At 47.1% G+C, this 60,155-nt stretch overlaps 3 protein-coding genes across 3 annotated transcripts; 1 reads left to right on the forward strand and 2 right to left on the reverse strand.

Annotated features, from left to right (window-relative positions):
* Nucleotides 1-23,108: 23,108 nt before the first annotated feature.
* Sost (sclerostin) lies at nucleotides 23,109-27,949 on the reverse strand. The gene is made up of 2 exons (XM_020180444.2): nucleotides 27,661-27,949; nucleotides 23,109-25,045 (listed from the first exon to the last, which is right to left on the reverse strand). The coding sequence occupies exons 1-2, from the start codon at nucleotides 27,878-27,880 to the stop codon at nucleotides 24,624-24,626; spliced, it is 642 nt and encodes a 213-aa protein (XP_020036033.1). The 5' UTR covers nucleotides 27,881-27,949; the 3' UTR covers nucleotides 23,109-24,623.
* An 8,304-nt stretch (nucleotides 27,950-36,253) lies between these two features.
* Nucleotides 36,254-49,688, reverse strand: Dusp3 (dual specificity phosphatase 3). The gene is made up of 3 exons (XM_020180429.2): nucleotides 49,447-49,688; nucleotides 44,630-44,856; nucleotides 36,254-40,201 (listed from the first exon to the last, which is right to left on the reverse strand). Exons 1-3 carry the CDS (start codon nucleotides 49,569-49,571, stop codon nucleotides 39,996-39,998), a joined length of 558 nt encoding a protein of 185 aa, XP_020036018.1. The 5' UTR covers nucleotides 49,572-49,688; the 3' UTR covers nucleotides 36,254-39,995.
* Nucleotides 49,689-52,339: 2,651 nt separating this feature from the next.
* Nucleotides 52,340-55,633, forward strand: Cfap97d1 (CFAP97 domain containing 1). Its single transcript, XM_020180445.2, has 5 exons — nucleotides 52,340-52,463; nucleotides 53,202-53,272; nucleotides 53,518-53,636; nucleotides 54,842-54,965; nucleotides 55,577-55,633. Exons 1-5 carry the CDS (start codon nucleotides 52,340-52,342, stop codon nucleotides 55,631-55,633), a joined length of 495 nt encoding a protein of 164 aa, XP_020036034.2.
* The last annotated feature ends 4,522 nt before the right edge of the window (nucleotides 55,634-60,155 follow it).

Below are 60,155 nucleotides of genomic sequence, written 5' to 3' on the forward strand. Positions count from 1 at the left end.
CCTGAACCTGAAAGACATGGTTTTGCCCCAAAAAGAGGTTACTCAGGTAACCTCAGGTCTTTAGAAGTTGACCAGACTTCCCTTCTGCCTCCTGAGGCAGGCCTGAATTTGAAACCAGGTTCTTACTAGGCTGACGAGTGGGGCTCCCAAGTTGGTTCCTGAGAGTTTCTGGGTTCCTTCGTGCAACTGGAACTCGCCTCCTCAGCTCAGTGGGAGAGAGGTTCCCTCCCCTCAGATCAATATGATCCAGTGACGTGTGGCAGGGGCAGCCCTCCTGGTGGGCCAAGGATATTGAGCCAGCGATAAAGAGGTGAAAACACTGCCCTCTGAATTCCAGATGAGTGCCCCAGAAATGTTGCAGGAGGTCTCAGAGACAGAGCAGGCACCACAGCTTTCAGGAAGCAAGTTTATTAAGCCAGACAACAGTGATTCACCAGACTCAAGTCCAACAGCTGAGCCCTGAGAACAAAGGGGGCCTTTCTTATATACCATTTTGAGCAGATCACAGAAATGGAGGGGGTATAGCTTCTCCCATACATAATCACATGTAATTTCATTGACCACTCTAATCTCTGGTCTCCAGGTAACCTTCCCCACCTCTGGTGTTTCTTTGTTTCACTGTAGCACTCATTATCTCCCTTCCCCATCCCTGCCTTCCTGCCACACTGCAATCTCAGGGTTTATTTTAAAAAAAACAAAATGCAACTTGATTTTCCTATATCTGTCTTTGAGAACCCTGTTCTGCACCAAATTTAACTGAATCAATTTAAGCCAAGCTCAGTAATTCAGATTTTAATCTCATCTATTTTGGATTTTCTCATCTCCTGTTGAAGGACAACTCTATAGTTCCAGGGCCTTCTGTGCATAGGAGAGGGGGATGAAGGAGGTGTGAGTCAAGCCATGTCTTCACAAGCCTCTTGGGCAATGTCACCTAATCTTGTTAGTGTCAGCTAAATCCATATCTTTTCCCCTCTGCACATGAAGCCCTCCTAGGCCACTGAGACTTGCCCTGCACCTTCCATGTCCTCCTTGGGTCCATTGGAAAACCAGCTGAACCTCATTATTATAGGGCCCTGGGAAGCCCCTGGATGCCGGTGTGAAGCAGGGCAGTCATCCCCTCATTGTTCCAATAGGACACCATCTCCTCTGCCCTAGCATTTCTTCAACTCTGCCCCACTTTGAACTTGGTCTCAGTTGTGAGCTACATGAAGTCTACATGGACACCTGAAGAAGAGGGTCCAGCAACAGGGAAATGCAAAGGAGGGCATGCATTGATCTTGCTGCATCTTGTCCCCTGGATGTCACATGAGAAGATGGAGGTCAAGAAGGTAGGGGGACTTTCGGAAGACACACAGTCACAAGCAGTAGCATCAAGCCAGGGCCTGGGACTTGGTTCACCACTACTCAGGCCTCCTACTCGAACTAGGTCCTGACCTGGGTTCTAGCGGCAGTTTTAAAACATGGCCACAAATTCTTCGGTACTCTTCCCATTGAGACTAGGGGTCATGTCTCCATTTCTTGACTATCAACAGGCCTGTGCCTGTACACAGAGGTGACTCTACATGATTTCCAAACATAGGTCACCACAGGCCATCGGCTTCTGCCTTGTTAGACAGGACACTTGTCCTTGGAGTTCTGCACCTCCACGGAAGAAGTTTAACTCTTTTGGGAGGTTTCCATGCAGATGTTCAGACTGCCTCTGATCCCCACCTTCAGCTTTTTCAGACCTCAAGGGAAATCTTGTCTTTCTTCTCTCATTAAAGAGACAGCACAAAGTCACAGACAGGACAATCAGAATGGACTAGCATGAGTTACGGCTCAGCTACTCACCAGCAGTGGGATTCAGTGGCTTCAATGAGCAACTAGTAGACAAGTTTTTAAAAATACACCCTTGGGCTGAGCATGTGGTTCAGTGATAGTTTGCCTTGTGTGCATAAGGCCCTGGGTTCAATCTCCAGCCCCACAAGAAAACAACAAACCAACAAAAAATAGATCCTGACTTAGCTTTTTAAAAAGTTCTTAGGATATTTCCTCAAAATAGGGAAAATGAGAATGCTAAAATATATGAAGAGATGATTAGGCAAATGAATTCATTAAATTAGCTTCAGGTTGTTTTTTTTCTGTTGGAGGTACTGGGGTTTGAACTCAGGGTCTCATAAACCAGTCCATCAACCCTTTTTTTGATGGTGATTTTTTTCGAGATAGGGTCTCTTGAACTATTTGCTCAGACTGGCTTCAAACTGTGGTCCTCCAGATCTCTGGCTCCTGAGTAGCTAGGATTACAGGCATGAGCCACCGGTGCCCATCCAGGCTGATGGTTTTGTTCCTTCATTCCATACCTCAGTTTCCCCCTGTTAAACAAGGTCAATAGAATCTGTTTTACAATGTTGTGGTAAGGAGGTTGTAAGAGGGGGTGAGCTACGTGCCAGGTAGATGGTGCTCAGAACATTGGATTTCCCTCCCTTCCTGAGCATTCAGACCACACAGAGGCCCTCCTGCTCTTGGCTTTGACTTTAAGGAGCTTGTGGTCACGATGAGGATTTTGCACTGGAAGTACATGCATTCCAAATTGATGCCTAACTGGATATTTTCTGGTGTAAACTATATGTTGACTCTAACTTTAGCCTGGGGGAGATTTATTATTTGTTTCCCTTTCATGAAAGCTATAATAGAGGAAGAGAAAACCCTGCCTGGCACTTTCCAATTCCTAAATACACAATTTACAATTTTCTGGGATATTATTTAAGTTTATTTTAGCTACGGAGTCTCACCATCCCTGTTGGGTGCTTTTTTTAAGTTCCTGGTGGAATGCCTTGAAGGGTGGGAAGACGATCTGTCCCATTCATTAGACAGCAGGCCCGAAGCCTTGCAGATCCTAAGGCACCTGCAGAGGGACCCCGGGGTGGGGGCTGAGCTCACACCAAGCTCTACTTCTCATGGCCTGTACTGTGACAGTTGGGCCACTTTCTGCCTCTCCCGCTCTCTACTCATACTGAGGCCATGTCCAACCAAGCTCCAGCTTTTTTCTTTTCTCATGGTGTCATGGGCCCTAGCTGTGGGGACCTCCAAAAGGACAAATGCTGTTGCCAGATGTTAATGTCTCCCTCCCATCCATTTCTTGTCCTCAAGTCCTGTTTTTGGGAGAAAGCCTTCTCTGGCACCCAGTGGTGGGACCCCAAGGGAGGCCTGGCCTTCTGAACATCCTCTAAGGAGGACTTCAGCTCCTGGCCCTGTGGCAAGTGCTGTCATTAGCTACAGGGGTGCGGGTTGGGCAGCCCTGGGGAAGGAATCTTTCTCATTTGTCCTGTTTGCAATTCTTTAACTTCTGTCCTGAATTCCACCTTCTAGCTCCCCAATTCCAGTGAGCAGAAGACTCAAGTGCATTTTAAAACTCCCCAGCGGATTCTAATACAGGCAGACCCCCGGAAACACACTGGTTGACAGCGTTGCTAGGAAGCTGTCTCAAGTTACTGGATGTCTTTGAATTGTTCAAAGTCAAACACAAAGTAGTCCCCTTTTGAGAAGTTGAAAAAGAGCCATTTCCAAGGAGGGCAGGCCTGTGAGCGTGACAGACACTGTTCTAAGGACTTCTGAACAGTCGTCCTAAACATCACAATATCCCCCTGAGGTCGCTACTCTTCCCCTCTTCATTTTACAGATGAGGAATCAGGCAAAGAGACCTTTAGTGTGGCATCCATCTTGGAACCATGAACAGGAAGGAACCTGTGTTCTGAAGGTACTGCTACCTGCCAAAAGCAGCTCACCTGGAACCAACCTATTTCTAGACTTCATGTTATAGGAGGAACAGATGTCTTCTGATTTAAGGTAGGGAACGGCAAACAGTGACCCAGGGACCAAATCCAACCCACAGCCTGATAGTGTAAACAAAGTTTTATTGGAACACGGCCATACCCATTATTAACTTGGTATCTACATATTATTGAGTGCTGTAACAGGAAGGATGAGACAGAGACCTTATGACCTGCAAAGGTAAAATATTTAGTCTCTGGCCCTTTACAGAAAAAGTTTGCCAGTTCCTGTCTTTGAGATCTTTGTGTGGATTTTTCTGTTACTTGAAGTCATGGGTATCTCTGGTTTGGGATTTTGGGAGTTCAGGTTCCTAGAGATGGCATTGCTGGTGGTGACTCTTTAGGCCATTTTTCATGACAGCATTATCACAGAATCATCTTTCAGGGTCCTTGGTAATCTCATCCAACCCTACTTCCCATGGAATGTAGGTGGCAGTGTGGGACGCAGTTGAAGCATCAAAAAGGCCTGACTATGTCCTAGCTTCACCTAAGAGAACCGATCATTGTCGAAAGGTCCTAACCCTCTAGTCTTCGGAGCAGGGGAGGTTTAATCTAAAACAAGGACAATTTTATTTACATGAAGGATAGATAGACTCGTGGAAGGAATTTCGGACACGGGAATCTGTGCAAGAAAATAACTGAGGTGGGAAATTTTCTACATATGGAGAACAGCACAGACCAGTGTGAGCCAAGAGCTGTGGAGAGAGTGGGTGGGGCACAGGTGGCAAATGGGGGTTGGCACTTGTTGTACAATACAGAATTTGCCTGGTTTTTGTCTTGAGTTTTTGGGAGGCAACTTCTAAACTCTTGAAATTTCTCAAGTGGTGGGAGTGCCTCTGTAACTCATAGTGGCCCCTGAATTTGTGCAAACAAAATAACTCATGATGGTCCCCTAAATTGGTCCAGGACGGAGACCAGTCATCAGAAACACCAAGTCTGCAAATAGGAAGGTTCCAGGTGAGCTACTTTTGGCAGTCAGTACTATTTTCGGATCCCAGGTTCCTTCCTGGTCAGGATCCCAAAATGGCCACCACACTGCAGGTCATTTGTATCAAGAAGCAGAGAACTGAGCTGGTCATGGTGGTCTACACCTATAATCCCATGTGATGATAAGGGCCAGACCTCCAGGGAGGGCAGGGGGCTGGAAATTAAATTCAATCCCATGGTTAATGATACCATCACCCTTGCCTATGTGATGAGACCCAATAAAAACTCTGGACACCAAAGCTCAGTTGAGCTTCCTGGTTGATGAGCTCATCTCTGTTCTAAGAGGACAATGCATCCTGATTCCACAGGGAGAGTACAGTGACGCTCTGTCCTCCCAGACCTCACTGGATAGAGTTCTTCATTGTATTCTGATTTATACCCTGGATGATAGAATTTTAATGCTAACTATAACACCTTCCAGGTCCTGAGAGTTATTCTAGTAAACATGGGGTTTGTAGGAGCCCTCAAATGTATAACCAATTGGTCAGATGTGCAGGTGGTCTGGGGACCTTGAAACTTGTGCTGGTGTCTGAAGCAAGGGCAGTCTTGTTGGGAACTGTAACCTTCCCCTCTGGAGTCTACACTAAGTCCAGGTAGCAGACATTGGTATGTGAGCTGCAGTTTTGTGGTGCTAGGCTCCTCCACACCTGATTCCGGATTGGATTTTATTTGTTGGAGGCTGGAAGCCACAGGAGTCTTATAAGCAGACAGGTAACAGAATAAGTAGCTAGAATTCTGGAATAATAATTAGGCAGAGACCAAAGCCAGCCAGAGCTTTCCTGAGTCCTAGGACCTGTCAATCATGCAGTGGAAACTTTGACAGGTAATACTGGTCACTAAAAACCACCTCCCCTCAAAACATAAAGAGCAGCTCACATATACAGGTGAGTTGGAGCCATCTGTATTAGCTACTTCACTCATAGCAGTGACCAAAATACTAAGAGAGCAACCTAAAGGAGGGAGGATTTATTATGGCTCCTGGTTTCAGAAGGTTCTGTCCATGGTCACATGGCCCATGCACTTGAGCAGAACATCACGGAATGTGGAGGAGGAATCTGTTCACCTCACAGCAGACAGGAAGCAGAGGCTTATAAGACTCCTATGGCTTCCAGCCTCCAACAAATAAAATCCTGCATATGTTGATGAGTGATTCTTGGAAGTGAAATTGCAAGGTCACAGGCTATGATGGGATAGAGGGTATTTCCCATGGTTTTTGGCCACTCAGTACCTTTCAAAGACACTTCTGTGTTTGATGATTTCCTACTCTGTCACTCCTGTCGTCCCCCAGTAGAAACCAAAGCTGACTTTCTCAGGGTTCTTTGAAACTCAGGGTCAAAGCCTGAGCTCCACCAGTGAGGTACACCATGCCAGAGTCACTGAAAGGAGAGCCATGGGGAGGGAAAGGCACACCACAGAGTCCATTCTAGGGACAGCATGGTAAAGCCAGCCAAGAGCCACCATCTTTAGGGGTTGCAGCTGCCAGTCCTGGGCCCAGCCCCCATGGGCTCTGATGCCTGTGTCCAGCAGTAGACAGTAGTTTCTGGGGCCCGAGGAGCCGCTCAGCGTCCTCATGTCTTTAGTTAGGTTTTTAGCAGCTTAAACTGGTAAAGACCTGACTGATTCACAAACAAAGACTTTGATACAGATGGCTGTAAATTTTGTCATTTTTTTCTGTCCTCTCTCTGTCCCTCCTGCCATACTTCCTTCCTCCCTCCTTCCTTTGTCCCTCCCTCCCCCCTCCCTTCCATCCTTCCTCCTTTCCTTCCTTCCTTCCTTCCTGTCTCTTTCTTTTTGTGCTTAATTTGATAGGACATTATTACAAGGACAGAATTCAATGAAAATTTAAAATATAAAACCTTAGGACCTTCCAAACATTACCACAACGCTGCCTTCACACTTGTCTAACCACGAACAACACCATTATCATATCTGATTGCTGCTACATTACACATCAAGTCAAATCATTTTCTGAGAACTTCTTCTAGAACATGTCAGATATTGTAGGTTGTGTATTTTGTTTATTTGTTTGATGGTTGAGATATAACTCACGTACTATGGAATTCACTGTTTTAGGTGTGCACAATTCAATGGGGCTGTATATTCACAAGATTGTGCAACCATCACTACTGTCTAACTCCAGAACATCTTCATGCACACGAAGAAACCCTGTGGTCATTCACAGCCATTCCCCATCCCCCCTGTGCTACATCTCCTGGAAACAATGGATCTACTTCCCATCTCCATGGATTTGCTTATTCTGGATATTTTGTGCACCTAGAATATGTGACCTGTCCTGACTGGCTTCATGTTTTCAAGGTTCATCCCTGTTGTGGGCCATATCGATACTTCATCCTACGGTTGTATAATTTTCCACTGCATAGGATACATGCATCCATCAATTAATGACCGTTCGGTGTTTCTAATACTTGGCTATTATGAATAATGCTTCTGTGAATGTTGGTGAACAAATTTTTGTATGGACTTATGTTTTAAAATCTCTAGGGTATATACCTAGGAGAAAAATTGAAGGTCCGATGGTAACTATGTTTAAAATACTGAATTAGAACCTCTGGCCCTTGGGCCCAGGAATCTGGTAGAGCAATTCTACAGGGACTTCTATGATCACTAACACTGGAGAAGCATGTCTCTTACTTACAGAGCCAGATGGAAATATTTAGGATTTAGCCGAGTGCCAGTGGCTCGAGCCTGTAATCCTAGCTACTTGGGAGGCTGAGATTGGAAGGTCATGGTTCAAGGCCAGCCAGGGCAAATAGTTCATGAGACACCCTCTCCATCTCCAAAATAACCAGAGCAAAATGGACTGGAGGTGTGGCTCAAGAGGTAGAGTCAGGCTGCTTTGTAAGCCTGAAGCCCCGAGTTCAAATCCCAGTCCCACCAACAAAAGAAAGAAAAAAAATTGGAGGTTTGCAGGCCAAGAGACGAGATCAAGTATATTACATAAGTGCTTATATACCAAGAGAATAAACAAATTTCCACAGAAAATTTTATTGACAAAAATCTAATCATTGGTAACATTTTGTGATACAGATTTGCCATGAGAGGAATTGCAATTTTGGGGCAACGTGTCACTTAATTGGGATTTAAAGCTGATATTCCCTATCATCAAAGTGATTGCAAATGCTAACTGGGAAGACCATCCTCAGCTCAGGGTGGGCCGGATGTGGCCTGCGGTCACACTCTGCTAATCCTTCTCAGGCCTAGTAAACTAAGCCTAACAGCTTAGCTAGTGCTGAGTGGCTGCCTTTGCCCTCAGCTCAGTTTTTCTTCAAACACATGGGCTCTGTCCTGTCCCACACAGTTCTGATGGGGCTGTTTGTTATGGGGGTTCTGGCACCCCCGCCCCAGGCCCTCAGCAGTTTGCATTTGGCAGAGGAGGAGGCAGGGCTCCAGGAGCCTTGTGACAGTAGGGTCCTGACTGCACCACACTGGACGTCTACACCTGTGGGATCTCTCCATCCAGCCCCCCACCCCCACCCCCACCCCTCCAAATCTGCAGACAGCCATGGTCGTATCCACCTAGTGATTCAGTTCAGCAACATCTCCTAATGACCCTTAAAATCTCTCACACATGTACTAGAAGTGGCCCCCAGGGGTTAAAGACTGGATGTTCTCCCTCTGGCAAAAGCACTACCATCTCAAAGGCCAGGGGGAGTTTCTGTCCTATCAACTATTAAGCATCTATTTATTGCATATTAGTGTGTGCGAGATCCTGGACCCTCTCTTGTGGGTCATGGAATTGTAAAGCAGAACCTATCTTCTGGAAAGCCACAGAATGTCCCCCTCCTGGGAAGATAAACAACTAAATGCAGAGAAATCTATTTAAGCAAAGGTGTTCATGGCCACATTATTCTCCTCAATGTCCCAAAATGGACACAAGCTCAGTCTGCCACTGGCGAGTGCCAACTCACTCATGCAGGGCTGCCTTCCAGAAAACTGCTCCTGTGATACTTGCCATCTCTGTTTCCCTTGGTCACCCTCTCCTCCTTCCATGTCTGACCTTCTCTTAGAAATCCAACTTTGTCTCTTTTGGTCAAGAGCCAGCAAATCTGGATCACTCTTTGCAACCTGTATGCCCAACATGGACACAGTCACCCGCCATGCTCTGACCCTTGAGAAAACCAGCCCCCAGTTGGAGTGGATTCTCAGTGGACTCTAATGGTTTACGGTGATAAAAGGCTGCATCCCCAGGAGGGCTGAGCACAGAAAGGCGAAAGGGGCTGATGGGAACAGAGAATCCCATCTGACACATTTACAAGAGTGAAAAGATTAGAAACCACAGGTCATTCTAGAAGAGGCTCCTGGACAGCCATCTTGTTTTATTGTTAATTGTATGTGAGGGGAAGGAGTTGGTCTGGAAAGTCATTGGCTCAGGTCTAATCTCAATGAGTGTCAAACTTAGATTTTTGCTATTTCTTTTTCAAATGCAGTTGTATACCTAGTCCCAAAATGCAACTCTGACAAGACCAAAAGAGGGTTGGAGCTGTGGCTCAAGTGTACAGTGCCTGCTTTGCAAGTGTGAAGCCCTGAGTTCAAACCCTGGTCACACCAAATTAATAACGATAGTAATTAATTAATTATTACAAAAAAAAAAAAAAGATCAAAAGAAAACATTTGTCCCTTGGCCTTGACCTTGTCTCTACCTCTGGACAGCTGTCATGGCTATGAATTTGCATTTTTCTTAAGAATGTCATGCCACATTACTGTTTGATCAGAGTAGGAATCTGTTCAATGTAACATTAAAATCATTGGCAATCTTTACTAAATCTTCATTTAGCATAGTGAGAGCCTCAAAGGTGGATGATAACTCAGGGTTTTTCCATGGGAAGAAGGCAACCTTAAGTTGTCAGACTTGGGGTGGGGAGTGTGATGTACAACTAGAGATAAAGCAAAAAGTCTAGAGTAGGGGGAAGAATGTAGGCAGAGATCACAGAGCGAGGGGCTGGATTGAGAGGGCCAAGAATTGGGGCTTGCACAGGGCTCAGTTCGTGGAGCGGGAGCCTGGCCCCAGGATAAAAGTCAGTGCATGCTAACGGAGGGTCAGAAGAGAGCAGATGCTCTTTGAAGAAACCATGGCCATCATCTCAATGACCTAGGTAGCCTTTAGGAACGAGGGCTACAATGACTCTGCAACACCATGGAAAATGCTTATGCTATTTTTGGACGTAGACATGCCCATGCGTGCACATGTGTGTGCACACACAGCACGCACACCACCCCACACGCCACACAGCAAGCGAGACTGGAAGGAATTATACCTAAATGAAAGCAATGTTGTGTTGTTGGGGAGGAGTGAGGTTGTCGGTGGGTTTATTACTCTGTAATTTTAAATAAAACAATAGCACTAGCTATTAAATAAAGTACTAGTTTCTAGAGTGCTGGCCAACAAGGCATAGTCCTTGTTCTTAAAATAGTTTCAAGTCAGGAGATAACGGGACATCCTGTCCAGAAGCTCCTACCCTAGGGAGAAGGCTTGGGCCTGCCAAATTCCCGCCTACTGGCCAAGAAGAGCTGGAGAGGCTGAGGGGCTCCTCTCCCTCTGCTGGGGTCCTAAGCCATGGATCAGAAGCCCCATTCCTTGAGGAAGCAGGCTGGTTCTCCAGATGTTGAAATGGCAAGACCTGCCTTTGTGGGAACCAGCGTGATATGGCTCCTGCCTTAATTCCAGCTCTTCTGCTGTAACTCTTAAGCAGTCTTGAGGCTGGCTGTCTCCAATCCACTTCCCCAGCCAATGGGGTCTAAGGGGATCCAGGACAACGTCTCTCATCAGTGTTGGGGGACAGTCCACTTTCCACTGCAGCTTCCGGGGAGCCCCAGTCAGGAGGTTTCAGTGAACCCTGAGTCTCTGCATGGTTCTGAGCCCTCCACCCTCTGCTTGGTGCCGCCTCAGAATGCTCAGTGCTTCTGGGGAGGTAAGGCAGATGTCTTAGGGCCTCTCTGGGAGACTCTTTTCAGGCCAGGCCCCACACTTGAGCTCTACACGTGTGCCCACAGCTTTCTCCCTGGGTTCACCCTTTCACCCATCAGGAACTGTGAGAACTTTTAAATTTCATCGTCTGGGCTTCAGGGCCCAGAATTGCAAATATTCATCTGTGAAAACCATCGTTAGCTCACAGGCTAAGCTTAGAATAACACCTACAAGGACTTATAAATATTTTGATAGTAAGTATTGTCAATAAACTATGTAAAAGTCGTAAAAGTCATTTATCTTCCACTAGATGAGGTAGAATTTTCCTCGATAGAAGAGTCAGACAAGGGCTGGGATGTGACTCAAGTGGTAGAGCACCTGCAAGACCCTGAGTTCAAACTCCAGTACCACCAAAAAAAAAAAAAAAAAAAAAGTCAGAAAACTTTGTTTAAAAAACAAAAAAAGATTCAGCCCAGTCAGGGCCAACTCTCATGGTGAAGTGAAGGGTTACCAAAATGCACCTTCCTGGGCCCAGCTCCAGAGCCACCCAATCAGAATCTTGGGAGTGAGGCCTCGGAATCTAAATTTTTACCAAGCACCCCAGTTGACTTGGAGGTTCACCAATCCTGTGATTTCATGGCTTCCAGGCCAGAGGAGCCTGGCTTCCCTCCTGGGATCCTCACATCACCAGCAGTAACTCTTGGTGCGCTGGTTAGGATACCAGAGGCTGGGACAAGGGAGAGAATGGCAGAAACAAGTGGATTCAAAAGATATCAACAGAAGATAGAAACTGGGCACATGGGTTGGATACATGTAGGGATGAGGTACAGGGAGAGGTCATGGGGGACCCAGAGCCCTGGCTGGAGCCCCTGGATGGCTGGAGGTACCCAGCTGATTGGCTGGGCAGGAGCAGAGGGCTTACGAATGGGTCCCACCCTGACTTTGAAGTGTGTGCCTTAGTCTCCCTGGACAGCAAAAGAGGACCGGGAAAACATTTAAAAGGACTCTATGAATGGTGTTGTTAGTGACATGAAGTCTGTAACAAAGACTATAATAAAGGCGTGGGAAAAAGGAAATAAAGCCAGTGAGGGAAGGAAATAGCCCTGTGTATAAAGAAGTGAGAACAAGCAAAGAACTTGAAACCATTTTCCAGGCCTGGGACGAGGTAGAGAGGGTCTTTCGTCCCTCTCCAAGGGAAGGGCAGCCAAGGACTAAAGCTCAGAAGTGTTTGTGATCTTGTTTTTTGAGGACACCCTCAGTGGCTGTAGACTTACAGAGGTAGCAGAATGTCAGTGACCCACCTGCTGCTTACAGGTTCATTCAGGCAGCCAACATTTTACTGACCACCTGCTGTGGGTCAGGCTCCATAGTCTCAGACCAGGGGAACCAGCCAGCTTGGGGACAAGGCTGCCTCATAGAGTGAATGGCTGAGCAGAAAAGGCAGATGTAACATGGCACAAGTATGAAATGACACATTGTGACAAAGCTGGTGGAGAAAGAGAATAGTGGGGCTGGCTGAGTGGAGGGTGGGAGGCAGGTGACAGGGCTGGAGGACATCCACAGGAGGCAGCAGAGAAGAGGTGGGGGCTGACTGTGCCAGAAGCAGAGTGGGATCTTTGGGCAAAGACTGGACCAAATGATTTCTGGGAGCCCTTATTCCTCCAAGTTTTGACGACATCTTAAAAAGCCATCCTGACACTGTGATAAAGAGACTGAGAACCTGTTTCCATCTCCGGGTTGTCCTTGAAGAAGAGAGACAGCCAGGCTGTCATGGAACAAGTGACCTAGAGATGTCCCTTGGTCCAGATCCTGCAAAATGCCCAACAGCCGTTTTAGAAAAACGTTCCCTTCTAGATTGAACTTGTCTTAGCCAAACTGACTGGGGAAAAATAAGTCCCTACAAATAGCCAGCACGAGGAGAGTCATTATCTTAAATTGAGGTTAGTTTCTCAGAAAAAGAAAAGGAAAAAAAAAATGTCATTGGGCCAACAGCCTCCCCCATCCTCAGCACAGATGAGGACTTGTAAGTACGGGGCTGGGCTCGTGGGCCCCTGCACAGGGAAGGAAACAGACAGAGGAAGGAAGGCAAGAGATTAGAGAAGCTGACAGATGTAAATAGCCTCAGAGGAGCCACGCTGTCCCGGCGTTTCTCCCCAGGGAGCCTTTTGTACCAAGGAATCTGGTTGCCTGAATGAAAAATGATATCATTTATTTCTTTAGTCATAGCTGAGCTGTTTTCTTCAAACATAGAAATAACCTAACACCACAACATCAAATTGTTGGCCAAGTGATATAGATATATCTGTCATTTGGGCACTTGATAATGTCCAGGGTAAACAACCATGGACTTGGGAGGGGCCCTTCTCCCCCACCCCCATAGCAATTTTGCAAAGCTACAAGAGGGAGTCAGATGACTAAGGGTTTTGAGAACTTCCCAGAGCTCTTGCTGCTGCTGAGCTGGACAGATGTTCGCTTCTCATTGCGGTGGCTTAAATCACACCCCACTAGCGAAACACCCACGGATTCAACAAGCACTTATGGAGCCCCAACTTTGGCCAAGCTCTGTGCAAAAACCCCAAGCCTACAAATGTGCAGAGAAGGGGCTCTACCATCAACCACCTCATCATCTGGATGGCGGGCAGCCAAGTCCAATTATTGCGGCAGTCCATACATGGCACAGCAGCAGGTCTGCCTGTAGAGGAGACAGCATTTCAGGTGGGATTTGGAGGTGGAAAGACTTGGCCAGAGACATAGGAGCAGGGACCCAGGCAAATGAGCCAGTATGTGTGAAAGCACAGAGACTTGAAACTAATGGATTATTTGGACATTAAAAGAAATACAGCATTATAGAAAATAAAGTACTAAGAAGGTCAGTAGTAGAATCTGTGATTGGACAGGTTGACAGAAACCATGTTCTTGTAAATTAAGGTTTTAAAGCTTATCTTTTAGGTTAACAGGCTGCCATGGAAGAATTCGAGCAAGGAAGTGGCATGATTTGTATTAGAAAACTATTAGTCCATTTTCTGTTGCTATAACAAAATGCATGAAGCTAGCTAGTTAAGGTAGAACTAAAGAGGTATATTTTGGCTGCTAGCTCTGGAGGTTGTAGAGCATGGTGCCAACATTTGCTAGTGTGGGGATTCCTGTGGGAATCCAGACTCAACTGTGCCAGAGACAGCTTGCTTTTATTTTTATCTTGTTTTTTTAAGGAAGGAAGGATTTATTTTGCTCATGATTTCAAAGGTTTCAATCCATCATCCTAAGGAGGGTATGACATAGCAGAGACACTCACCTCATGGTGGCCAGGAAGCAGAAAGAGAGAGGATGACTGTGCTAACAGAACTTCTCCTTTTTCCACTTTTATTCCATTCAGCTTATGGGATGTTGTCATTCACATTCAGGGTGGGTCTTCCCCACTTACTAAATGTTCTTTGGAAATGCCCTCATAGACACACCCAGGGATGTGCTTTAGTATTCTCCTAGGCATTTCTCAATCCAATCAAGTTGACAATTAAGATTAACATCACACACAGGTTACCCCAGAGGCACCTGCACACCCATGTTTATTGCGGCACTATTCACAATAGCCAAGTTATGGAAACAGCCAAGATGCCCCACTACTGACGAATGGATTAAGAAAATGTGGTATCTATACACAATGGAATTTTATGCAGCCATGAAGAAGAATGAAATCTTATCATTCGCAAGTAAATGGATGGAACTGGAGAACATCATTCTGAGTGAGGTTAGCCTGGCCCAAAAGACCAAAAATCGTATGTTCTCCCTCATATGCGGACATTAGATCAAGGGCAAACACAACAAGGGGACTGGACTTTGATCACATGATAAAAGTGAGCGCACGCAAGGAAGGGGTGAGGATAGGTAAGACACCTAAAAAATTAGCTAGCATTTGTTGTCCTTAATGCAGAGAAACTAAAGCAGATACCTTAAAAGCAACTGAGGCCAATAGGAAAAGGGGATCAGGAACTAGAGAAAAGGTTAAATCAAAAAGAATTAACCTAGAAGGTAACACACACACACAGGAAATCAATGTGAGTCAATGCCCTGTATAGCTATCCTTATCTCAACCAGCAAAACCCCTTGTTCCTTCCTATTATTGCTTATACTCTCTCTACAACAAAATTAGAGATAAGGGCAAAATAGTTCCTGCTGGGTATTGAGGGGATGGGGGGAGAGGGAAGGGCGGAGTGGGTGGTAAGGGAGGGGGTGGGGGCTGGGGGGAGAAATGACCCAAGCCTTGTATGCACATATGAATAATAAAACAATAAAAAAAAAAGATTAACATCACAAGTCCACCTCTTGTCAACTTGACACCCAAAACCATCTCCTTAAACCATCACGTTTTACCCCTGACCCCCAAAGGCTCATGTATATCTCATAAAGCAAAATTCATTGAGTCCATCTCCAAGACTCTCACAGTCTTAACAGTTACAGCACTTTCCAAAAGTCCAAGTTCAAAGTCTCCTCTGAGACTCAAGGCCAACTCTTAGCTGGATGCATCTGTAAAGTTAAAAAGAAAATTACCTACTTCCAATATACAACAGCATAGGGAAAACATTCCCATCCCAAGGAGGAATGGAGGCATAGAAAAAAAGACTAGGAATGGGACCAAAGCAGGACCAAAACCCAGCAGAGCAACCATTAAATCCTGTAGATCCATGTCCTGCATTCGTGGCACATGGCGTCATGATGTGAGTTCCAACTCACATCGCCGATCTCTTAGGCTGACTCTGCTCACTGCCGCAGCTTCCCTCAACAGATGCTTCATGTCCTGGCATCTGTAACTTCCTGGCATCTCCACTGAATCCTTGGCTTCACTCTTACAGCTTCACACATCACTTCTCAGGGGCTGCCTGCAGGGACTCTGACCCTGCCACATATGGCTTGGCCTCCCAGATTTTCCTTTGAAAGCTGGGTGGAAGCTTCCATGACCCCATAACTCTTATATTTTGCAGGCCTGAAAAACCAGCATTGTACAAATGATGTCAAAGTCTGCCACCAGGTCGATTGTGACTGCTATGGCCTCTGCGTGAGGGCCTGGGCAACTAAATATGGTAAAACACTTTCCCAGGTAGCCTGCTTGTAAGCAGGGAAAAGCCTGAATGCTCTTCTCAAAGTAAAGTCTTTCAATGAGTTAAAAGCTTTATACCTTTGAGCCTGGGATTAGTGGTGTCTGGCCAGTTCCTGAGGTGCCCTCAAGGCACCTTCTTACTGTTCCAGTACAAAGTACTTAGCTCCTTTTTAGTGGCCCTCATCTTCAGTAGCCACACTTTTTTTGGCCCACACTTTACAACTACTCTTTTGACTAAACTACAAGTTTTAAAAATCTTTTCACTCTACTCTTTGCTCCTGATTCTTACTGTAAACCTGGCTAAAAGCATCTAGCAACATTCATGAAACAATCTCAATGCTGGAGTGCCCTGAAATGTCCTCTGTCACATCAATTAGTCTGTCACCCTTAAAGTCAGCCTCCCACAAAGTCTCAGTGCAAGGATAAAATGTGGATTTCTTTGCCACAATGTAACACATAGCCTCTAGTCTAGTTCCCAATAAAGTCCTTGTTCTCATCTGAAATCTCACGAGCAAGGCTTTACTGTCCACTGGTGTTCTGGTCTGAGCTTCCACTAGAAAAAACTCACATAAGATTCTGCTTACAGCATCCAAGGTTTTCTCTAGCTTGCTTCTCCAAACTCTTCCAAATTCCTCTTGCAAACCAATTCCAAAGGCTTCTAAATCGTATAGTCAGAAATAGTCACAGCAACAATCTCACTTTTCTGGTACTAGTTTTCTGGGTTAGTCAGACTTTTCATCACTGTAACAAAATACCCAAGAAAACAACTTAAGGATTTATTTTGGTTCACAGTTTCAGATGTTCAATCTCTCATGGGAGGAAGATGTGGTAAAACAGAGCTGCTCGCATTATGATGGCCAGGAAGGGGAGTGTGTGTGTATGTGTGTGTGTGGGGGGGAGAGAGAGAGAGAGAGAATATCTGCCCTGACAACTTGCTTTGATAACAAAGAAACTCCAGCAATAATTCATTAATTCATGACTGGATTAACTCTTGCATGGGGGCTCTACCCCCATCATCTATCACCTCTTAAAGGTCCTACCTCTCTTAATACTTCACCATGGTGATTGCATTTCCATATGAGCTTTGGTGGGCACACATTCAAATCATAACAAACACACCTCGGTGTTTGGAAAAGGTGTTGCCCTCTATTACATCAGAGACAAATGCTGACATCTTCCTTGCAGCATTGCTTGTGATGGTGAAAGCACTGGAAACAATCCAAATGTCCATCTGTGGGAAAACAGTGGTATCATCATAAGATATAATACTGCTCAATAGTTATAAATGATCCAACATGGCCAAATCGTAAAAGCATAATTTTGAGTTAAAAAAAAAAAAAGAGAGAGATGAGTTTCAAGGAGAGCATAATGCAAAATGTATGTCAGACTTCAGACCATGTATGTTTGTATTTGCTTATAAATAATGTATTTATAAAAAAGCATGAAAACATGGATTGCTGCCTCTAGAAAGGGAGGGAAAGACATGAGGAAAGAGAAATACAAAGAGAACTTTCTCTACAATGTTCTTAGTTTCATATAAAAAACAAATATGGGGCTAGAGTGTGGCTAAGTAGTAAAACGCTTGCTGAGCATATGCACTCAGCCCCACAAAACAAAACAAAACAAAACATATGCAAGGAAAATTGCTAAAATATTAGTTTTCCTTTATTTTAAAAATCTGAACTTTTTTTCTAAAAACATGGAGGAAGAAAGATCTACCTAAGAAGGAGGAGGCAAAGCCCAACCTTCTTGGACTGCTTTTGGCTTTTGGGCAGAACTTAGGCAAAGTCCTAACCCTTCGGACCTAATGTGACTTCTAGACCTTGACATTGATGACATTCCTCAGGATACCAGTAGCATTCTTGAACACCTGACTATCAAGGGTCAGAAACATGATTCTAAAAGACCCAGGAAAGTTGGACAATGCATATTCAGAGTAAAAATGGGAAGAGAGGCGTACACGCACATGTGCAAATTCAAGAGCAGAGTGACAGCAAGTCTTCTCAAAGGGAGTTTGCAGCGGACACTGACTTGTGCATGCTCAGTGATGAGAGTGTCCCTACCCAGTTCAGAGGGATAAGAAAGAATCTTTCCAGAAAGAATGCAGTTGTAGACTCCCTAGCCTGCAAGCCTCCCTCCCTGACTGAGTCTCAGCTGAATCCATCTCCATGTGCTTCTATGTGTGGTTTGGAGGAAGGAACAACCAACGCATTCATGCTTGGGCCTTTCCTGCCATGCTAATATCTGCTCCCATCCCAGCCTGGAGTTTGTAGAGTGAAGAGAAACCACAGGCTTCTTTGCAACTGCACACAAATTCCATAGCATACATGTGTCTTAGAAGGAATTTGAGGGCATCGGCTTCCTGTTGTAATACATCTGAACAGTGCTCACAGCCTTACTTAAGCTAACAAGTTAAAAGCTTAAAGAAAAGTTGTGCATAACAACATTACTGATAACATGCTAATTTGTCTCCCACTTGGTCTTTAACATACAGCCCAGGAGAACATACAAAAACAGTCTGTCTGTCTGTCTCTCTCTCTCTTTCTCTCTCTCTCTCTCTCTCTCTCTCTCTCACACACACACACACACACACACACACACACACACACACACACACACACACACAATTTCCCCACTGTAATTATAATTACTATGCTGGTTTCCAGATCAGGGGTAGCAGCCTTGGCAAGGAGATGACTGAAAAGCACCCAAGACACTCAGTGCTGTCCTTCACTGGCCTGGACATGCCTTCAGGCTTTCACACTTGGCTGTTCACTCCCAGCGCACGCACCCCAGGCCCTGGTGTGGCTCCTCCCTCCTGCATTTAGGTCTTAGCTCAAATGCCACCTCCTCATGGAGGCCTGGCATGGCTGCCTCCCGGGCTCTCCATCTGCTTGCCTCACCAGCTAGCTTTATTTTGCTCTGTGGAACTTTCCATTCTCAGACATTATGCTATGCATTATTGCCCATCTGTGTTAACCTGTTTTCTATTGCTAATAACACAATGCAGACCTCTATGTTGTAATGAAAAGAGGTTTATTTTGGCTCACAGCTCTGGAGGTCCAGGGTAGGGGCTGAATCAAGGCCTTCTTCTGAGTACAGTTCCAGCTTATCATGTGACATGAGACAGGGAGCCAACAGGTATATATATCTTCTGGCCTTTCTCTCTCTTCTTACACAGCCTGCCAGGATTCAATCATGGGGTTCTGTCCTAATGACTTTATCTACTCCCAATCACTTCCCAAAGGCCTCCTCTTCATACCTCACAATGGGGGTTAAATTTCCATGTGTGAACCCTTAGGGTCACAATTCAACCATAGCCAAACCATGGCACCACCCAACACCCATCTTCCTGCCAGCACTGTGCTGTGAGTGCTGTGAGCCTCCATGATCACAGGCACATACCCAGGGCCTTGTGGTGCCTGGTGTGCAGCTGGCCCTCAATGGATAGCAGCAGAACTCAGGAATGGTGTCCCTACTTCCATTGCCAGCCTCTCCTTGCTCCTCCTTCCTCTCCTGCCCCATCTCTCCTGGCTCTGCCTCCAACCTGCAGGCAGCACCAGACCCCAGGAAGTTGCCAGGCAGGGGAGATTGGTAGTCTGGTTTATCTCCTTCCCTTTCCTTTCTCACTGTCTCTTACGTTCACCTTTTGCTTCCGCCCGCAGCTGCCCACTGCTAGGCCTACCCTTCTTAGCAGGTAAACCCCAAGCTTAATCACCCCAGATGACAGTAAGGTAACTGAGAATCCAGTGGACGGGGGATGGTAAGAAAGTCAGGGCTCAGTCTCCATATCAGCTCAGGCAAGGCACACAGAGAACAGGACACAATTCATGGTTCCTTTCACCCATAACCCAGCTTTTTGCCTTTCCCAAAGGAGCTGATGTCACCATTAGGAGGACTCAGCTCCTCTCTCCTGGTCATTCATTGCCACTAGCTCTGACAGCATCTGACTCCACCCCCCCATACACCTGCTTCCTTTCCTGCTTTCTGTTTCCTTGGGTAATAAACTTGGGACAGAAGCTGGGCATGATGGTTCAAGTCTATAATCCCAGCAATTGGGAGGCCAAGGCAGAAGATCGAAAGTTCAAATGCAGACAAAATACCTTGGTACAGAGCCTGTGGCATGCAGGTCTCAGGTCCCATGCAGGCATCACCTGCCCCACCTGGCATGTGCCCATCCTTCAGCACTGTCCCTCATCTCTCCAACCCCCACAACCCAAGTAGTCTTTGAAGCCCAGCTGAGCTCTCACATTCCAGGGCTCCCTCCGGTCTCCACCATGCTGGTGGCAAAGGATCACAGAGTCCACATTCATGCTTCTTGTCCTCATTTTCCACTTGACTTCCAGCAAGATTATAAACTGCTTTGAAGACAGGAGCTGTCTTGTTTTCAGAGACCTAATGCCAATCAGTGGTCCAGGCACACAGCCTCTTCAAAGAAGTCACGTGTTCCCTTCCTCCTCCACCATCAAGCACATATACTGGTCCATTCCATCCAACTAATCTATTGAACAACTATGCAAAGCATGCAAGGTGCCTACTGTATACTGGGTCTTGGGCATGTCCTGGTGATCAGCAATAGAAAAAAGTCCCTGCTCTCCTGGGTCTTACAGCCTAGCAGTGGAGAGAGATTAATCAAATACTTACAATAAAGATATGACTGCCCAGCCAGAAACAAGTAAGCCAAGGAAGGAAGCATTATTTATGAAAGATAAACCAAAGGGTTTGGACTGGTCTAATTAGTCAGGGAAAGTGACACTAATCTGAGATCTGAAGGATAGACAAGCATTTACTGACACACAGGAAAGATTCCAGACAAAGGGACAAGCATTTGGAAACAGATGCCTGAGTCCCATGGGAAGTTGCATCTTTCAATAGCAGGGAACATGTATTTATTGCCCAAATTTTTATAATAAAAGAATTGTTAATAATTATACTGAAAGACTAAGTGTCAATGACCATCCCAGGCCCCCCAGGCACATGGATGCATTGCCTCCTGCCTCTCCAGACACAAAAGGAACTTCAGCTTCTGCTGGAAGTTTCCAGAGACCTGAGACCTGGCCTGTCTTTGGACAGAGAGAAAACCCCAGGTGCATTCCAAGAATAGGGTGAGGCTGTGGCAGGAAGGACTGTCAGGACCCAGAGCTGTCATCAATCATCAGGAAACATGATCAGATGTACAGGGAACTGGAGGAAGGTAAGCCGGTGTGGGGTGTGGCACCAGCTTTCAGTGTCTGAACCTGGCTCCCACACAGGTAGCTTTTGCAGATTTTCCATTGTCCCTGGCCACACAAGTCCTGCCTGCTTTAAGGAAAAGGGGCCTTTGGGATCCTGTGGCTTCTTTGAGTTTCTTTGGCTTTACCTCCTTGTGCAAAGGAGGCATTACTGGTACTTGGGGTGTGGGTAGATCCTCACAGGGAAAGAGAGCAAAAAAGAGAATTACGTCCTTCTGTCCCTCTGTCTGACTCTCAGACTATTAATACAAGCTCTGTGTCTGGCTGCACCCCCAAAACACATGCTCCCCACAACAAAACACCTCCCTTCCCAGCTAAGCTTGTAGTTTGTTCTGTTTCTGATTGGCGCCAGGCTCATAGATCCCTGTAGGTAGAATATAACTTTCTATAAATAGCCTCTAACCTGACCTACAATTTAGCATTTGGTTTTTTTTTTTACCCTCATGGTAATGGTATGGTAGCCCTGGCTGATTCCTCCTAGATCTCTGAGACCCACAAAGCAGGCCCTAGGTATACTCATATTTGGATTCCTGGTTCCCCTTGTGTGTTGGGTTGAGAAATGGGGGCAGGGGTGGGGGGAGGTGGGAAATTCTCCACCACTGCAGGCAGTGGTGCACATGCTGCCTCAGGGCCTTCGGTTAGGCTGTGCCTTCTGCCTGCAAGGCCTGGGCCCACTTCTCTATCTGAAAAACCTGCAGCAGCAGCATCCACTTCTGTGAACACTTCCCTACTCATTATCCCTGGGGTTCACCTAGAGTTCTTGCCTGGTGCCCATGACACTTTGTACAAAACTGTGTGATCTGATTATTTGCCCACAGGATTAAAGGAGTGTCATGCCAGCAACTGAGCCCAGATTGGGCTGTGGGGAGAACATTTAATCTCTTAGAGCCTCGGTCTCAGATTCAAACACAAATCTGGCTCCAGAGCCCATGTCCCCACCCACTGTAGGGCACTGCCCATCAGGGTAGCTGATGTCTCCATTTCCTCCTCCCTGTTCTAGGACATTCCTCATGGAGTCCCTGCAGGGACTCACTAAGGCCTTGGGACCTGAAACCACAGGGAGGGGACCAGCCATCAACACAAACTGACACAAAAGACTTGGTGATGATAACAAATGAGGGTATTCATTGGGAGTTGAATTGAAGAGTCATTAGGAAGGACCATGTGAAGGATGGGTTCTCCAAAGATAGGCTGGGCTTGATTTTAATGGGCATCTCTTCTTATTGCAATGCATTTACTGAGTCCCAAGTAGTGTGAATCGTTAGTAGGCACCTTGGGGCAACAAGACTTTGAGAGTAGAGCCTGGTGTTTTCTCTGCTTTTGAAGATCTCACACAGGAAGGCATAAAATTCACAGTGGGAGAGAAGCTTCGCCAAGCTCCCTGTAAGCTGGTCTCTAACTGTGCTTGGCTTTGGGTTTAACCCAATAGTAAGCAGGGCTTGGCCAGGCAGGACAGGTTCTCCATGAGTGAACGTGGAATGGAAGACCTAGAATTAGGAACCAAAGTAGTGATATGGGCAGAAGAGGCAGGGACATCAGAGAAGAGAGGGCTCCTCCTGGGAGGGTCGGGGAATGGGAGACAAGTAACATGAACCCTAAAGAAAGAGTAGGACTTCTTGGGGCTGGCCAGTGGGGTCAGCAAACTAAGGGGGCAGGGGGCAGCACGGCCACTTGGAGTCATAAGGGGGTTTGGCAGAGTAGGACATGGGACACGAGCAGAAGACATTCCAAGTTGGACTGAGCTCACACTTGCTCCTGGGCGAGGAGGAACTTTGAAAGGACCTTGAACAGACGAGTGACATGGTGAAAACAACATTTTTGGAAGACAGTGTGGAGGGCAGGCTGCCTAAAGGAGACTGGGTGAGGGTTATGACAGTGACCCAGTGAGGGAATGAGGTCTAAGTTTGGAAAGGAAGGGACAAAACATGATTTTTCAAAGGAAGGACATAATTGCCACAACGGCCACCAAAGTTGCCTCCAAGGTTTGGGCCTTGTGACCAAGGGTGTTAACTGACAGAAATGACATTGTGTGTGGTTGACAAAAATGAGACCACACCCTTCTGGTAACGACTCATTGTCTTTATTAATGCCTCTGGCCGCTGAAAGAACAGACTGTACCTCGTAAAGCAGTATTAACATTGTTGCGCTCTACAAGAAAACCTTTGCATAAATAACTTAAATGAGAAAATAAATATGTAACTTAACTCTTAAAAAAAACCAAAACACTACTTTCATTCTTGTGGACAAGTCCCACATGGAAGATTGCAAAACCCACCAGCCCTGCAGGCTTTCCTATGGCATGTGCTTCTGTTTAAGACCTTTTTTTCTTTCTTTTTTCTTTTAACAATTAAGAACTACACAGAAAGTAAGAGGTGTCTGGAAATGATTTTCAGAAAGATTTGTGGGTGGCAGTGATTATGCCTTGCAGTTTCTCTGCAATATGTACAGCACTTGCAATTCCCTCCCCCCAGAATATTCTTTCATGGAAGGCGTGCCAGCACATGTAAGAGCAGTGAGAAGCGATTTTTCTAGACAGAAATGTGTCCATGAGTGGCGGGCAGGAGGAAATGCTTCCAAAGGGACGTGACAGTCTTTGATGGACAGTGGCTGCAAGCCCAGTGTCCTCTGACCTTGAATGTCTCTGCAGAAAGTGACTTTAAAATACTGCAATGGGGCAGGGAAGTAACTTGCTCTTTAGGAATGGGGAAGGGGGTGGCATGATTTCTGTCTCTCCCACCATCTCTGGGACTTTGGTGATACTTCTTTGAGATGGAGGGGTGGAGGTAGCCAAACATCTGGGGAAGCCAGGCTGGGAAGCACAATTTTTCAGAAGTTTGTCAGTCATAAATAGACTTTCTTTTTTCCTGCTTGTTTTCCCTGGTTGTCAGACCAGAGCAACGCAACTCTTCTGAAACTCCTGAATTCTGGAACTGACCTTGACAGTGATTCAATCCAATCCTCCTCTCCTCCCCTCCCCCGCCCCGCCATTCAAAGGGCATCTCGTCCTGGGAATCATATTACAGTAGGGTCCAGGGAGATCCTAATCCCATTTTCACACCCCCCCCACACACACACCCTATTTTACAAAGAGGATATGGAGGTTCCAAAAGAGAATTGCGTAGTCCAAGGTCACACAGCAAGTCAGTGGCAGAGCTAGGACCCTATCTAGTCCCGTGTTCTTGGTACACACAGACTTTACGATCGATGGGCAGAGAGAAGGGAGATTTTAGCGAACTTTCTTAACTCCTTGACCTCCCCACGACCCCCACTGCTCCCTTAAAACCCCAGGGCGGGGAGAATGCTTGCATTTCTGCTACCTCTGAAGTGGGACTAGCAGAAGTAGGCGGCCCCCCATAGGCGGGGCTGCGTGGCTCAGTGTCTGTGACTCAGTTCCCTCCCCTGCCCTCTGGGACCCCCTCGGCGGGCGAGGTGGGTTTTGAAGGCACCCGGGATTTCGCACCACCTGGGAGGTTTCGGCCCCCCGGCCCTGGGTTGCAGACATCTAAAATGAAATACAAACGGTGGAACCACGCGCAGGGGACAGAAACCCGGCGCCGCTGCGGGGGCGCGGGCGGGCTCTAATAGGCGTTCTCCAGCTCAGCCTGGTTGGCTTTAGCGCCCCGGGCGCGGGGTCGCGGCTTCCGACCCTTCTGCGGCCGCGCGGTCTCCGGCCCGAAGTCCTTGAGCTCCGACTGGTTGTGGAAGCGGGTGAGGCGCTTGCACTTGCACGAGGCCACCAGGCGCACCTTGCGCGCCCGTGGCGCCGCGCCGCCGGGACACAGCAGCTGCACGCGCTGCGCGCGGTAGCGGTCGGGGATGCATCGGAAGTCGGGCCCGCTCGGGCGCCACCACTTGCCGCGACCGATGGCGTTGGGCAGCAGGTGCGCGGGGCCGCACTGGCCCGAGCACACCAGCTCGGTGACTGGCTTGGCGCTGCGGCACGGCCCGTCAGTCACGTAGCGGGTGAAGTGCAGCTCGCGACAGCTGTACTCGGACACGTCTGCGGAGAGAGGCGTGTGTGAAGACTGCTGCCCAGCCCAGCCACCGCTCCCAAATCTGCCTCCCCTGCCCCTCTCCAGATGGGTTCGCATCTGTGCACCTGGTATAGGAAAGTCCTAGGTACTCTTGGAGCTGGTGGAAGATAGATCTCTGGTTCGCCCTTTCTCCTTGGAATCAGGTGACCTGCTGGGGTCAAACACCAGGACTCCCTCACTTACTCCCCGAGTTACCTCGGCGAATTACCTAACCTCTCTTCTGATCTGTAAAATGGGTTGCTCCAGGTCCAGTAAGTTCATCCACTACACGTGTAACGCCCAGAACACTATCTGACACATAGTGGGAGCTGGCAGTGGTGACTGTTAGAATGTACCATTACTCTTCTCCTAGCCGGCCCTCTTGGAATTTAAGCAATTGCTGTGCTGTAGGGTCCCTGGCCTGAGCAGGATTTCTATGAGCCACACCTTCCACAGGGCTCTGGCTTCTCCTAAATTCCTTTCCCAGATGCTTGGGAGGGGTGAACAGGAGATGGGGAAAGTAGAGGTCAATTTAAGGTAGTAAATCAGGACAGCTGCTGTGGAGGAGCGGGAAGAAGGGCAGGTGGTCAGGATAAGACTTCATTAGACTTGAAAGGAACCAAAGGCAGTAAGTCCAACCCCTCATTAAGAACCAGGACTCTGAGGTCCGGGGAGAGAAAAGAACTTGCCCGAAAGGCAGAGCTCCTGACTCCCCTCCCTAAAGTCCCAGCACCTTCTGGCTCTGGCAAGATGGAAGGATTTGCTCAGGTCCCCATAGGAGAGACCAGGCTGGGGTTGGACGTGAGAGGGTCAGAGGGCTGCTTTTACAATGACTGCTTCCCTACCAGAAAGGGACAGAGCTCTAACCCAAACCCTGCAGCATCAGCTGCCACAAGCATGTATTAAACACCTGCTGTGTACCAGACTCTTTGTTGCACAAATCTCTTGATTTGGGTTGCTTGAATGGGCACCTGATGGTGATAGAGGTGGTGGGTGGAAATTAGCTCTGAAGCTTGGCCTGGTCCCCTGGACACACCTTGACTGTGTCTCCTCCTGTAGGCTTAGATAAGTGAGAACTTTTTAAACAGCTAGTCCTCTTGTACGTACCTGTCCACCTCTAAAGGTTTCATGGCGACAGTTCCAATATGACCCAAAAGGATACAAAAACAAAAACAAAAAATAGTCCTAAGACCAAAACCAGAGAGGAGCAAAGAAGACTTGGCCCTGGAGAGCAAGCACGGCAGGGCTGATGTGGGCCTCGCCACCCTCCTGTGGCCGGCTTTCTGGTTTGGGGGCTGGTTTGGCATCCTGACCCCTGCAGAGGTGGTATGTGGGGGTGGCATGTTTGCCCAAGAAGAGAGTCATTTTGGAGCTTTCCAAGAGTAGTGCCCCTAGCTCAGGCACTTCCTCTGCAAAGCATGACTTTGTTTTGAGCGTGTGGCTGCCTCAGGGAATGTGATCTCTCATGGAAGCCCAAGGAGGTAAACACCTTTCATTCAAGGTCCCTGGCGGCAGGCCCGAGAGCAGTCATTTGAGCTCAGCCAGCCTTGTGTGGGGGAGCTGCGGTGGAGATGCTCTTGCTGTCCCACTTAGAAGACCTAGGTCCTGGCTGGCCTCTTCTGGGGTCATCCTTCCCCTACAGCCCCTGCTGGCTAAGGCAGGAGGTTCAGCGTGCAGCCATAGCCTGGGCAGGGGCCTTCTCTCCTACGTAGATAATGGCCAGTGGGCAGTGAAGCCCTCACTCTGCAGTGTCATTCCAACCCCCAGTCCCATGCCAGCCATTCTTGCCAGCTGTGCACATGGATTCCCAGGCTTCTCTGGATAGGCCTGACCAGGAACACAAATGTGGCCTCCATTGCCTTTTCCTGTTTCTTGGATCAGGCTCCCTCCCCAGGCATGAGACAAAGCCAGTACTGAGATGCAGGCTCAGGACAAGTGGTACCCCGTGTCCACTGCCCACACAGAGGCCTGCACTCAGCTGCCAACCATGTCAGAGGCTACAGCTCCAGCCCACTGGGTACACCATGGGCAAGGAGAGGTGAAGGGGGGCCTCTCTTGCTTTCCTTTCCCCACCCCTACCCCCACAGGGCTCTCTTGCAACTGGATCGAACTCGGTTCAAATCTCAGCTCTTCTGCTTATTACCAAGTAACTTCATTTTCAGAGACTCAGTTTCTTCACCTTCAACCTGGGACTTCCCTTCACACAGTTCCCATGAAGTGGATGTATGGGATACAGTGTAGCCACAGTGTCTGGCATTCAGTGAGTGCTGCCACCCTTGTCCACCTGTGCCAGCAGCTCACCTTGCTCCTGTGTTCTCAAAAGGAGCCCCTTTGAACCTTTTTGTGAGACCCTATACCCTACCCAATTCAGCCTCCTTCCCAATTCAGCCTCCTCCCTGCCTTGGGCTCTTACTGCCAGCCTCCAGCCCTGCACTTGAATTCTGAGGTTGTGCTGGCTTGCCTGTAGGCAAGCCTGCCCCTCCACTGGTGTGGCAGAGGCAAATAGTCTCCCCATTCTTCAAAGCCTTCAAAGAGAAGATTCTAAAACTTCTCTGGCTACCTCCCAGTATCCTATGCTAACAGTTCTCTCCTCCATACATACCTTTGGCCTCAAATGGATGGTGGGGAGGCCTCCCTCCATTCTCTGCTCTGTTCATGGTCTTGTTGTTCTCCAGCTCCGGTGGGGGCTCGGGGTACTCTCCAAGATCAGGGATGATTTCTGTTGCGTCGTTCTTGAAGGCCTGCCACCCCTGGCCCTCCACAGCTTGGAAGGCTGCATGCACCAGCAAGCAGATGAGGCACAGAGCTAGAGAGATCTGCATGGTGCCAGCTGGAGGAGGTCACCCAGCCTTCCAGTAGTAGCACAGGCTCTGGGCCCCAGCCTAGACCCACCCGTCTTTTTAAAGCCCCCTCCACCTCATGCCAGCCAATGAGGATAGGCTGGGACAGGGCTGGTCCCATGTTTCCCTTAGCCCTGGGGGAGGGAAAGGGGTGTGCTCAGAGCAAAGACTGCTCAAGCTCAGCAAACTTCCAAATTACTGCTGGAACTCCCAGGTGACCCAGAGAGAGCAAGGCATGTGAGGCAAGGCCCAAGGCAGATCTCCAGGCGCCTCCCACATGCAGGCAGGCGACTGTGGTTTTCAGATATCAAAATGAGCTCCGGTTTTTAATTGTCTGCCTCCCCGGGCCCTCAGGCATTCTTAAAAAACTGTGGACCAGCCTAACAAAGAAAAACATGAAGCTCTGACTTCTCCACACTGATCCCAGCTGATCCTGTTCCTCAGGCCAAGTTCATTTGTCACCCCAACAAATGGTCCTATGGGTACCTGGTCCCCACAGACCCAGCCAAAGGCAGAAGGATACTTCTTTTGGTTTGGGGGTGCTGGGGATCAAACCAGGGTCTCACACATGCTAGGCAAGCACTCTACCACTGAACTACAACCCCAGCACCTAAAAGGATGCTTTTAAAGAAATCCCATCAGTCCCAACCCCGTGCAGCTCAGCACTGATTATCCTCACCAAGAAAATGTCTCTTAGCATTTTCTGCAAGGCAAGGGAGAAACCGGAGTGCCACAGCAAATGCCCACTGGATGAGAAGGTGGGATTCTGGCCACACGGGCTTTGGTGATGGAGCACAAAGAAGAAACCTCAACTCCTGCTCCTTGGGGACTCTGCACATGGTGACAGGCACTTCTCAGCCAGGGCACACTGTGGCTCACAGGCTGATGTGCCAATGGCAAGTTGACACATCCCAGGCTATGCTTTGGTGTGGACAACACAAAATCCCATTTCTTAGCAAAAGCCAAGGCCAGCACTTTTAGGGCTGACATTTTTCTCCCTTGATACTCAGCCCATTTTATTTTTCAAAATCAACTTTGAGTCCTATATGGAAGACCACTGTAGTGTGTACCACAGTGTATTCCAGGAAGCCACCCTGGTTCCATCTAGGCACAAAGAAACCAAAAGAAATTGGTAGCTCAGCCCGGAGGGCTGAGGGAGGGGTAGAGGTGAGAGGCAGGAAGGTTCACACCCAAGGTGCAAGAAAAGAAAGGAAGGCCTGCGGAAGCCATCACTGGCGATGGATTGCTGGAGGCCGCCCTAGCCCCAGGAGGGGGGATGGGAAGATGGTTGTGGTCCAGATCGCCTGGCATGCTAGCTGGGTGATGAATCAGTGTGCCTCACCTGCAGAGCCTCCACAAGGCTTTGCCACCTGCCTCAACTTGTAAGTCGCGGTGTCCATCTGTGGCCCACTTTTTTCCATCATCCATCACCCAACACATGAATGCAGCTGCACTGACAGTTTTACAAGCCAGACAGAAGCCCCTACAGGAAGGGCCCTTTCTGATACCTGCTTCCTAAGTCAGTTTCCTTCGGGGCAGACAAAAACAGCTGTGGCCATTGTTGGGAGTGATCTATCTCTCCCAACAGAGTCACGATATTGTGAGAAGCTGGCCCTCCGTGCCCCTTCCTTTTGTCTGTGACCCCTCACTCCAGCCTCCTTTTCCCCTGCTCTGGAATGTGGACAGTTAACCCTGTCCCAGCCAGACAACTGCCTTCTTGACCTGAAGTTCCGAGAGGCAGGTCCCATGCCAGCTGTTCCTCCAGCACTCCCTTGATGCTCAGAGCCCCACCTGCCGGTGGACACTGTCAGACCAGCCTCCTTAAGCAGTGGCTGGGTTAGGTTCTTGGAACACTTCTGCCATCTCCTGGACACAAAAGGAAGAGCCAGGGAGGATGGCCAGGCTCAGGATTTTATTTTCAGTTTATTGTTCGGAACTGAAGTAGTATTCAAACAAAAGAGACCGAAGTGGACTTCTGTATGATCCCCATCTCTCTGAATTGTCCTCTGTCCGTAGGTAACCTTTGCTTTTCATAGGATGACTCAGGAGAATCTACTAAGATGTCTGTAATCTGTTTTTTTCTTTTTCTTTTTTCTTTTTTCCAACCCTAAATAGAGTTTTGAAGTCAGGGCTTTGCATTTGCTAGGTGGGTGCTCTACCATTTGAGACACTCCACCAGCCCTTTCTGCATTGGTTATTTTTGAGATAGGGTCTCGTTTTATGCCTGGGCAGGCCTGGACTGTGATCCTCCTATTTGTGCTTCTCTGCATAGTTGGGGGTGGCAGATCCCTGTCACCATGCCCAGCTATTGGTTGAGATGGGGGGGGAGGGTCTCACAAACTTTTTGCCAGGGCTGGCCTTGAACTGTGATCCTCCCGATTTCTGCCTCCCAAGGAGCTAGGATTATAGATGTGACCCATAATGCCTGGCCTGTCATCTGCTTTTTAATTTAATGTGAAGTCACAGGTATCTCCTGTATTTACTCTGCTTTACAACTTTGTCATTGTTCAGAATTAAACAGCATTCTCTGGAGTTAAACCCTCAGGATTTTAGTTAATCCCTGTTGAAGATGGTTTTGGTTATTTTGAATCTTCTGTTCTCAGCAAGACTGCTGGGAACATCCTTGTATGAAGTAATTTTTAATTTTAAATTTGTGAAAGAATTGTAAATTCACATGTACTTGTAAGAAATAATACAGAGAGGTTTTGCATGCCCTCTACCAAGTTTCTCCCAATGGTTACATCTTGCAAAACTATAATTCAGTGTCACACCCAGGATACTGATACAATCGACCAATGTTATTCCAAGCACCCCAGTATGTACGACAATATACTCATTCATGTGTGCTCACGCATGTGTATTTAGCTCTACACAATGTTATCACTTGCATAGATCTGCCTATCCAACATCACAGTCACAGCTCCTTGACCACAAGGACACAAAGGTCCCTCCTGTTGCTTTTTTTTTTTTTTTCCTTTTTGGTGGTACCAGGGTTTGAACTCATGGCCTCACACTTGCTAGGCAGGCACTCTACCACTTGAGCCACTCTGCCAACCCTTCTCCACTTGCCTCCTTCACTGGCCTTCTCTGCTCCTAACCCCTGTCAATCACTAATCTACGCTCCATTTCTGTAACTTAAAAAATGTTACCAATGGAATCAATAAGTGGAATTGAGAGGGTTTTTTTTCCCACAACGTAACTCCCTGAAGCATAATCCAAGTTGTATGGATCAATTACTTACTCCTTTTTAGTGCTAGTAATATTCCACAAAGTACATTTTCTATTGCTGTTCCTTTGGGGTTATTTCCACAAGTGGACACTGTGCTTTGAGGAGTTTGGTATGTCTTGCTACCTATGACTGGCTATTCTCCAGAAAGCCTGGCCAGGCCCCCAAATCCACCAGCAACATAGAAGAAGGGATGTGCAGTAGTCTGCCAGGGATGCAGTCACTAAGTACCATACTCTGGGGGCTTAAATAGCAGAAGCTTGTCTCACAGTGTTGGAGACTGGAAGGCCAAGGTCAAGACGTTGGCGGGGCTGGCTCCTTTTGAGGGCTGCAAGGGAGTCCATTCCCATCCTCTCCCCCAGCTCCTGCTGGTCACTGACTATCCTTAGTACCCTTGGCTTGTAGAAGCATCACCTTGAGCCCGAGCCTTCATGTTCACATGGTATTCTCTATGTCCAAATGTCCCCCTTTTGTTTTTATAAGGACACCAATCATAATGGATAAGGACCTCACCTTAACTAATTCTATTTGTAACAGCCCTATTTCTAATAAGGTCACATTCTGAGGTGCTGGGGGTTAGGATTTTGACATGAATTTTGGGAAGACCAAGTTCAATCCAGAATGCATGCTTCTCCACAAAGCTGTCAAGGCTAGACTTAGGCTGCAAAGTTTTGAATATGAAATTTAATAATTGTATCTTTAATTTCCAGAGAAGCTATTTTTCCAGCCTGTTCAAATGTCCACTTGGCAAACATTTAATGAGGCAAAGGAAACACGCACTTCCCCCATCCCCCAGCCCCCAAATCAGGGAGAGAGAAGTTCTTATCCTAATAACTCCAACACCAGGTAGAAAGTGGCTTGACCACTAAGAAAAGGTTCAGTTGCTTAAAAAAAAAGAAAAAAGACCAGGGCTGGGGATATGGGTAGAGCTTTGCCTACCATACTGGACACCCTGGGTTTTATCCTCAACACTGTAGAGCAAACAAAAAAAGACTTAACTCGGGACTTTGCACTTACAAAGCAGGCGCTCTACCACTTGAGCCACACCTCCAGTCCATTTTGCTCTGGTTATTTTGGAGATAGGGTCTCATGAACTATTTGCCCAGGCTGGCTTCTAATCGTGATCCTCCCAATCTCAACCTCCCAAGTAGCTAGGATTACAGGTGTAAGGCACTGGTGCCCAGCTATTTATTTTTGTGCTGTGCTGGGGATGAAACTCAGGGCCTTCTGCATGCTAGACAAGCAGCCGTGCCACTGGGCGATTCAGCCCTAAGACTTTACTTTTTTAAAGAGCACTTTTCAATTCCCAGCAAAATTGGGTGGAAGGCACAGATATTTCTCATGTACCAGATTGTCTTCTATCCCCAGCACACACAGCCCTGCCCATGATCAATGTCCCCTGCCAGGGTGGTACATCTGTTCCTGACCACAAACCTGCACTGACACATCATTGCCAGGCAGAGTCCTCAGCTTACATTACAGTTCATTCTCGGCATGGGTTTGGACCTATGGGTTGCATCCACTAGATAGAGTGTCATACAGAGTATTTTCACCCATCCTCATCCCCCACAATTCTCTGCTCTCCACCTATTCACCCCCTCACTCCCTCCTCTGACTTCTAGCAACCACTGACCTGTTTCCATAACAGATTTTGCCTTTTCCAGAAAACTAGACTCACACAGTGTGTATTCTTTTCAGATTGGCTTCTTTCACTTAGTAACATGGTTACCAATTCCTCCAGGTCTTTTCGTGGCATGATAACTCATTTCTCATTTTTTTTTTTTTTTTGGTGGTACTAGGGTTTGAACTCTGGGCCTCAGCCTCACCACAGTCAGTTACTAGGCAGGTGCTCTACCACTTGAGCCACTCTGACAGTCCTTTATTTTGTGATGGGCTTTTTTGAGATAGGGTCTCTTAAACTATTTGCTGGCTTCAAACTTCAATCCTCCTGATCTCTGCCTCTTGAGTAGCTCATTTATTTTTGTCTGGACGTACCACCATTATCTAGTCATCTACCACAGGCCATCTTGGTTGCTTCTGAGTTTGGCAATTATGAATAAAGCTTCTTGTGGGCAGGCTTGTATGGAGACCCAAAATTTCAAACCACTTGGATAAATACCAAGAAGCACAGTGCTGCATCGTATGTATCAGTTTTGCAAGAAGTCATCAAACTATTTTCCAAAGCAGCTGCGCCATTTTGCATCTTGTCCAGCAGAGGATGAGAGTTCCTGTTGTATCACATTGTCAGATGTATTAAAAAAAAAAAAAGACAAGACAAAACATCGTGTGTCTTCAAAGGGGAGAACCATCTCTTCCCCCTGGTCTGGGTCTGGGATCCTCATGGAAAGAGTAGCATTTGGACCTAAATTTGAAGGACAGGCCAAATTTGCAAAGGAAATTATTTTCCTTCAACTCCTTGCGGCGGGCGGGGCGGGGGGGCGGTCACAGAATCTTGGATCTAAAAGGAACTGTGAAGGGTCAGTGGTTTCATTTTCTATTTGATCCCTGAGGGCCCTGTCTCTAATGAAAACTGAGGATTCTCCTGGGGACTGCATTTAAAACTGATTTTGAGGGCAGGGATGCAGCTCAGAAATAGCAGGTGCAAGGCTCTGGGTTTGATTCCCTAGCACCAAAAAAGAAAAAAAAAAACTGGTTTTGCAGTTGGGTGCTGGTTGCTTGCACCTATAATCTTAGCTACTCAGGAGGCAGAGATCAGGAGGATTGTGGTTCCAGTCCAGCTCTGGGCAAAAAAATTCAAGAGACCCTATCTTGAAAAAACCAACACAAAACAGGGCTAGCGGAGTGGTTCAAGTGTAGCAAGCCTGCCTAGCAAGCTCAAGGCCTGGGTTAAACCCCTGTACCACAAAAAAAAAAAGAAAAGACTTTGGTCTCATAGGTTAGCGGCATAGAGAATATTACTAGGCACTGTTGTTAGGGGTTTGCCTGCATAGAAGCAGGTCCAAATCATCTCTCTTTATTTGAACAAGTTTAGAACTTGTTCTCTGTAAACTCCAGGGTCTCTGCACAGCTGGAAATTCCTTATCTGCTCATTCAGCAGCTTTGGGGTGTGGGGTGTGGGTAGGGGACAGCAGCCCCAAAGAACCTGTGTCACCATCCAGTTTAGAATAGACAACTGACTGGCTGCCCAAGTCTTAACAGGCTAAAGCTTCAGCTTCCCTTTTCCTGGAAGACATGACCCTTTGAGGTGGGGCCCTACCTGCCCCTAGCCACACTGTACCATACACACTGTACCATACTCACTGCCACTGTCCCCTCTGCCTGGAGGGCCTATCTGCCATCCTTGTGTGTTTGAAGAATGTCTGCCCTCATTCCACCCTCTGCTTCCCTTCCTCCTTCCCCTCTGGCACGTACCACTCACTAGGCTGACCCGGGGCCAGCTCGCCAAGTAGAAGATTTGTCTTTCTCCCTCTTCTTCCTGCCCTCTGCTTTGAAGGAACTGGAGATACTCGGTTATTTAGTGTTGCCTCTGGGTTAACTCATTTCAACGTAGACTTCAGAAGTGGAACCTCGTGCATTTGACCTTCTTATGGATAGCCAGCTCTTCGGAAGGCCAGAGCTCAGGCACTGGTTTTAAAAATTAGGTTCAGGCATGTCCACTTTCAACAAATGACAGAAATTGACAGGCCATAGGCATATTAAAAGAAAATGCAGTGACCATTCATAAGTATTGTTTAAAAATTCTGTGCACATCAAAGCAGCTGGGCCCTGTAAAATGGGCCAGTACAAAAACTGCAGTATATCATCCCCAGGGGGATGCTAGGTAGCTGTTAAGAGGAATGGGGCAGGCCAGACACCGATGGCTCACCCTGTAATCCTAGCTACTCAGGAGGCAGAGATCAGGAGGCTCAAGGTTCAAAGCCAGCCTAGGCAAATAATTTTTGAGTCTCTATCTTACAATACCCATCACAATAAAAGGGCTGGTGGAGTGGCTCAAGTGGTACAGGCATGAGGCCCTGAGTTCAAACCCCAGTGCCAGTAAAAAAGAAAAAAAAAATGAATAGGGCAGAACTATAGGCAATAATAACCCAAATACAATGTTAAGCAAAAGAAAAAAAAGCACAGAATGCCTTCTGTTTATGGGGGAAGGGTATCTCCATATACACACGTGTGTGCTTACAAATGCATGGGGGTTTTCTAGAAGGATGTAACAGCAGCTCAGGAACTTGCACTTGCCAGGCAGGTGCCATCAGCCCTTTCCACTTTCATTATTTTTCTAATAGGGCCTCCAATTTCTGCCCAGGCCAGGCTGGACCACAATCCTCCTATTTAAGCTCAAGTAGCTGGGATGACAGGCCTGAACCACCATGTCCAGCTATTGGTTGAGATAGGGTCTTGTGACCTTCCTGCCCAGGATGCCCTTGAACTGTGATCCTCCTCATCTCTGCCTCCAGAATAGCTAGGATTATAGGTGTGAGCCACCATACCCAGTTAGACTCACTTTTCATTTTATATTGCCTTTTATTTTATTGCATTTTATATTTTATAGTATCATCTTTTCAATTAAAATGTCTTAAAACTATACTTAAAAGATACTTTTACCAGTTTTATATATTAGTGTTTTCCTTAAGATATTGTGTAAAGATGCAAAGTGTGTGCTGTTGAAGGGATTAGACAAACAGTGAGCTGGTTTCGTTGTCTCATGTGACAGGGAGGAAGGTGACCCCTAGACAGGCTCTTTCTCTGCCCAAGGTGTTCTGTCTAGAAGAGAGGACATCTCACTTCTCTGACAGTTTCCACACAGAGAAGAAAGGGGCCTGGTGCTGAATAGTGGAGCTGCATGGGGGGAGGGGATGAATATATTTTAGGACTTCCCATTTACAGAGAACTCAAATCCTAAAATGCAACTCACTAGCTTCAGGCCAGGCCACCCAGAGATCACAGACCCCAATGGGATGTTCTTAGGAACACAAACCTTATGTCTCTCATTTGCGATGGGTTCTTCACCCAAGAACATTCCTTAATGAAGTTTCTGGTACTGGAGAGGTCCAAAAAAATCTACTGCAGAAATAAAATCACCTTGGAACTTAAAACCAGCTCAGTGGAGCTAATGATGAATATTTTTAAAAGAAAACACAAAGGAAATTGTGAAAAGAAGGACAAAAAGCCTATTTCTTTGTAAGGTAAGACATTTATTTTGGTTACAGTTTTAGTGTTTTAACACTTATCAGTGACATAACAGGCAGGCATTAAACTTGCCTTTTTTTTTTTTTTTCCAGTGCTGGGGATGTACCAGGGCTTCGTGCATACTAGGCCTGAGCTACAGCCTCAGCATGGCTTTTTTTGTTTTGTTTTGTTTTTTAACTAGTTTGATACCTTCCCCTTTTTTCGTCCAGAAAATCACTCTTTCACAAGTTACCCTAAAAGCTGGCAGGAGGTCAGCAGGAACAAATGTTAAGCTTCCAACCAATATGCTATCTCACCCTGAGCCAGCCTCTCTCTATTTTTTTTTTTTTTCTGGCAGTACTGGGGTTTGAACTCAGGCCTCAAGCTTGCTAGACACGTGCTCTACTGCTTGAGCTATTCCAGCCCTAGGAGAGACTCTTGACTGCAAGGACCTTCTTTTTTGGCTCTTCAGTGATTCCTGACACCAGTTTTATGACAAAGACAATTTCCCATGAGCAAAGTTCATATCTTTATATTTAAAATCAGTGCTTATTTTAATTAAAACATTAACATCTTAACATGAACACGCAGGAAAGGCACCAACACTCCCTTTCTAAACCATCCAGCACCACCTGCTGGCCACTACATTATTTCTCAAGCCTTCTAATTTCCTGGTGGTGCAAAATTCCAAGGGAAGATTCTTAGAGACCTTTACAGCGTGGGAGTCAAAAGCAGCTCAGAAGGTCTTTAGAAGTTAGAATTGATAGGTGTGGCTTATACTCAAGGTAACTCAGAGTGGCAGGGAAACAGACCAGTCTATGGAAAGGTAGACTGCTTTTAAGATCCAGAAGGAAAGCATTTGGTGCTCTAATTTTGCCTGGATGGGGCTCTGTTAGCCAAAGAAAGGGATCAGCTCTGGGGAGAAGGAAGAGGCACACTGAGTTCCTATTCCACCACTTCCCAGGGTAGAAGCTGTCCAGGAACGGCTCCCACTCACAGCTGGGCTCGTAATGGCTCTTACACAATACACTGGTATTTTACTTAAAGAACCAGAAGCTACATCTTGTGAAATGTGTGGTTTCTGGGACTAAAGACAATCAAGAAAGTTCAAGTTCTAGGCAAAGTAGCCCAAAGGAAAGGCAGTAATTTTCCCAACGATCTTCCCCACTCATAGCCTTCAAGAGGTGCTAATTAATTAGCCACACCAACCTACTAAGTGGCTGTGGCTATCCTGTGAGGTGACCACTGCCTGGGCATGGGAGGGGACCCAGCTCCAGAACCTCCTCCAGGAGGAGAGCAGAAAGCTCTGACTTAGGGCTGTCACCTGTCACCTGGACATTGTAACCACTCAAGGACACATGCTTTTCACTTCTTTCTCCAGGGCTGGGTCAAAGGCTGTCCTTGCACCTGGATGGTACCAGGAAGCTCGCTTCTAAGGGAAGAGTAGCACAGCAAAGGACAAACAGCTTCTGAGGGCATGGAGCCTGAAATCTTGCCTCTGCTCTGCCTTCAAGAGCTGGGCAACATTTAGGGTCCTGTCAATCGTCCTGAGCCCCAGTTTTTTTTTTTTTTTTTGTAATTCGATACATGAATAAGTACTGACAACTTTACACGGCTACTGTGAGGATCAAGTTAGATTAAGCAGGAAAGCCACCTGAAAAGTGTGAAGTGAGATGCACAGTTGAGTAATAGCCACATCTATCTAGACAACCTGGTATCTGGAAAAAAACAATAGATCCTAGTTGTTCAGGGCTGTTGTGGTCACAGGGAACTGGGGACAATAGCCATCAGGCTGTGTAGCACTGCTCCTGCTGTGCAGAGATCTTTACAATAGGGAGGGAGGCCGTAAGGTGGGTTGCTTCCCTTTATCCTAACTGGAAGCTCCCAGTCAACTCTGAAAAAGGCACATTCCCCACCAAGACACCTTAACACTACTGGATTGTAAATTTAAAGCTGAATTTTAAATGCTCAACAAAAATCCCTGATTTTTTTTTTTTTTTTTTACTTCAGGTCAAATCTTTGCAAGTGTTACTACATAAATTCAAGCCCCTGGGGGCCTGAACACCAGAACACCACCCTATATATATATGTACATATTTGACACTCAAAAATAGTTTAATTCCAAAAACTTTCATGAGACACCCTTGTGCTAGGTGCCACAGGGGCTTGGCTGAGGACCACCTCTATGTCCTGAGTGACCTTGAAGATAGAGAGCAATGCATGACTTTCCAGAAAAAGAAATGCATAATCCCATTGAGACTGTATTCAAAACAAAATTCCCATCTTCTGAAAAATGTGCATACACGTGAGGTCTAGTGCATTCCAGCACTGTCCTTGAAAAGTTCTTCAGAAGGTCTTTTTTTTTTTTTTTTTTTTTTTTTGTGGCACTGGAGTTTGAACTCCGGGCCTCATGTTTGCTAAGCAGATGCTCTAGTGAGCTACTCTGCCAGTCCTTTTTTTGTGTTGGGTAGTTTTCGAGATAGGGTCTCACGAACAATTTGTCTGGGCTGGCCTTGAACCGTGATCCTCCTGATCTCTGCTTCCTGAGTAGCTAGGATTACAGGCACAATCAGGTTATTTCTTTTTGTCTGTCTGCTCTAACACCATTAAAGGATCTATGTAGATGCTCTGCCATGTCTCATTTCTTCCCAGCTGAGTCACTCCAGGGCTCCTGTACTGGCACCAGAGAGCCATCAGAGCCTCCTGTAAGTGGGCAGGGTGAGTACAGGGACCTTCAATCCTCTGCTGTTCCCTGGCTGCGTGTGGAGAGGCACACCCTTCACAAGCATACCCATGTATACACACCATAATTGGCTAACTTCCTCTTTCTGTTCTTGAAATGGCAACGGGGACAAAAAGCAGTTAGCATGAGTGGCCTGGGCTTGCCAACACTATAATTCAGGACAAAACCCTTATAATTCTCCAAATGTTGGGGGTTTTAAATAGGCTGGACCTCAACACCCTGTTTTCAAAAAAAGAAAAGAAAACCAGGCCCAAAGCATCACTCTCCTAACAAGTGAAGGAATGATCGGTCCAGGGGAAAATTCCAAAGCAGCAGATTCAAAACTCAAGCTTTCCAAAGAGCCATATTTAAAAAATTCTATAGATTTAGGAGAGCCTCCAGGAGAATGTGTTTGCCCACGAAGGGCCTCTTTGTGTGGCATCTTTGCTCCTATGAAAAGAATTCAAATGCAGCCTCTCCATGGGAATTTCTACCCACCAGTGACTGATACGCCTGGCCCAGCTTCCCACCTCCAACCTCATGGCTGCCTCTGCTAAAGGGCAGGGTGGGGAAGGCTGTGGGACCAGGTGACACACTTGGTGGGGAGAGAGGGACCTGTGTTTGCATAGCTCCTTAACTAGGCTCAAGGTGCCAAGGTCTCCATCAGGAGTGAAGGGAGTGAGGTCATGAGGAGCCCCTGTGGGGTCTCAGCCTTACACCCCACAGACCTTGTGCCCTGGGCCCTGAAGAGGCACATATGCCACAGGCCTTTCCTGCTGAGCCCCCACCTCAGGGACAGGACATAAATTACAGGACAGGACAACTAGGGAACAAGAATGCCCGCCTTGGCATGCTTCTTTATGTACTCCCCTGGGGTGACGTGGCCCAGGGCTGTGTGAGGACAGATGTGGGCAAGTGCCTAGTGACGTTGGGAGCAAGTACACTGTGTTTCCTAAACATGGCGGCTCGGGATACCCTCAGCCAGGGCCTCCCTGTCAGACCTCTGGGGAAGAGGTAAAAGCACCCTAGAGTTTCAACTTGCCCTCCTTGAAGAGTCTGTCATTGAGCTGGCACAGTTGGGCCAGGAAACCATCGTTAGGGCCAATCTCACGGTTCTGCCTCACAATGCTCAGAGCAGACTTGACGTCCATCTTCTGTCGAATCATGAGGTACGCGATGACTAGAGTTGGGGAGCGGCTGTACCCCTCGCGGCAGTGGACGAGCACCCGGCCTGTAAGAAACCAGGGAGATGCAGTAAGCTGGAGACACCTGGGCATACCACAATGCCTATGAAACCCTTACAGAAAAAGGAAGTTAAAAGCATAATTTGATCTTATGAAAGTGTAAGTACCCATCAGGGTGGCCAAAATGACAAAGATGGAAAACAAAGGTGAGTGGGTGGGTGAAGGGGTGGAGCACCTAGGACTGTTCTGTGTGGCTGGGGGCAGGGGAGGACATGAAGAGGGGTGACCACCCGGGAACACTGAGGCAGCATCTGACCAAATCAAACATGTGCATCCCCTACAGATAGCAATGGTCCTCAGCCCATGCCCCATAAGAACTGAAAGACACCTACCAGAATGTTCGTAGGCAGCGCTAAGCAATATGGATGAATAACAACGGAACAGATGAATAAAACAAGAATGAACAATTTATAACTGACCCTCCCTGATGCAGCCTCCTCCCACATCCAGACTTTATCCCCCCACTCCAGACACACTATGTGTCTTTTTCACTCCTTTATTGTCACCTCCCCACTGAAACATAAGGTACAGAGGGCAACACTTTGCCCTCTGTTGCAGGCCCAGCACTAGGGGACTATCAGCAGAGGTCACTGTGAGCAAAGCAGCATAAGCAACGTGAGCCACAAGCCCTGGCTTCTTTCTAATACCATCCCCTCCCCCCAGAGTGCTTAATTTAGGTCCTTGTCATCTCTCACTTGTGCCCCCGCAGCCCCTCCATCCTCACCACTGCCAATCCACACTCTACCCAGCAGCAGGAAGGATTTTTTCTAACATACAAATCTGACCTGTCACCACTTGCAGGGTGAAGTCCAGTCTCCAAAGCATGGCTTACGAGGCCAACTGTCACAGCAGAGACATCTTTTCTCACCTCAGTGCCTTTCTTCTTCCTTCTATCTGAAACACCTTTCCCCTCCTACAGCCTCATCTCCAAGATTCCAGTTCAAGCAGTTCTTTTGTCAGCACAGGGGTTTAAAACCCAAATCTGTGAAGCCATCTAAACCTAGATTTAAATTTTAACTTGCTAGTGGTGATGGTTAAATGTGTCAACTTGGTTAATCTACGGAGCCCAAATACTTGTTCCAACACTAATCCAGATATTGCTGTGAAGATTTTCTGCAACTGCAATTAACATCTGCAATCAATGGACTTTAAGTGAAAGAGATTACCCTTGAGAGTGTGGTGGGCCTCACCCAATCAGTTGGAATCCTTAAGGACAAAAACTGAGGTTTCCTGGAGAAGAAATTCTGCCTCAGGACTGTAACATGGGAAGCCTGCTTGAGTTACCACCCTGCTGGCCTTCCCTATAGAGTAGAGTCTTGTCATCCTAACAATCACACGAGCTACTTCCTTAAATGAAATTGTATGTATAAATTTATATATATATATCTCAATACCGTACTCTTCCCTTATCTTTGGGTTTGCTCTCCACAATTTCAATAACCCATGGTCATTGGTGATCAGAAAATGTGAAATAGAAAATTCCAGAAATAATCAGTTCCTAGGTTTTAAATCTTTGCTGTTCTGAGTGCTGTGATGAAACTGACACGATTTGGCTCCATCCCTTTGTCAGCATTTCCACACTGTATACACTATCCCAATTGTCAGCCCCGAGGTAGCAACAGATCGGCTGTCGTGGTATTACAGTGCTTGTGTTCAAGTAAACCTCATTTTCCTTAATGATGGCTTCAAAGCACGAAAGTAGTGATGCCCGAGAGGCATAAAACAGAGGAGGAAGGTGAGCTTTGGTGGCACGTGGTAATGCTGAGGCCACAGAGAAGAAAGCATAGGGTTTAGTACCATCTGCAGTTTCAGGCCTGAGGATAATCAAGAAATCAATACAAAAAATATGCATGTAGTAAGTCCTGTGTATGTGAACATGCATGTTTTCTACTGGCTCTGTCTTTCTGGAGCACCCTTCTCTGGCATGGACTCCATGACTCACCTAACCTCACTGTGCCTTGGTTTTTCTCCTCCATGTGAACAAGGTGGTTAGGAGATCAAGACGAGACAGAAAGCCCTAGGCTGGGTGCCAGGCACACACGAGCATCAGTGTGCGTTACCCAATACTAGGGGTCCCTAATGACCCCTGGCACATGTGTTCCTACAGCACCCCGGCGCTGTGTCGGCAATGCACAGATTGCCCTCCTCCTGTAGAGGAGGGGCAAGAACTCAGTGGGGGGGACAGATGCCCTGTAATCTTGCATACATTAGACACTCAACTATCTGCTGATGCTGTGAGGGGTTAGCCATGAGCACCTCCTCACGGCCCAAGGTCAAAGAATGTTTTTTCTGCTCCCATTGCCCTATCCCAAAACACCCAGCAGCTCCCAAATCAAGAGTGGCCACTTTTTGGTCCGTTCACTCTCTGGCCGTTATACCCAAAGCATTCACAGCAAGGCTTCCCCTGCTCCCACCTGGGAATGGACCCTCTGCAGAGCAGCAGCGTTTCCACTTGGGACATGCTCAGTGCACCCATGGCACACACAGCCCACCCTATCTCCAGGCCCAGCCCACAAACCACCTCCCCTGCAAGTCTCCCTTGACCTGCCCATACCATTGACTGCTCCCTCCCCCAGTACCCCCAGCCATCCCTGGCTCTCAGCGGTGATGAGTCCCTGCTCCCCCGATCCTTGCACACATTGGAGGCCAGTGCACTTCTGCCAACCCACTCACCTGATAGATCTTAGAAACATTTCCAAATGGCATTAGTGTCATGAATGCCACAATCATTTGCAGCGCACCTCCTATAGAACACACCTGATGCTGGTGAGACAGCCAGAGGGCAGGCTTCATGGAAGAAGCGACACTATGCCCAGTGCTAAAGCACAAAGTAGAGTTTTCCAGAGGACAGGAAAGAAAGAGGCAGAAAGGGCTTTCCAGACTGGAGACTCAGCCCATCTGGACGAAGGCAGAAGGTCAAAGAAAGTCAGGGTGTGTCCCAGGTTGTCTGGGTTCTCTGGATGCCAATCGCTATCACAGAGAAGAGCAAAGTCCATCCTCCTTACTGGGCCCCTGGTTCTCCATCCATACAGCTCAGTGCAAGTGGAGGAGAGGGGGAGTTGGGGAGGAGGATGACAGTGACCATGAGGGACCATGAAGGGCATGACACTAGGGTCTGCACTTTCTCCAGTCAATAAAACTTTTTCCCAAGCCAAGAACGTGTGCTGGGCACCCAGTAGTCTAGGAAACGCTACTGGAATCATTTCGACAGGGAGGTTGCTGGGCCCGAGAAACATCCAGGCTAATCACACATCCTAAGAGGCCACTTCCAGCCCGTGAAGGAGAGAGAATTGAAGAGCTAAAAGCAGAAAGGGAAAGGGCCCAGCCTACTCAGCTGATATCTGTCCTGTGGCCTTCTAGAATTTCTCCTGGGAATGCCTTGTCTGACCGCCAGCCCTGAGATGCCTCTCCATCAGTCCTCCTTCTGTCAGAAGCTGCAAGAGCACTTAAATGGTGGCTGGAAGATTTGACCTGTGAGCTGTAGTCTGCCAACCCCCAGTCTCAGCCAGTCACAGCTGCCCCATTTCCCCTGGCCAGGTGTCCTCATGAGAGCCTAGCCAAGGAGAGGGGTTGGGAGAAGTTCTGGGGGACAGCTCACTTGCTCCTAAAGGGACAGAAACAAGAGCAAGAAATTGGTGCATTCTGTCTGTCTGGGGTGTGGTGACCGGATCCCATCTTGAGACTATGAGGAGAGGAACCCAACACTGAAAATGGCAGAGAGAGAGGGTGAAAGAGCCTGGAGCAGATGCCACCAATGAGCTACTCAATCAGCCCCAACACCTAGGAGTACTGAGGTTTCCAGTACTGGAATTTGAACTCAGGGCCTTGTGCTTGCAGGTATGCTACCACTTGAGTAACACCCCAGCCCTTTTTGCTTTAGTTATTTTTCAGATAGGGTCTGGTGCTTTTGCACTGGCCAGCCTAGATCTTGATCCTCCTACTTATGCCTCCTGTGTAGCTGGGGTCACAGATGAGCTCCATCTCAACTGACTTATTGATTGAGATAGGGGATCTTACTAGCTTTTTGCCCGGGCTAGCTTCAAACCACAATCCTCCTGGATCTCTGTCTCTCACACAGCTGGGATTACAGGCACAAGCCACCACACCCAACCCTCAGGACTACTTGTCATGGGTAATAATAAATCTTCCTCATCATTAAAGCTGTCTGAGTTGGGGGTGGGAGGGGCAAGTGGCTGGGAATCAAGCTTTGACCAAAGTCAAATCAATGGTAAGAACGCCGGCTGCCATTGTGTGAAAGAGAGAGCTGAAGAGCATGTGCAATGTGGGGCCACTTGTCAGCCAGCCAGGCAAGCAGAGAGAAACCTCAAGCTCTCAGTTATTCACCACGGGGGCTGAGAAAAAAAGAGGGGACCTGCTGGGATTCCCCACGGTTCCCCGGGTGGCAGGCTCCTTACCGTTCTTCTGGGCCAGTGCCTGGTCAATGAAGTCTGAGGCCCTTTCAAAATAAGCACTGAGGTTGAATTCCTGTGTGTCGTTGGCCTTGATGCCTAGATAGGTGATGCCAGAGTCCTTGTAGAAGTTGGCATTGGTGTTGACGTGCATGAAGGACCTGCCCTCGGCCGCGTTCAGGACGTGGGTGATGCCCAGTTTCTGCAGCTTGGGGATGTCCTGAGCTACAGACCTGGACAGGAGACAGTAGCAGAGTGTGACAAACTGACCCACTGCAGCCCCAGAGGAGGAAGATGGAGTAGACTCTAAGCCTCTTGGCAAAGCAAGGAACCTTCTATGTGCTGGCCCCTGCTAGCTTCTCCAGCCTCGTCTTATGACCTCCCACTTCGTCTTGCTCCAGCCATATCCAGTTACCAGCGGCTTCCCCAAATAGACTGATGGTGTCATACCCACACTGTGCCCTGTGCCATCCTTGCCCACCTTCTCTGTAGGCATGCACCCTCTCATCTTTCGCCACCCTCTGCACTATGTCCTCGTCTCCCTCCATTTCCTGTGGCATCAGGATTCCTATACCGTGGTGGTGGTGGTGGTAGAGCAAACTCTAAAAATAGATTTGGAATGGCACTGACACAAACACACACACACACACACACACACACACGCACACATGTGCAGGCATGTGGACCAATGGAACAGAATAGAAGACCTAGAAATAAACTCACATAGCTACAGCCATCTGATTTTTGACAAAGATGCCAAAAATCTATGTGGGAGAAAAGACAGCCTCTTCAACAAATGGTGCTGGGAAAACTAGATATCCACATGTAGAAGACTGAAACCAGATTCCTCTCACCCTGTACAGAAATCAACTCAAAACGGATCAACACTCTCAATGTGAGATCTGAAACTTTGACATGATTACAGGAAAAATAGGGAAAATATTTGAAGAGCTAGGCACAGTCAGTGACTTTCTGAATAGGACTCCAATTGCTCAGGAAATAAGAATAAGAATTGACAAATGAGACAGGGTGCTGGTGGTGCACACCTGTAATCCTAGCCACTTAGGAGGCAGAGATCAGCTCAGGCAAATAGTTTGTGAGACCCTATCTCCAAAATACGCAACACAGAAAAAGGGCTAGTGGAATGGCTCAAGAGGTAGAGTGACTGCCTAACAAGCATGAAGCCCTGAGTTTAAACCCCAGTACCTCCAAAAAAAGTGACTGAATCAAATTGAAAAGCTTTGCATGCCAAAGGAAACAATTACCAGAATGAAGATACAACCTACAGAATGGAAGAAAATCTTTGCCAGATATTCATCAAAGGATCGATATCCAGAATATATAAAGGACTTCGAAAACTAAAACTAATCACCAAAGGAACAAATAACCCAATTAATAAATGGGCAAATGAATTTAAGAAGTACAAATAGCAAATAAATGCATGAAGAAATGGTCAACATCCTTACCCACAAAAGGAAATGCAGATCAAAACAACATGGCTTCTACTCATCCCAGTCAGAATGGTTATCATCAAGAAAACAAATGCTGGCAAAGGTGCAGGGGGGAAGGGACCCCTGTACACACGGTGGGAACGCAGCTTAGCGCAGCCACTATGGAAATCTGTATGGAAGATCCTCAAACAACTAAAACCAGAATCACCATACGATCCTGCTACACCACTCTTAGGCATATTCCTGAAGGGCTGTAAGTCAGCACACTCTAAATCGGGACCCCTGCACACCCATGTTTACTGCAGCCGCATTCACAACAGTCAAGCTATGGACTCACCTAGGTGTCCATGAATGGATGAATGGACGAAGACAATGTGGTACATACACACAATAGAGTACTATTCAGCCATAAAGAAGAATGAAACTATGCCATTTGCAAGAAAATGGATGGAACTGGAGAACTTCATATTAAACAAAATAAGCCAGAGTCAAAGACAAATGTGGTGTGTTTTCTCTCATCTGCGAACAATGACATGAAAATAAAAGGGAGACTGTTGGGGGGACACTAGCGTGAAGGGGGAGAGGAAAAGGTGAGAGTGATGGGCGGGCGAACATGATTGAAGTACTTTACATGCATTTGTGGAAATAGAAGGATGAAACCCATTAAAATTGTAAAACAAAAGGGGAGTAAGAAAGAGAAATAGAGGGTGAATTTGATCAAAGCACATTATATGCATGTGTGAGACATCACAATAAGACCCCTCTGTATAATTCATATACACCAACAAAAAAAGAGGGGCTTTGGAGGGCAGGGTCATGGTGACACACTCCTATAATCCCAGCACTTGGAATCATGAGTTCAAGGACAGCCTGGATTACATTGTGAGTCTGAGGGTAGCCTGGACTACAGAGTGAAACCATGTCTCACAAAAACAACAAAACAACCCAAGGCATAGGCTCTGAAGCCCTATTTCCTGGTTTCTGAATCCAGCCCTACCACTTACCTGCCAGGCAACTCTAAGCAAGCCAGGTAACCTTTCTAGGCTTCAGTTTCCCAATCTGTAAGATGGGGACAATAACGGTGCCTACTGACTGGCATGGTTATGAGAGTTAAAGGAGCCGTTCTGCTGACAACCTGACCCCACAGCAAGCGCTACTGTTCCAACACGGGATGTCTGCTGAGAGATACAGCCATGAACTCCTTCAAGGACGTCTTTCTCCCCAGCACCTGCTGTGGATGCTGGCACAAATTAGGTGCTCCATGAATATGTAGTCAAGGAGTGAACAGCCCTCCCCCACCCAAGGCTCCTTCCTGCCACACCCCATGTGCTTGAGCCAGAGGTTATAAAACAGCTCATCAGAGTGGCCAAAGGGCCCCTTTATGTCACCTCACAACACCATCCCAACTCAAACAGCAGCTTGTCCTTTCTAAAGTGGCACCTCCCATGTGATCTCATTTGCCCAGGTGAGAAGGAAAGGATGGCAGTGTCCACAGTGAACAGAACCTAAACTCTGGCCGTACGGGGCAGACGGGGAGAGGTGGGTGTGCTCACATGGGCTGCTGAGCTGAGCTGGAAGAGCTTTCTCCTGATACCCAGCCCTGCTGCAATCTTCCACCTCCCTCCGCCTCTCATGCCACATCAACTGCAAAACCTGAGACCCAGAAACTGCACTGACACAGGCTCAACCTCTGCCCTGGGAGGATGTGGGTAGAGCCCTGATTTTGTTCAGGGGCTCCCCACGTGTGGGGGAGCCCGTCTTCTCAGTACTAAGGGGTTCAGTTAATACTCTCCTGGCCAAGTCAAGTTGGATTTGCATAGCAGGCAAGGGATGAGTTTTCTATGTCGGATATCACACCTGCCACTCTGGCTACCAGCAGGCATTTATGACCTCAGTTTCCATTTGGGAAACAGATACAGCTGAATGCACCAAACTGCCCCAGCAAGCAGGTTCCCAAGGCTGGCAAGCCTGCTCTTAGGTAGTTAGTGTGGGGAAGGTTTTCCTACAATTTTGCAGTCACTGGGCCTTTGGGTGACACTCAGGACACAGCACAGGATTGTAAATAAACACTGGCTGACAAATAGAACACAGGTCACTCTCGATCATCTCCCTTTCTCTAATTTCAATAGGCAACAAATTTACCATCATGATTAAACTCTGCTCACACAGGGTCACTATTGTGAATGGCCACTGTACAGTGTCTGACACACAGTAGGTGGTCAGGATGGTAAACGAATGATGGCATGGATGAGACAACCCTGAGAGGCTGGGACCTGTCTTATGAACCCCTGTAGTTCCACAATCCCACCCCACCCTGGGCAGTCCTTGGCAGGTTAAGCAGCAGGTCGTAGGTGCAGGACAGGAAATGCACACATGAAAAAGACATTGACCCTGTCTCACAATCTCTCACCCTCCCGGAGTTACCACTTCCTCCTATGCAAAACAAGAGGAGGGTTTAGTTGCTAGTTTTTGACACGAATTCCTTTGGCTGGGCCTGTGGAGCTTAGGACTTTTATTATCTGGCTGAAAATCCAGCCTAGCCCTCCCCAGGTGGTAGGACACACTAATCTATTTTTTCCTCTGGCTGATAACCCAGCAGCTCTCAGAATGGTTAATGCTGGTGTTCTCTGCTGCTGAGAAATTCTCACTAGTAGCTCGAGTAACAGAAAGATGAGACGATCTGGTAAGAACTCCTAAGTGATAAATGTATCTCCTGGTGGTGAGAAGATTCAGAGCCTTTTCGAGGTGATGGCTCAGGCCCTTTGTGGAGTTTAATCAGTTTTATTTATCCCATCTAAATCAAGCTCTATCTGGAAGGTGGGGGAAGGGGCCAGGAAACCCCTGGCCCAGGTCTCTACTCCCTAATCTGGGCCTAAAGGCTAGAGAAAGTTCCACGCCTGGATTGTGACGTCAGCCTGTTGCCATGGCAGCGAAGACAGACATTCCGCGGTGACCTCACTGCAGAATCAGGCAGCTGTCACATGACGCGCGGGGAGGAGACCGGCCCAGGGACAGAGGGCCACCTGTTTAAGTGAACATGGTAGCCTCGACCCCGCCCAAAGCTGCACCCGAAGCGGGTGGTGGATGAGGGCCAGGCGGGGCACCCCATGGTCTCTGTGCACCCCGCAACCCGGAAGGATCCCGGCTGCCTGGCCGGGATCCAGCCTCAGGCTCCACGCGCGGGAGTGGGCGTCGACTCCAGCCCCAGCCCCTGCTCTTGCTCCGGCTGTTGAGGGGACCGCGCCCCACCCAGGATACACACACACACACACACACACGCACACTCGTGCCTCACGATGTCCCCATCCCAGCCCGTGGGTGGGCGGGACGGCCGTGGAGGGGCAGCTGGGCCGATCCGCCAGGGAGACTCACGCGTTGCCCACGTAGATCCTCGGGGTGACCTCGTTGCAGGGCTGGCTCGGGAGGCTGTAGCAGCCACTGCCGTCCGAGAGCAGGTCGTTGAGATCTTGCACAGAGAGCTCCAACGGGCCCGACATGGTGGCGGCGGGGCCCTGCGCGCGGGGCAGGAGCGATCGAGGGGAGAGTGACCGGGTCAGCTGGGCGGGGCGGCCGAGCCCGGAGTCGCCGTCCCGCCCCGGGGGCGGACCCGCGGGGCGCGGGAAGCTGCGGAGCGCTGGGCGCTGCGCGGGGCCACCGCGCTGCTCTGCGCGCACGATGCGCGCCACCGGGCGCCCGGCCCACGCTCCGCAGGACCCCGGGCGCGTCCCCGGCGGAAACGCCGCCACCCTGCAGCGTCAGGGGCTCCTCCCATCCTCAGCTAAGACCGTCTCCACGTCTTAATAAACTGGGAAGTGCAGAAACTTCCTTCACGGAATCAATTACAGAGTGCCATAAATGGTCGTGTAGATGGGGGAGGCGGGTTTGTACACCGTGGTGGTGCTTTTTCAGGATGACAGGGACAGCCCGATTCTGCTATGAACTCTAACTCGCCCTACTGCGGATCAGCCCCGATTGTCAGAGATGAAAATCTCTCCCCCCACCCACTGCTGAATCAGTGCACACCGGGCCCACCTTGGGATCCTTTCCAAGGTCAAAGTCTGAGAAGCCCTGCTCTGGAGCACATGCGCTTTCAACTACACTGAGAGTCACTTCAGCACTGTAGCTTTTGCCCTATAAAGCCAGACTTGGAGTTCTGACACCCAGGAATTCCTTAACCTCTCTGAGCCTATTTACTGAACATTAAAAAAAATGGGGGGGGGGGGGAGTAAAAATACAGATTGAGCTTCCGGAATTTGGAAATCCAAAATGTTCCCAAATCTATAACTTTTGAGTAGTGTGGACATTCCACAAGTGGAAAATTCTACACCTGATCTTCTGTGACAGGTCACAGTCAAAATGTAGCTGCACTAAAAATAATGTACAAAATTACCTTCAGGCTATGTGTACATGAAACATAAATGGATTTTGTATTTCGACTTGGGTCCCATTCCCTAAATATCTTGTTACGTAGATTAAATATACCCCAATCCAAAACACTTCTGGTCCCAAGCATTTCAGATACAGGCTACTCAGTACCTAACGCCTAGGGTTCTTGGAAAAATTAAATGTGACCTTTAAGAAAAGTGCCCAGCTAGGTGATACACACCTGCAATCCCAGCATTCAGGAGACTAAGGCAAGAGGAGCATGCCAGCTGGGGAAAAAGTTATGGAGACCCCATTTCAACCAATAGTTGTGCATGGTGGCACCTGTTGTCTCAGCTACACAGGAGGCATAAATACGATGGAGGTCCAAGCCAGCCTGGGTAAAATGTGAGACCCTATCTAAAAAGTAACTAAAGTGAAAAGGGCTGAGGATGTGATTCAAGTGGCAGGGTGCTTGCTTAGCAAGAGCAAGGCCCTGAGTTCAACCTCAATACTAGGAAGGGAGGGAAGAAGTGAAGAAGGGAGGGAGGGAGAGAGAAAGGGAGGGAAGGAAGGAAAACTTCCAGCACTAGTACTGTTAGTTTTTCCTCTCTCCATCAGCAAACACTGAGAACCCACTGGGTCTACACCCTGTACTGGTGTGAATAAAACTCAGGCCCCTCTGCAGCTCTGTGTAGAGCAGCTGCCGCCCCACTATAGCCCCATGGTGCCAGCAACTCAGCCTTTCCTGAGCTCCCACTGAGTGCAAAAGACACAGACGCAGCCCTTAGAAGAAAGCACCTTCTGCCACTGCCAGAAAAGCAGCGGATCCCTTCCCTTTCAAAGGTGCTTATCATGGTTCCTACACCCTCCGCCCTTGCTAGGCCACTCACTTGTTTCTTGAACAGCTTTGCTCCTACTCTGGACTTCAGCTTCTTCATATGCAAAATGAAGGATCTGGATCAGAAAATCATCCAGGCCATCTTCCACCTTCCAGAAAAACTCGTGATCTTGCACCTTTGGGGAAACTGTGGCAGTAGAGACTACTTGTCTCACAGCCAAAGGTGTATAACCAAGGCTGGATTTCCTCTCTCCACAGTCCCTGCTGCACCATCCTGCTCCTCCCAGCACGACTTGCCATTTCCTTCAGTGTCAGCAGCATCTGTGTTGCAGGCAGGTGGGAGGCCCTCACCCTTCATCTCAATTTGGCCCTGGGTTAGTGCAAAAAACAGAAGCCCAATGAATAGAATGATAATTAGTCGAGGAGATCGAGATGTGCTCTTTACACATTGTATAGCTGAATCAAATTATTCTGCATCCCACAAACGTACTAATTTTATGTGAAATTAAAGGCCAGGCATGGTGGCTCACACCTGTAATCCCAGCTTCTTGGGTAGCAGAGATTGGGAGGAGCTCAGTTCAAGGCACCCTGGGCAAAAAGATTAGTGAGACCCCTGTCTCAATCAATAAGCAGGGCAAGGTGGCACAAGCCTGTGGTCCCAGCTACTTAGGAGACCATAGGTAGGAGGATCACAGTCTGAGGCTAGCCCCCTGGCAAAAACTTGAGACCCAACCTAAAAAATAACTAAAGCCAAAATGGTCTGGAAGTATGGCTCAAGTGCTAGAGCACCTGCCTAGCAAGTGAAAGTCCCTGAATTCAAATCCCAGTACTGCCAAAATATTTTTTCTATCTCAATTTAAAGAATAAAAATAAATAAATAAAAAGTACATTTAAAAGGCAGATGCCCAGAGACCACCAGTCATGTTCTATGGCTCCTATTCCTTTCCCAAGACGTGTCTCTGACGTCATAACTGGGTAACTGTGACAACCTGTCATGGGAACAGCTACATACCTCACAGAGGCGTCGGTGCCTCATTTTTGAAGTGGAGCTAGGAAGAGAAGATGAATAATTCACTGGATTATCTGGCCTACCCCGTCATTGTCTCCAATCATAGGCAAAGCACCACCTTCAGGAAGAAACTGGACTTGGGCCACTATGTAGCTCACAAGAATAGAGTACAAACAGGTATGTGGCAGCCGGGGAATGGACGCGGCCATGAGGGCTCTGCTGGGGTCCATCATAGAGATACCAAGCAAAGCAGCCTGGTGGGTGGCTTTGGGGAGCTATGTCCTTATCTGCTGTGTTTGATCGAGAAAACCATTAGAGCCGGGAGCCCGTGGCTCACACCTGTAATCCTAGCTACTCAGGAGGCAGAGATCAGGAGGATCATGGTTCAAAGCCAGCCTGGGTAAATAGTTTGCAAGACTCTATCTCTAAAACACCCAACACAAGAAAAGGCTGGTGGAGTGGTTCAAGTGGTAGAGCATCTGCATAGCAAGTGTGAGGCCCTGAGTTCAAATGCCAGTGTCCTCAAAAACAAAAAAAGAAGATTTCAGTATCAACAACAAAATTTATCTTCCACCAGGGAGTTCATGTGACACAAACACTCATTAAAACCAGAATGAGTTAGAAAACTGGATCAGACTTCAGTGTCTGAATGAGCAGGTAGAATGTCAGGAGGGGGAGAAAGGATGTTTCGTGGATTGAAAGGATATATATCTATATTCACTTTTACTTTTTCTAGCCCTTCCTGTTCTTTCCTTTCTGTTCAAAACTTCAAAGATGTCAGTTTGGGAACTAACTAAGTTGAAATTGTTGGGCCAGAACCTGGTCAAATGTCAACACTTGCATTCACGGGGCTGTGGTCTGGTGGCTTTCCTGGGATTCTGTGTTGTGACGTCATTCTTTTATCCTCATTTCTAGTGAAACCTACTGTTGATACCAAGCCTCCAGCAGCACACACCCACTACATTCTAAAACTGAGCAAACTACAGGTACTGGTTCCTCCCACCTACTTTATTGGGTTTGGGATTTTTTTTATCTTTGTCCTGAAGAGATTCAATTTCCCAATTTCCCAGAGCCTTCTAAATAGCTACCTAATCCAAACGTTTGGGAATACTCTGTTCCCCCATAACCAGCACCCCTGGTCCGACAGTCCCATAGGAAGGTGATATTCGGCCATTGTGTGTAGGAGCAGGACGGTGGTGACATCACATGGTGGGATGGGATTTCTTACCAGGGTGAACAAAAGAGAATAGACAAAATTGAATATGAGAATAAGCAACTGTGTCAGAAAATCGCCAATGCCCATCGTGGCCCTGCCAAGGTGGACTGCTGGAACGAGTATTTTTCTAAAAGGTAACCTTCTTTCTCTGCATTTCAAATTTCAGAAGTCAAACTTGACCTTCCCCTTGGGTTTTAGTGCAATGCTGTCTCAAGTCAGAGGAATACTTGCTTAGCAGGGAGGAAAGTCAGAAAGCCCATGCTGAGGACAATGTCCACTTGCAAAACAGGGACCTGTTCTCAGCCGTTAGAGGCTTACCTGTGATTTCATCTAAGAGACTTTTCGGGCGTCTTTTGTGAGTTTCTCACAAGAACGCACTGCATATGTTTGCACAATGACCATGTGTCTTAGTCATTCAGGCTTATGAATGATAGCAATTTATTTCTCAGCTTTGGAAATTGGAAAATCCCAAAACCAAGGTATTGGCAAGTTGGTGTTGGTGAGGGGTCACTTCCTGCTGCGTTCTTTTCACTAGAACCTCACAGTGTGGAGGGAAAAGGGTTTCTTTCAGATTCCTTTTTTCCCCAAGTCGCCTCTCTTAATACCCTCACTTTGGGGGTTAGGATTTTAACATATGAATTTGGGGGGTATGAAAACATTCAGGCCATAGTACTATCAGTGAGACTATGAGATGGCAATCCACAAAAAATTGTTTCCACAAGTATTCCTGACTAACCCAGAAATAGGCAAAACAAGGTCCATTTATATCTGAACTTCAAAGAACCCAAGGTCTGAGCAGCGACACGTGTGTAAATAATACTGATGCGATGTGGTCAGAGTTACTAAAGATGCAGAAGCAAGGAAAAGAACGTGGTGAGCTGAGTGAGTGTCCCGATGCCTTTCCTATATCCTAGAATATCTCAAGCAAAATTGAGGGCTGGGGGAGTAGGAGGAACTAAAGCTTGTCGCAAGCCTTTGGTGACTTATCCATAGGGAGCCCTTCTCCCATCATATAAACAAAGGGTTCTCAATGCTGGTATCACTTTATAGTCCTTGAGGAAATTTTACAAAATGCTGGTGCCCAAGTTCCATCCTGGACCAATAAAGAAGAATCTTCCAATGGGCAGTGGGGTTGAGGACCACTGATCTCTAAACCTGAAAGTGATCTACGCATTTCCCAGAGTGCACCACAGTGTTTTCCAGGCCTTAGGGCTCAGGGGGACAGCTTACTCCCTGCACTTGGGGACCCTAGGACAGATCTCATAGCCTCCTCCCCTCCCCCACTCTTGCTTGGGAGAAGCATCTTCTTCATTCACCTTGGAGTTTTATGTTTTTTCAGCTTAAACAGAGAAACGAGGAACCGTGAGCTAGTGAGGATCACTGTGGAAAACCAGGGCATTCTGAAGAGGCTGGATGACCGCAAACCCCACTATGACCGCAGGTCATCAGAGCAAGACTGGCAGGCATGTGGGCACTCTAGTTGTGTTCCCAGACACACACAGAGTTTGTCTATGTTCAGCCTAGAGAGAGTCTCAGAAGGACCCCAAAATGGCTAGATCCTGTGAAATGCAACAGTCACTGAAAGGAAAACCACCCCAGGCAAACCAAACTAAGAGGCCACAAGCTTCCAAACAAACAGTGACAGACATCTTGGTAGCAAAGCTGTCATGGCAGTTTAAAACAAAATTGGGTAGCATCTTCCATCATTCCTTAATTCACAAGAGAGACTGAATGCATAAAGATAGAGGGTGTACAGTTCTGTGTGTGGTTGACTGGCATAATTTAGGAATGACCCTTCATTGGAGGGAGGAATAAGTCAAGCATGGTGGTACATACCTGTAATCCTAGCAATAAGGAGGCTGAGATAGGAGGATCTCGAGTTCCAGGACAGCCTGAGCTACATAGCAAGACTCTGTCTCAAAAGATCAATGCAAAACAAAAGATAGGGGAGCCTTCTGCAGTGTTTCAAATCCTCTGCTCTCTGGCTCTTCTGAACCATTCTTATGATTTAGAACTCCAACTGTGCCAGTGCCGTGGCACTGACAAAAACTTTCTGATTTTTTTTTCCTTCAAGAATTCAAGGCGCTATATCAGAAATACGACGAGATATCTTCTGTGCCAAGATGAATAGGTATGTCTTTCTTATTACAGAACATTGACATCATACTTGCTTTCAAAGCCCTAAGTACCCCATAAATGGCAAACAAGAGGCCCAGCTTAGGGGATGGTTTTGCTCTTCGCACATAATACTGATTTTTCTTCTCTCCATCCAAAAAGAAAATGACATTGTCTTCTGTCATCAGCTTTGAGGCTTTCCACGAGCCTAAGGGAAGTGATTTGTTCCAATAAGACTTTACAGGAGGCCTCGTGCCTTTAAAGCTGTGCCAAAGTTACATTACAGGCCTCAGTCACTATTCCAAAGTAACGTCATTTTAGCATTTTGCATTATTTGACATGATTAGTAATGACTAAGTAGCTCTCCATCCCCTTCAAAGGAGAAAAGGGAAATGGAGAGCAAGCTTTCCAAAGAAAAGTGCTGTATAATTGATCTCTCCCCATTCTCTCGTTCTCTCTCTCTCTCTCTCTCTCTCTCTCTCTCTCCCCCCCCCCCCCACTCTCTCTATGAATGCAAGGTTACTCAGCATGGAAAGGACACAGAGAAGGCTCTAGGATTTCTTGGCTGCTTGTACTCTGAAGACACGCCAGCGTGGCTGGCACTCCACCTCAGGATGTTTCAATAAAGCTTGGAATGTCATCAGGGCAGGCAGAAGGAAAGGTGTGTGTGGTGGACATTTTTATTGGGGGTTATGAAAGGTTTTAACAAGAGGGTAGAGGTGGGGATAGGTGGGGAATCCAAGAAGCCCCTTAGACTATACACCGTCATCACCATCCTGGGAGGAGGAAAGATAGGGTGAGGTGACCCTGGCACAAGACCAACACCGACAGCACCAAGGTTCAAAGACTGCAAGCAACAAGCAAATGCCATCAGTCCCTATGTGTAAGCCCACACTTGGAAGTTTCCTTATATTCTGCTCACTTTCAGCTGTGACTGTGCAACTGTCTCCAAACATGGTGAGACAGTGTCACGAGGCGTCCATCGCTAGTCATGCTGGTTTTGAACCTGATTCCTTTTATTTGTTTTTTTTTTTTTTTTTTTTGAGACAGGGTCTCATTGTGTAGATAGGATTGAACTCTCAATCCTTCTGCCTCAGCCTCCTGAGTGCTGGGATTACAGGCATGAACCACCACTCGTGGGGTACAGTGTGAAGTTTGACATATGTATACAATATTCAGTGATCAAATCAGGGCAATTAACTTCTCCATCATCCCACACATTTATCGTTTCTTTGTGTCAGAAACATTCAAAATCCTCTCTTCTAGCTATTTTGAAATAGACAAATTGTTAATTATAGTCATCCTACTGTGCTATATAGCACTACAACTTAATCCTCCTATCTGTTTGGTACCTGTTAACCAACCCTTCTCTGTCCTCTTCTCCCTACTCCTCCCAGCCCCTGTAGCTGCTATTCTGCTATCATCTCCAGTGACATCACCTGTTTTGGCTTCCACATAGCAGTAGAACACATACTGTTTGTCTTTCTGTGCTTGGCTTATGAGCCTACCTTCAAACCTTCATCTCTGAAATAATGACAGATCCACAGCTGGTTACGAATAAATGTGCACCAGGGTGGCCTTGTGCACTGTCACCCAGCCTCCCCCAGCATCAGCATCCCACATAACTGGAAGATGACATCAAAACCAGGAAAGCACATTGGTGCAGCCCACAGACTGTGTACCGATCATCATCAGTTGTACAGTGCTCTCGTGTCTGCGTCTGTGTGTCCAATCCTTTGCCATAATGTTAGCCTTGTGCAACCACAACCACAGTCAAGATACTCAACTATCACCAAAAGACTCTTGTGCCACTCATTTTAGCCACAGCCTCCACCCCAAATTCCCAGCAATCTCTAACCTGTTTTCCATCTCTATGCTTGTGTTATTTTGTAAATGTTACATACGTGGAGTGGTACAGCATGTGCTCAACCTTTTGAGGTGAGTTAGGTCCACTCTGTAATTTTCCTTGAGGCTCATCTGAGCTGTATCGGTAGGCTGTCCCTTTTTATTAGTAAGTAGTTTTCCACGGTACAGATGTGTCATAATTTGTGTAGCTTCTACTTTAGTTTTGCTTCAGTACTGGGATTTGAACTCAGTTCCTTGAATTTGGTAGGCAGATCCTCTACCATTTGAACCATATTCTCAGTCCTTTTTGCTTGGTTATTTTGGAGATAGGTTCTCAAATTTATGCCCAGCCAGCCTGAACTGCAATTCTCCTATTTACACTTCCCCCATAACTGGGATGACAAGCACACGCCACGATGCTCAGCTTTATTGGTAAAGATGGGATCCCATGAATTTTTTACCTGGGCTGGCCTAGAATTGATCCTCCTGATCTCTGCCTCCCAAGTAGCTAAGATTACAGGTGTGAGCCTCCAACACCTGGCTGAATCCTTAGTTTCAAGCAACAAAACCAAGTTTGTCCAATATAGTGAAATAATATAAATTCAATACAAATTCAACTAAAAATAAGTTCAATTATTCAATTTAAATTCAATTCAAAATAAATTTAAAACAATATAAGTTCATTAACAGTATTTCCTAGAGAGGGGGTGGGGGTAGGGGGGAGAAATGACCCAAACATTGTATGCACATATGAATAAAAGAAAATAAGTAAATTTTTAAAAAACAGTATTTCCTAGAAAATTGCAAGACTAAGCTTCAAACCATATATTACTTGGCTGCAGGACTGTTCGCAGGTGCAGAGTCCACACTGCCCCTCCCCCAGAGCTAGACTTGCTGAACTGCTACTACTGCCCTTGAAAGTGTTAGAAATATCTTTAAGATATTGGGTTGTTACAAGAGAGAGATGAGACAACTCAGAAGTCAACAGGCAAGGCAAAATTTACTTCTGCACAAGGGTATACCACAAAGAGCAAGCACACTGAGTGGGAAGTCCGCTTGGGTTTTATCTTTAATGCAATGCTGCCCCTCCCCTGGATCAATTGGACAGGTTTTGGGTTCACAGTCTACGCAACTGACTAATTGGAAAGAGGGGACTTTGAAGACAAAGAAGTTTAAAAGTTCAGGGAAGCAATAACTGCTTAAGTTATCAGTTCTGGAACCAGGGCATCTAGCAGAATTTGTTCAGCTGAGGATAACCACCTTTGTTCTTAATAGAAACTTTTATCACATTAAGCAGTATCCAATGAAGCAAGTGTATGGGAAGCAAGTTAGTGAGACTAACATTTGTAACAGCAGGAGTTACTGATTAAATCCTTTGACAGAAAAGACCCAACCTAAACTGATTCGTACAGAAAGACTTTGTTGTCCCTGCTATTCTGTGTCATTAGCCCCAATTCCAAGTCAGTGAAGACTGATTGGTGTAACCCATTCCTTAGCTGCAAGGGAGTCTAGGGAGCTGATATGTGGTTTTTTCCTCTTCTGACATGGCTCTGCCTCTTGCCAGGAATCATGAGACAGGAACTTCTCCCCAAATTAGGAAACTCAGATGCTAGACTACTTTTTTTTTTTTTTTTTTTGGCAGCACTGGGGTTTGATCTCAGGACTTCACACTTGCTAGGCAGTCACTCTATCACTGGAGCCATTCCTCCGGCCCCGATGTTAGACTTCTGAAAAAACTGACAAACTTCTGCCACCTTCTATCTCATCACTCCTTGTATTTTTCAGCTAACAGGAGACTTGGGGTTTTCTCCTCCCATTAATTTTGAAGTTGTCCCCTCAGGGTGGAAAAATCCATACAGTTCCTCCTCTTTGCTCAGATGCCTATTCATTTTCAACATTGAGAAAGCCCAGCCTCCAGGAACTTTCCATGGACTTCTCAGGTTATACTAAGCATCATTTCAAATGTCTGGAGGTTTTCCTGTTGGCTCAGTGTTACTGATTTTTTGTTCGATTCCATTATATCCAGAAAACACGTTCTATACTTTCAATTCTTTTTATTATGGTTAACTTTATTGTGGTTGTCTTATGATCCTGGATATGACCCACTGAGGCAAGCATATTAAGTTTAGTAGTTCTATCAAATCAATGAGAGTGGGGTGTTGAAATCCCGGACAATAATTGTGGATTTGTCTACTTTGCCTTTCAGCTATTGCCAGTTTTTGCATCATAGATTTTTGAAGCTAAGGCATTTGGTGCACATACATTTAATATTGTTGTCTTCTTGGTGGATTGAGTCTCTTATGTGTTTCCTTTTGTCTCTTGTGATTTTCATTCTCCAAAGTCTATTTTATGTTGATATTAATATAACCACTATTGCTTTTTTTAAATCTACATTTGCAAGCCAGGCATAGTGGTACACATCTATAATCCCCACCACTCGGGAGGCGAGGGACAGAAGGATTGTGAGTTCCAAGCTAGTTTGGGCTACAAGAGAGAGTTTGCAGTTAGCCTGCCTATATAGTGAGACCCTGTCTCAAAAACCAAAACCATGCTGGGTGCTGGTGGCTCAGGCCTGTAATCCTAGCTACTCAGGAGGCAGAGATCATGAGGATTATGGTTTGAAGCCAGCCCAGGCAAATAGTTCTGTGAGACCTTATCTCAAAAAAACCCTTCACAAAAATAGGGCTGGTGGA

This window comes from Castor canadensis, chromosome 11 (assembly GCF_047511655.1).
Source record: "Castor canadensis chromosome 11, mCasCan1.hap1v2, whole genome shotgun sequence".
Classification (NCBI taxonomy): Eukaryota; Metazoa; Chordata; class Mammalia; order Rodentia; family Castoridae; genus Castor; species Castor canadensis.

Excerpts from the sequence above, each read along its gene's own strand:
- Cfap97d1 (XM_020180445.2), top strand. The coding sequence starts at position 52,340 with ATGAATAATTCACTGGATTATCTGGCCTACCCCGTCATTGTCTCCAAT. Across the intron at positions 52,464-53,201 it reads CAAGAATAGAGTACAAACAG|TGAAACCTACTGTTGATACC; the intron begins GTATGTGGCAGC and ends CCTCATTTCTAG. Across the intron at positions 53,637-54,841 it reads AACGAGTATTTTTCTAAAAG|CTTAAACAGAGAAACGAGGA; the intron begins GTAACCTTCTTT and ends ATGTTTTTTCAG.
- Sost (XM_020180444.2), bottom strand. The coding sequence starts at position 27,880 with ATGCAGATCTCTCTAGCTCTGTGCCTCATCTGCTTGCTGGTGCATGCA. Across the intron at positions 25,046-27,660 it reads CCATCCATTTGAGGCCAAAG|ACGTGTCCGAGTACAGCTGT; the intron begins GTATGTATGGAG and ends CTCTCTCCGCAG.
- Dusp3 (XM_020180429.2), bottom strand. The coding sequence starts at position 49,571 with ATGTCGGGCCCGTTGGAGCTCTCTGTGCAAGATCTCAACGACCTGCTC. Across the intron at positions 44,857-49,446 it reads AGGATCTACGTGGGCAACGC|GTCTGTAGCTCAGGACATCC; the intron begins GTGAGTCTCCCT and ends TCTCCTGTCCAG. Across the intron at positions 40,202-44,629 it reads GGCACTGGCCCAGAAGAACG|GCCGGGTGCTCGTCCACTGC; the intron begins GTAAGGAGCCTG and ends GGTTTCTTACAG.